The following is a 72,089-nucleotide window of genomic DNA, read 5'->3' on the forward strand; positions in this document are numbered from 1 at the left end:
AACGATAATAATGAAAGAAAACATAAATGGAGTCAGTGGAAATTATCCCATCAATTTATCTAGTTTATGTATGTATGTTATAATCGAATTTGATGCTCTACTTGTCATTGAAGTGCTTAACACTCATGAGCTAGATTTGTCTAATTTAAGTTTAATTATTGATGATTGTAAAAGACTATTGTTTGATGTTCCCGTCTATAGATTTGTTTTATGAAATGATCAGCGAATCAAGCTGCACATGTTCTTGCTATGAGAGTTGTTTCTATGTCTGACCCGATAGGATGAATCTCTCCTAATCCTATTTTTTTATCTGATGTAATTGTCCCTGATTTGGTATGATATAAAAGTCTTGTTTGTTTTTTTCAAAAAATATATATATTTGTATATACTTTATTGTGAGAGAACATATTTTTAGCCCACTTTGGTTAGAATATTAGCTAATTAACGTTCTTGTTGCTTGTTAGAGTTCGGATAGTGGGTGACGATTTATGTTTAACAAATCAGTCTCGATCATTGTTTACCTAAAAACGTGTCTAGATCATCTTTACCTAAAAACGTGGCTAAAAGATTAGTTGATTTTTATTGAAGTTGAAGAAACTTCTTGATTTCCAAATTGCTATTTTTTTTTTAGTATAAATACATGGGCAAAATCCCGGTTCAGTACTAAATATTTGGACACATTCCCGGTTTAGTCTTAAATGTTTGGACGTTCCCGGTTTGGTCTTAAATGTTTCCCAAAAGTTCCCGGTTCAGTCCTAAATATTTATACGTTTTCGGTTTGGTCCTAAATGTTTTCAAAAAGTTTCCGGTTCAGTCCTAAATATTTTTACATTGCCTATTTCATGCCAAATATTTCTCAAAAGTTCCCGGTTTGATCATTCCATCTACTTGTGTGTTAAAACTAACACCGCGTAGTGTTATATAATTTATGATTGAGTTTTATATTATTTATTATATATTTAATATTAAACAAGTTGTAAATAAAATACAAATTTATTAGAGTTTTTATCCAAATTTAAATCAATTTTACACAATGTTCAAAATTAAAATATTAAATTCATGATGCTAAAAAATAAAAACTTAAATAAAATAAACAAAATTTGAGGAATTAAAATTTAATGATGTTATTTCACATTTTTATTAATTTTGTTATATTCTCTTCATGATGGTTGCACATTTAAAAAAAAAATTGGAGGTTGGAAAAAGATATATATCATTTTAAAACTTTTTTTATAATTTAAAAAATTAGTATTTGAAAAAAAATTACTATTAAATAAAACTTAATTTCATATCACTACTTCAACGGTGGTCAAATAATTCATTATATTTTCTCAATTGTTAAGCATAAATATACTTCTCCTGAATTTTTTTTTGAAATTTTCAAATATTTTGTGAAATAAGTAATACTAGTTATTTGCTAAAACATTTGTTTATTTGTTTGCGATTAATAATGTTTTTAACTATAAGATTGCACGGTTCAATTATTTTTTTATTCTATAATTTTATTTTGTATAATTTATATTATATTTTTATTTAAAATTTATTATTATTATTATTATTATCTTTTATTTTATTTAATTTTGTCTTTTGTTTGTAATTTTTTTTTATTACGCTTTGTTTGTAGATGGAAGGACCAAATCGAGAATTTTTGGAAAATATTTAGGACGAAATCTTGAACGTAAAACATTTAGGGCTGAACTGGAAACTTTTTAAAACATTTGGGACCAAACCGGGAACATAAAAACATTTAGGACTGAACCGAAAATTTTTGGAAAACATTTGGGACCAAACCGGGAACATTGAAACATTAAGGACGGAACCAAGAATGTGTCCAAACATTTAGGACTGAACCGGGATTTTTCCCATAAATACATCGGATATCAAATTACGTTTAACAAATTAGTGTCGATCATTGTTTACCTAAAAACGTGTTTAGATCATCTTTACCTAAAAACGTGGCTAAAAAAATTAGTTGATTTTTATTGAAGTTGAAGAAACTTCTTGATTTACAAATTGCTAGTTTTTTTAGTACAAGTACATCGGATATCAAATTACATTAAATTGTAACACTAAAGAATGAAACTGTCCGCACAACCGACAGGACTTGAACATGACTCGAGAAAAAAATAACTAAATCAACCTAAATAAATTAGAAAACTAATCCGCAGTCACCGAAAATCAAACTTGAGACCTCTTGGTCCCAGGGTATCAGTCTTGGCCTAGTGGCCAAGACCTCATTGGCTACAAATTTCTAGTTACCTTCAAGCAAATTGAACTTTTAAGTTCCAATCCAAATTTTTTCAATTTTGCGTGTAACTTTCACTTTAGATTGGCTTTATCAAAAGTTCGAAACTCGAACAAAACATGGGGAAACATAAGTTTTTAAAATCAGATAATACATTTTAATTTGATTTGACCCATCCGGAGCCATAAGCCAACACTCGAATTATATGCATGAAATTGCTACTCTACTAAAACAAAGTTTAATTCAACTCCATTCTCGCGGCATGAAAGTGAAAATACGTTAATTTCGAAAATAAATTAAGAAATTAATCTGTTGATGCATGAAATTGCTACTCTACTAAAACAAAGTTTAATTCAAGTCCATTCTCGCGGTGTGAAAGTAAAAATAAGTTAATTTCGAAAATAAATTAAGAAATTAACCCGTAGTCAGCAGGAATCGAACTTGAGATCAAGTGGCCTGAAGGTCTCATGCCTCAATCTTGGCCACTAGGCCAAGACCTCATTGGCTACAAATTTCTAGTTACCTTCAAGCAAATTGAACTTTTAAGTTCCGATCCAAATTTTCACACGTTTATATATATATATATATATATATATATATATATATATATACAATTTTGCTATCATGCCCACTCACCGTGCCCACCTAATGTGCCCACCATGAGGTGGCACTCAACTATTGGATGTGATGAATTGTGCGTCCAATAGTTGAGTGCCACCTCATGGTGGGCACATTAGGTGGGCACTGTGGGTGGGCAGGATAGCAAAACTCTATATATATATATATATATATATATATATATATATATATATATATATATATATAGTGTTATTTGCACCAAACACCCCTGTGAAATATTGAAAATGCACACTTCACCCCTGTGAAATTTTAATAGACATCTTCAACCCTAACATTTTAACAAATTAGCACACTCGCTCCTTCAGATGAGTGATTGTTGCGCACGCGCCCCTCATGCTACTGGGCAAAAATTTTGATATTTTTTTTTGCACCAAATACCCCTGTGAAATATAAAAAATGCATATTTAACCCCTGTGAAAATAATTTTTAAATCTATTCAACCCATAATACATAATTTTTATTAAAATCTAATTATAAAATATTTAGCAAACACTTTTCATTTTATTAATTTTATTTTTTATTTTAAATTTAAATTTATTATGATTATATAATTATTTTCTAAAAAATATTATTATTTTATCTTTTTATCAATATTTTATTAAACTTTCTTCTTGTTTCCAACTTTTCAATTAAAAATACATTCATAAACGAGATTTAAATACCTAAAATTACCAAAATATTAAATCAAAATGATAATTTCATGCATATTACTTTTCAATTTAGGATTATAGATTTTTGAACCAAAATCTAAATTTTTTAAAATGCATTGCAGAATTTGCATTAAATAATAATACACAATATTTATTAAGATCTAATTATAAAATATTTTTAAAACATTTTTAATTTTATTTATTTTTAATTTTTAATTTAAATTTTTAATTTTTAATTAATTTATTTCTAAAAAAATTATTACTTTATCTCGTTATCATTATTTTATCAAATCACTTCGTGTTTTCAATTTTTTTCATTAAACATGATTCATAAATAAGGATTTAAATATCTAAAAATACCAAAATATTGAACCAAATGATAAGTTCATGAATGTTACCTTTTTGATTTATTATTATATAAGCATATTATTTTTTTATTATTTATTACAAATTGTGCAATGCATATTTTCGAAAAATTTAAATTTAGTTCAATAATATATAGTCCTAAATCGAAAATGCAATATGTTTAAACTTATCGGTTTAGTTCAATATTTTGGTATTTAAAATTATTTAAATACTTGTTTATGAATGCATGTTTAATGAAAAAGTTGGAAACAAGAAAAATGTTTAATAAAATAATGATAACAAGATAAAATAATAATATTTTTTAAAAAATAATTATATAATCATAATAAATTTAAAATTAAAAATAAATTTAATAAAACAAAAAGTGTTTGCTAAATATTTTATAATTAGATTTTAATAAAAATTGTGTATTATGGGTTGAATAGATTTAAAAATTATTTTCACAGGGGTCAAATATGCATTTTTTATATTTCACAGGGGTATTTGGTGCAAAAAAAATATCAAAATCTTTGCCCAGTCGCATGAGGGGCGCGTTCGCAACAATAACTCATCTGAAGGGGCGAGTGTGCTAATTTTTTAAAAGGTTAGGGTTAAAGATGCCTATCAAAATTTCACATGAGAGAAGTGTGCATTTTCAATATTTCACAGGGATGTTTGGTGCAAATAACTATATATATATATATATATATATATATATATATATATAATTTCTTCAATTTTGAACGTAACTTTCACTTTAGATTGGCTTTATCAAAAGTTCGAAACTCGAACAAAACATGGGGAAACATAAGTTTTTTAAAATCAGATAATACATTTTAATTTGATTTGACCCATCCATATATATATACATATATATATATATACATATATATATATATATAATTTCGTCAATTTTGAACGTAACTTTCACTTTAGATTGGCTTTATCAAAAGTTCGAAACTCGAACAAAACATGGGGAAACATAAGTTTTTTAAAATCAGATAATACATTTTAATTTGATTTGACCCATCCGGAGCCATAAGCGAACACTCGAATTATATGCATGAAATTGCTACTACTAAAACAAAGTTTAATTCAAGTCCATTCTCGCGTGAAAGTGTAAACAAAGCCTTTTAGTATGAAAGCAACCACAAGTCATAGCATTAGCACGAATCCCTACGTAACAAAATGGCAAAACAATCAACTTCCACATAAGATTTTTTTTACCTGATAAAAAAAATAGAAACAGGTTCCTATTTGGATATAAGAGTGAAAACATATTTTATTATTGTTATTGTACAAATATTAAAAAAGAGAAGTATGGTAAAAGCACAAAATCCAAGTTTTTAACTTGGTTCTGGATTGCATTGAAAAATATTCAAGTACTTTTTCAAAAGAAAAGCACAATCACACGCATTATTTTTTACATATAAAAACACACATTATACTTGCACAAAGCATCCTAAAGCCAAGCCCACTCTTTATTCTAGCAGACGTTGGATTTGAGGTGCGTGTGAGAATAAAGATAAAAGTCGCCAACAAAGTTAAATGCCCTGATATCTGAATTGTATTCGAAATGAGAATAATTTAATAAAAGTTTCAAATGCTTTGTTTCAAAATTTGTTATTGCTCGCTCCATCGTATAATATCTAAAGAAAGAAGAACACAAGGAAATACCAAAAAATAAAAAATCAGTGGTGAGCTCTAAATAGCCGCATCCGGTTCATTAAAATATACCTCTTTGACTCGCCTCTACCAAATTAAACCATGTTCTACATCGTCAAGCTTTCCGGTTTCTCAACTATCTTTGAGAATGTTTGAAGGAAAGCAGCCAAGTCCGCACCATAGATGATTCTGTGATCGGCGGTCACATTCACCTGAAATGGCACACGAAAATCATTTACCTAATGTTGTATCCCAGAAAAATAATATTACACACAACCACTTCTATTGGGAAGCCCATCGTTTCAATCGGTAAATAATACAGAGATATGTCACAGCTTGACGAGGTGGTTCTTACGAGTTAGGCAGAAGTTCTTTTATTCAATATCCAACATAAAAACCCACTAGCACAGCAGATTTGTCTACTACCTTTACGGCTTTACCCATATGTTGTCGATGATAAAGATTAAAGGATGAGGCGGCAAATTTCTATATCAGGAATAGAGGCCATTGTCTGATTTAATATAGGCATAGCAGTAATTTGCCGCTCTGTACACAGATTGAATGTGATTAAATTCTTCACAACAGTTTTTACAACGTCAAAGTATTGGTGCCTCCTCAAATACTAACTTCCCATTTAATATTCAGGCAAGTCAGTATCTAACAAACATGTCCCAGGAAAGGGTAAAGCTGCACCCAAGTGATTTCCCAGGTCAAACATGACCGGCAAGTAATATATTTGAAATGAATTGTTGTAAATGTGGGAAAAGAAAAGAGCAATGTAACTCAGAGAAAAGCAGCAGGTTGCAGCATAAAAAAGTGATATGCTCAACTATATGCACCATATAGCACAACATCTTTTGATGCCAAATGTTAAACTTACCAGCATCTTGTTTTTAACACTAAAGAATCCATCTTTATCGGCACTGACAGTGGGTTTTGATGCTCCAACAGCCATAATAGCCCCCTGATTACCATCAAAAGTACTTTAAAAATTGCAATACATATCATGTGGACAAAATTTCTCTGGTATGCAATCTCATTTCTCACCTGGCCTGGAGGGAGAATAGCATCAAACCTATCCACTCCAAACATGCCCAAATTTGATAATGTGAAAGTCCCTAAGGTTCAAAAACCATTTATAACTCGGTAATCACACAACTATGAATCTCAAAACCGTACATGACCTTGTTACAAGGATTTTTAATATTGAAGTACCTGAATTGTATTCATGGGGCTGAAGTTGCTTCGCACGAGCCTTTTCCACAAGCTCCTTCCATTTTTTAGACAACAGATAAAGATCCATCTATATGAAGCAAAGACAAGTCAAAATCATCAAAAACTTCAATGTTTCTTAAGCTACTGCTAACAAGGACGGGGTTGATCAAATTTCACTCCTATGTTACCTTGTCCGCGTCCTGAAGAACCGGGGTGATCAATCCACCATGAATCGCCACAGCGACTGCAATATTTATATTGCTATTGTAAGTAAAACTTTTCCCATCTTTGCACGTTGCGTTCACCACAGGATGCTGAACCAACGCCATAGCCGCAGCTTTTGCTAACAAGGCCGTCATGGTCACACCCTTCGGCTTCACCTATCATAGTGGATAAAATTGCAATATTTGACTCATATTTCCACTTACATAAGTTTTCTATCCGACTTATCATAAATACAAAATTATTTCCCAATTCACAACAATTCATACCATAATCCAAGAATTTAACTCCCATTTCAGTTTGTCTACTGTTGACATCACTTCTTCTGAAAGGTTATATGACTTCCATAAAGAATGCAACGAATGCATGCCACATGGCCACTACTCAATTAAATTTACTTGAATCTTTGTAACAAATAAGCTAAGATGATTGATTTTAATCAAATGCTTCAACGACTAGGGATCGATCTAAATAATCATGCTAATTCCAACAGGGTAACTTCTAATAAAAAAAAAATATGTACCTTTTCATAGAGAGCATCGAGGGCATCAGTACCAACAGGATATCCAACTCTGAAAGTGGGCACACTCAAACTCTCCACCATATTCTTCGACACTGCAGCCTGCATTGTAGTGAACGGCACCACACTCGATCCAGGAATCTCCGGAAAACTAGCTGGAGCCTTTGGCGGAGATGCAGGAGATGGAGCAGCAGCAGCAGCAGGCACGGCCACATTACTCTTCGGGATGGTAGTAATTCCTGCAGCCTTCTCCACATCCTCCGGCGTTATCCTCCCAAACGGACCCGTTCCCACGATCTTATTAATATCCACCTTATGCTGTTTGGCCAATTTCTTCGCATAAGGTGTTGCCACCAACTTCCCCGGAGTAGTGGGGGCAGTAGCCACTGTCTGAGCGGGAGCTGGTGCAGGAGCAGGAATTGGAACGGGAGCAGAATCCTCGACTTTTGGAGCTGAACTGGCGGGAGCTCCAGTCGAATGCGACGCGGCTTTAGCCTTGGCTTCAGCGATTTCATCCTCAGTTTCAGCCAATAGCCCAATCGGCGAGCCAACCGGAGCCGTCTCACCTTCATTAACAACAATTGCAGCCAAAATGCCATCGTAGAACGTCTCCACATCCATATCGGCTTTATCAGATTCCACGACGACGACGGATTCCCCCTTGGAGAGCATATCGCCTTCGGATTTAATCCAGCTAACGATCTTGCCCTCGGTCATGGTAGAGCTGAGAGCAGGCATGAAAATCTCACGGATCTTGGCGCGCACGGTGGGAATGCGAGATGAGGAAGACTTAGGTCGGAAGAAGAAAATGGAGGGGAGTAGAAAGGGAGCGGTGGAGGAGAGTGAGGATGAGGAGGAGAGCGACGGGGCTTTGGGGCACACAAGCGAAGCCATGGCGGCGGCGGAGGAGGAGGAGCGATGGGTGATCGGGAGTGGAGTGTGGGAGATGGGATTGTATAGTGGTTGGGGTGGAGAAGACGAGGAACACTTCGTTCGGACTTGGCATCGACTTCTCCGCCTACCTGCACCAAATGGTCCCACAGGATAAACATGTCAATTTACTTTGTAAAATTATTTTTATTCATTTTTATTTTTAGTATCACAAATTCAAATGATTTTTTTTTTTTGTTTTATCAAATCTAAAACAAAATATATATATATATATATAATATAATAAATTCACATAATCCAAATATAAAATAAAAACACTATATAAAATCAAAAAACATGAATGTCAATACCCCATGAATCCCTAAATTCAACAATAAACAAAGATAATAAACTAAAATTACATGTTGAATCAGTATTTCAGATCATTACCAGTAGAACTGTTAGACTTGTGTGTGTCTCTAAACTTTGATTAGGCCCCTGCTTCTTTGTTATTCTTCTTGGATCAGGCCCTGAGTTGGTATGTCATTTGGGCTCTCAAAGGCGGTTGGAAAAGCTGTTACATTGGATAGTTGGCAACCGGATACCAAACCAGCTAGTGCATGGATTGCTTTGATTAGTGTATATGCTACCGGTTCCTAAAGTGGTACTATGAGGAGCTGGAAACTTCAAGGAAAGGGAGATCTCGACACATAAGAAAGGAATACACACAGAGCAAAGAAGAAAGGAAGAGAATCAATTCGAAGATAACAGAATCAAAGAAGCAAGAATAGGAGCCAAGAGTTTGATTAAACTTGTTGTATTCTTGGTTGTATTCTGGAAACACTGATTGTAGTTGATTGATCTTCATTATTGGTTAATCAATAAAAAAAAAAAATGGTTATGGTGTTCTTCCGTGGATGTAAGCCTGCAAAGATGGCTGAACCACGTAATCACTAGTGTCATTATCTTGATTACTCAAATTGCTTGCATACTCAAGGTTGTGTTCTGTGTTAGTTCATGTTGCTAAATATTGGTGAATTCTTGATATTTGTTGTGTGATTGCAATAAGGAGGTGATCGAGATATAATAAGAAAGTGAGTTATACTTCAGAGTGTTAATAGATTTCATTGTTTCAATCTACAAGAACAAATAAAGATAATGAACTACATTGTACAAATCATGCATTGAAATTTGATTGATGAATTTTGAAAGAATTTCATGCGCTTCCTTCAACCCTAATGCTTAATCAATAGCAAAGAGAACGTGTACGTTGAAGCAGGAATTTTGATATATATATCCAGTGGTTAATATAGGGGAAAATTTCGGTTCAGTCATACATATTTGATCATTTTCCCATTTCAGTTATAAATGTTTAAACTTTCTTTTGGTTCAAGTCATAAATATTTTAAGGTTCTCGGTTCTGTCTCAAATACTTCCAAAAACTGGCCGGTTTAGTCCATATGTCACCTTGTTTGTTAAAAATAACAATGACAAGCTAATCAAAAACCCAAAAAAATGACTGGTTTAGTCCTTCTATCACTTTGTTCGTTAAAACTAACATTGACAAGCAAATAAAAAGCACAAAACCAATATCACAAAGTTTTAATTTCATTCTCCAACATTTTTTTTCTTTCTCGACACACTATCTGTCCATCAACAAAGAGAACTCTGTTTTCTAAAACGAACCATGTGGAGCTACTGCTTCTTTCACAAAGCCAGGTTTGTGGACTTCGTCTCTCACATTTTTTTCTCATTGGACTGGGTCTACGAAGACCATTGTCTATTACAATATGAGAAAATTTTCATGCATAGGTTTATTAAAAAATTGATTTTTCTATATTTTAGCTCAGCGTTGATAGTTACTTGTTTGTATTGTAGGCTTTGGTATACGATTTTCCACCAAAAGATCTTTAAAAGAAGTAGTGGCAGTTGAAGCATTATCCGGTAGTAAATTCCTAGTGAACCGTTAATTCAAACAAATTTTATATACAAAAAAGCCGAAGATATATACATGCTAGACAATACATCGTTGATTTCATTCCAAGAGGGAAAGATGAAATTGAAATAAGAAAAACTTGTGTGAGTAAGAAAGAAGAAACCGATCAATATTTAGAGTGTTACACAAATTAAGGATTTAAGATTTCAGTTTTGAGCTTTAAAGAGGGGTTATCGTTAGTTTTAGGCCCCGTTTGGTTTCAAAAGTCAGGCCAAAAAAGCATTTTTTTAAGTGTTTTTCAGTTAACAAGGTGTTTGGTTGACCAAAAAAGTGCTTATATAGCACTTTTTTGAGTCAAAATTAGAGCTTTTTTAAAAGCCAAAAATTGTAACTTTTAAAAGCATTTATTTTAAAAAATCTCTACAAAATCCAAACGGGCTCTTAATGAGCAAAGTGGCGGAAGGACCCAAATCAGGCATTTTTGGAACATTTGGAACGAAACCAGGGATATTGGAATATTTAATACTGAACCAGAAGAAAGGCCAAACATTTAGGATAGAACCCGAATTTTTCCTGTTAATATGCATATCCATAAATATTTGAAAGCACAACTTTAACAAAAATTAGGGTGAATTCTCGGTTTAGTCCCATATATTTGACCATTTTTCCGGTTAAGTACTAAATATTTTGATGTTCCTTGTTTAGTCCAAAACTTTTCAAAAATTAGTCCGAGTTGATCATTCCGTCAATTTAATAGTTAAGATTAACAAAAAAAGACTTGATTCAGTCCTAGATGATTGACTCTTTTCTCGGCTTGGTCCTAAATATTTCAGAGTTCCCGATTTAGTCCTAACTGTTTGTAAATTTTGATTGAGTTGGCTCTTCCATCGATTTTGACCGAGTTGGCCTCAAAATGACTAAATCGAAATTATGAAAAATCCCTTATTGAAAAAATTGAAACCATAATTCTAAATAATTTTAATGGCAAGAAAAAAAAAATCTACGAACAAGAATACGAAAGTCAACCAAATAACGACACATATCTATATAAAAAAAAGTGATTTTAAAATTTTATTTTTTTTGAAAAAAAGCCTAAATTTATATAAATGTACGAATCCGATAATAAGAAAATGTGGTTAGCGTATGAAATAGAAAGCCATATTTAACTAATAGAGATAACTTTTATACAGTAAAAGAGTCAGTTTCATTCTCAAATTTGAGCCAAATTTATGAGTATGATAGCAATGAGAAAGAAATTTTTTTCCCTGCTCGAATTAGATTAGAAATTAGCGCATCTGATTTGAGTTTTGAATATTTTAGTGATATGATTATCATATGTTATGTTTATGCTTAGTTTTAGTCGTTAAATTGACAAAAAGACTAACTCAGTCAAAATTTATAAATGTTTAGGACTAAATCGGCAATGTCGAAACGTTTGTGACCAAACTGGGAAATTAAGAAGCCAAATATCTGGGACTAAACTGTGTTTTTTACCGTTACATATCATGTATACTGTTAGGTTTAACGGTTAATTTGACGGAAGGACTAATTCGGTCAACATCTGTAAACGTTTAGGACTAGTCAAAATATTTGTGACTAAATCGAGAAAGGAACCAAATATTTGGGATTGAACCGGGTTTTTTTCCCAAAAATTAAGTTAAAAAAAACACAATTACTATTAAAAAAACATTAATATGAAAAAATGTAAGGAACCTTGAGATGAGATATCGGATTCCCTATTCTTGCAAGCTAAAACAGATATGGAAAAAAGAATCATATGCATTAAATTGAAAAAAAAAAACAAGAAAAAATTTTTTTGAGAGGAGAAAACGAGAGAACGAACATTTGGGAGAGTTTTCGGGATCGCGTACGGCGTGAGGAGAAAGCCAAGAGATAGATTCAAATTACTGATTCCATTCTTCTCTTATAGCGATGACAACAGGATTGTTGGGATAGAAATGAGAGAGATATAAGAAATTAGGGTTAACGGAGAAAAGAATGACTCATTTACCACTTGACCCAATCCGGTACTTGTTTTACCTATATTGACTCTTGTTTTTCCCATAAAACATCAAAAAACACCTCATAACTTTTAAAGATCATACTTAAAGTACACTTTTAAAAAAAATCAAAACAATCTATAAAAATTTTACAGAACCACATAATTTAATTTTTTTTCATTTATAAAACATTAAATAAACATTTTTAAATTACACGTCCAAACAAAACCTAATTCAATATAGCAGATTAATTGTTTTTTTTATATATAGATTTTAAAGGTGGATGTATGGATTTGAGATGACGGATTCTGAATTCAATTCATATCAAGTTACGTGAAATTGTAATTATAATGAGTTTGAAATGGCACTATGACAAGAATGGTGCATCGAAATGGAATAATGTATTAATGTAACTAATTTTGTTGTTCTATTCTCGTGTAAAATTATATATTTACACTTACAGTCTAATAAAGTAATAATGAACCAGAATAACTATCTTGTCTTGGTAATTTTAATGAATGGACAAAACTATTCTTTTGTTTTGTTCAATAAAAATTATTGTAATAAATTCTATGAATAAAAATTATTTTAGAAAATTTTAATGAATATATGGACCCGAATCAAGGCAGCCCATAGTTAACGGACGGAACTTCCAGGCCAATAATTTTATGAGATTCCCTATTTGGGCCTCATTAATAATCCTCAACAATTTGACTTTTTAAAAAAATGAGTAGGCTCATAATTTTTTAATAAAGTTTTGAGTCAGTTTTCAGATTGGTTGTATGGTTAATCTGATTTGTAAACAAGTACAACTCATATATTCTTACGATTACGCAGAAAATGTAGGATTCATTTATTGTATGTGAAAGGAAAATGTGTCCCCGATAATAAACATAATTTCTAGTCACTTATTTCTTTTTAGAATTAAATTCTAAATATAAGTTTTGCCTTTTTTTAACTCTTTTTTATCCATAATTATATATATAGATTGTTATTTTTTATCAAGTGATATGATATCTTTTATTTGAAGAGATTTTGAACGAGAAAAATAGCAGAGCTTTCACAGAAAGCTAAAGAAGAATTCTAAAGACCAAGCAATCAAAGATCACATATTTCGGTCGAAGAATTCTCGCCGATTTCTGGTGTAGTTCGACATGTTTGGAAACACTCGAACATAACATCATGGTCACTTCATTTTGAAGATCTTTTGAGCTTATCCTGACGGTTGTGTTTCTGTTTCTCACCCACTTATTTTTCTATATTCTTATTATAGTTTTTAGGTTGTAGTTTTAATATCTCAATTGTTTGAGATATTTGATTTTTATTTTACACTCTATAGTTTTTCGTTTTCAATCTAGTACTGAATTTAGGGTGTTGTTAGGATTTCTCAATGTGTTGAGAATCTAACTTTGATAGGTTTACTAGGATTGATTTTTGTAATTTAACATTATTTTGTCTCACTCTTTCTCAGCTTGGTTTCTCAAGTGCCTAAATCCACCATTTCCACTACATGTAACTGTTTTGATTTGGTCTTCTCCTCTTTCTCTGCTTGGTTCCTCGAGAGTCGAGCCGATTTTCCAAGTGCCCAACTTCACCATTCCACTACTTGCATTGTGGGTCTTGGAAGTTGTTGACCGATTCTTTGCAGTTCTTGTAGCTTTATTGAGCTTTAATTCACTGAGGCTCATCATTAAAATTTTTATTGGATTAAATAATAAATTAATGACACAAATTAATTTATGGGTAAAACAAACATATAAAATTTGTACATCCAAGACATTCTTGTGTGGTTGCACAAAGTGCTCTAGTGAATAAATTGCATGATTTTATGGATCATGTGTGCCAAGCATTCAACTGCGTTGTGAAACCAATGGTCCATGTTTTATACCCGCCAACTTAATAAGTCATCTGTTTTGCATGTTGGATCATAAATCCAACGTTAGGCATATATTTAAATAATTATGTATTATGGACTGTCAAATACGGTTAGCTCATAAAAGTAATCTAAATAAGGTTTAAGTTTATTTGGGTTTTAATGTATCTAATAGAGTATGGACCTTTAATGTGTAGATATTAGCGGTCTTTTCTATTTGATTGATAAGCTGAAATAGAATTTCTATATATAAATAAAGGGTTATGGACCCCGGATCACATGACGACGTCATACTATACCATATTCATCGATAGTTAAAGAGCCTGAGAGAATTTAAAAGATTCTCAAGGCAAATTGTGTTGATCTGAAAGACCAAACTATGTAGATTTACATGAGTATCAATTGTTGTAGTGACCCTTACCTGAATCACCTACTAAACAGAACTTAGGCATGCAATTAACTTAATTAAACAGATATCAGAATAAACTTGCGGAAACCATAAACAAATACAATCACAAGGAAAGGAATCTGTAATTTATCCAAATATTATACAACCAAATCGAATAGCTGTATCAACCCAAAACAACAGAAATAAAACCTAGACGAAGCTCCAGCTGGCCAACCACTGCCTAGCCCCTCTTTGATCCACCCGCCTCGTCCAATCGCAAACCTGCCCCATGAAATAGGGTGTCCAGAATACAGAGTACGAGACGTGAGCATAAAACGCTCAGTACGAGAGTATGAGTATACATGCATGCAAAGTGAACTCCCTATAAACTCGAGGTCAAGGATCAGATAACAGAGACAGATCGGGCCCTGGTATGTAGCATGTTGTGCCGTCGCTTCAGGAGGTGGCTCCCATACCATAATACCAGTGGATATGCCGGACCCAAATCGATGGAAGTCCAACCACTAACAGGATAGGAAAAAACCTTACTAACAGACATCTCGAAGGAGATAGCTCAGTATGCAAATGAATGCAGCATAAATCAATGACATATAAACTATGCAGTCACATAATACATGCATACTCATTCAGGATATCTCGAACAGTATTTTCGTACTTCAAATACTAGGTAAGTGCTATCAGCCCTAGGTCCACGCCTATAATCCGCGCTACACTGCCAAATGATACTACTATCATTAAAGCGTTCTAAAAGCCTTAACTAAGCTAAAGCATACTTCTAAATATTTTTAGGAAGCAAAAGCTATACCTTCGTCTATCGTTAGCCCTTTGATGTCGATGCCTCCAGAACTTGGGCACAACTCTGCTATGACTTCCGAACGCCTCGACGACTCCCGGGTCAAGCCTAGAAAGGCTAGAATAACTCAAATACGACTAGAATAGAGAGGAAATCCGGAATTGGCAATTGAAAATGAATTCTCGGCCTTCTATTTATAGACAACGATCGGAGCCTCCGAACCTCGATCGGAACGTCCGATCCTGCCATCGGAGCTTCCGAAGATCCTGATCTGCCACGTGTCAAAATATCACTTGTTGACTTCGGATAGGGGTGATCGGAGCTTCCGATCTTGCCACACGTCATGCCTGACGTAATACCATCGGAGCTTCCGATCCTGCATCGGAGCTTCCGATCCTGCATCGGAGCTTTCGATCGTGCCTTCGGAGCTTACGATCCGTCCGATACCCAATTTATTTAATTAGCATTAATCCTTTAATTACTCAATTAGGGTACGGGCTACTACAATTGTTATGCATTCAAGTACGCTCCTGCTACAGTTTATTATTTTATATTCTTGATTATTTAATATGATGGACACTGGAATTATATTATATGATTTTTCCAACAAGTGGTATAATAGCGAATCATGTTTAAATCATTGAGATGCGGTTTATATATGATTTGGTCTAATCGAAAACATAAAATATTTTTTTTAAATCTATGTCGAATTTCAAGTCCAGATTTTATTGTTTATTATTTTTTCGGATTAAAAAAATGGGGGATTCGGAATTTTCGAATTAGGGTTTTAGGACCGCCAAAATTCGATTAATTCAGCCGACTTACGGCCACTCTCCGGTGGCCATTGATGAGGCGAAACATTGCCCGTGTCCAGGCATCTCATATAGTACAATTTATTGGTCGGTAGCCATCGCATAATGGTTGGATTTTGAAGCCAAAGTTTCGCCTAAAACCGAAGATGAAAATCTTTGGCCAACATTCAGGCTATCATAGGGACGATCAGGACTGGTGATGTTGCCGTGGTGGCAAGGCCATCTTAATGAGTTTGGAGGCCCTAGGCTAATTGTTAGGGTAAGGTTTTATATAATTTTTTTATTAATAGAAATATTACATAAAGACTAATAAGTAAATGAACATAATTATCATCCATATCTAATTTAATAAACAAATATGCTACATCTTATTAAATTATAATTATTTTCATAAGTTAAATTTAATAACTTCTTGTGAAGCCGGAGACCCTATCTAAGGGAAGCCCTAGGCTACCACCTAGGGTGCCTCCTCCTAGAACCAGGCCTGTGTGGTGGTCGCCTACATGTGTACTGTCATTGGCCGGTTGGAATTGGTCGGAGGAAAGGCGGCTGCGGGTGGAGGAAGATGATGGGTTAGGGTTTCTTTTTTTCGCATTTTTTATTTTTGAAAATTAAAAAAAATCAAAAAATCATGAAAAAAATAGAAATTTCAGATTTTTGAGAAATATTTCTAACCAGTCACATATTTTTTGGATGAAGTTTAATTCGGTTATAAGTCCATTTTGTTTTGGATTTTAAGGATATTTTAGTTTTAAAGATTTAAATTTTTAATTATTCAAATAATGATAAGGTTATTTTGATATATTTTAAAATGATTTTATGAAAATTAATTTTTTTTGAAATATAAAAAATTTCGTGTATGTAATTTTTATGAGTGTTAATAGGTCCAAAGGAAGGTTAATATTTAATATGGTTACATATGCATTTGTGGGGGTAAACATGTGGTAGTTATTCGGTTTCATGTGAATATCGGCTCAAATAAAGATTGTTTTTGCCATGATATTTACTATCAGTGTTCGGTATCCTATTATTAGGTTTGCATTATTTCAATTTATTGATTATTTTATATGTATTCAATTTATCGGGTCAATATACATGGGTCCGTTAATTTTTAATATACGGGCATCCAACCCAAAAATAATTACCCATGACCAGTTAATTGTTTGATTTGCCTGCTAGTGGGCATAGTCCGTAAAGTCAGTGGTTAAATAATTGAATTTGACCAAATTATTTAAAATTTAGTTTTTAAAAAAATGGTCAATTTCTTTGATATTAAATTTGAATAAGTTAAGGTATATATATTTTGAGATAAATTGATTGAAGCAACATATCACCAAAGTGATATATCTTGTGAAAATTAATTTTTTTTGGAATATGAAAGGTTTTGTACATGTAACTTATATAAATAATTAATCGGTCCAAATGAAGATTATTATTTAACAGAATTACACGTGTATTTGTGGTAATCATTACGTGATTATTATTCGATTTTACATGTGAATAAAAATCGGTCCAAATGAAGACTTATTATTTGATATGTTCTTATGATCTGTTTTTTATTAGTGCACCGAGATATCATTTACGAGTTAATATCATGTCCAAATATAGAATATTAATGGAGTGTCCAGTATCTGAGGATTACCTTTATTTGAATTTATTATTATTTATTTTGATATTTTTTGTGAATATGTTTAATTTATTGATAATTTTTTGTTTAGTTATGAATACTCCTACTAGTTTTACTATCAACATCAACTTAATTCTTACTTTTATAGATGGTAATTATTTTAAGTGTGGAAAATGTAATGTCTTGATAGTTCTTGGAATAACTGATCAAAGACATTGCACTATATAAAGACCGGTCAATGTCTCCTGGTGATCGGAGCCAGAAACTCAATTGACCACTGTAAGTTTTGGATTCGTTTTTTATTTTTTTATTTGTTTTTAAACTCGAAGCCTTTTCTCAACGTTTACAAGAAAAAACTTGAATTAGAATATTTTTTATGGGCAATATGGTTTTTTTTAATGTTTTATATTTTTTTCTTATGATTTTAATCCTTTATTTTCTTTATGTTTTGTTGCAGCTTTAGAGCTTGCCATTATCTGTAGGCTGTAGGTGATCGTAGTGGATAGAGTGCTGAAAGCATAATAGATATATTTTGTTTTGTTTCATTCTATTTTCTTGCATGTGAGCTTATAAATTAGAGTTATATATGCTATGGGCGGATGGAGGGGGTTGCAAGCCTGGGTATAACCTAGGCCTGATTTGGCCCAAATTATATATATATTATTTTTTAAACCAAATTTTTTATGTTTTTAGCTTAAAATGATTATAGCCTAGTCCATAATATTTATTATTTTTGATATATTATAAAAATTTTATAAATACATTGATATTTCAAAAATTTTAACCACTCTTTAATTTATTTTTGGCTTTGCCCCTGTATGCTACAACCTACATGTACAATAGTTAAAATCAGTTACTATTGTCAAAACATGAAACGCATAATTAATGTTCATGATTTATTTAAATAAAAGGATTTAATTAATATAGCGTTTCTGTTAAGTTATTTTTCTGAACTAAGTAAATTAACGTATTTTTAATAAGAAAAAAGCAGTAATTATATTAAAAATTAAAAAAAAAAACGAAGGGAAGTTAGAGAACTACAATATGTAGTTTGAAAATAAATCAAAAATACAAACCACGACCATATCGTATGATTTTTTTAAACTCGCCTTTATTTAATTTACCAACTAATTAATAACTAACTGGTTTTATTAAATTTGATCACGAAATTTCTTTTCCATTGCGTTAATTCGAATTTTGAATCAGATAACTTTCTTGTATAATATATTATTGGAGTTGTGCATGGTCGTGTTTGGATTGATGGATTTCAAATCAACGAATTTCGATTATAATTTTATTTATTTAAACTGAAATAATTCATGAAATCTTAAATTCAAACATTAATTAATTATACATTAGTGATAGAAAAATAGAACAATTGTTTTAAAAAATATAATTATTTGATTGACATGAAATTCATTTTAATTAGCATGAAATACTATATAAATACGTAAATAATTGATGCTTAGTTTATGGTTTTATATTTCTCAAAAAAGCAAAAATACATTTAAATAATTTAAAATTAATCGATCCAAACACAATGGGAGAAAAATTTTATTTAATCTAGGAAACAAAACCATGCAAGGGCACACGTCATGCATGACCACACCACCTTTGTGCTCTTAGAATTAATAATTGAAACGCAATACAATAAGTGGGTGTTGTTGATCTTAATGATTGTTTCTTAAGTGAAAATTTTTATATATTCTGAGGGTAATTTAAAGCAAAACATAATGTCACTCCCGGATTTTTATTTGGTTTTATGTCATGTGGATTTAATATTATGATAGTTAAAATACATGTGCACCATGTTAAAATTTTCGGATATGATCTTACTATTTAATTATTTCCTCTATGAACTTTTTCTGAAGACAAATGTATATTTTTTGCCATTACATGATCTAAAATTAAGGGTTTTCAGGAAAAAAAGAATCGGTCAATTCTCTTTAACAAATTATAATAATTTTTAATATTATCTTTCTACATACATATGAAACGCATCTAACTTACGAAATTTTGGCTTAATTAATTTGCTAATAAATAATAATAACCTTGAAAAGGTCAAAATATGAAAAGAAGTCATTTTTGTCTTGTTATGTGAGTCATCAAATCTTCACCAGATCTCAACTATTAGCTTTGATTTAATGTGCTCGTGTCATCACTCATCTACAGTCCTACATAAGCCACAGTCATACATAAGAATAATGTGTAAAGAAAAAAAAACGTCGGTTCAACGAATCAAACTCTTTACCTTTGATCAAATGTTTATTATTTTATGGATCATGCTACGTTACAAATGAGATTACACGTTTGATTGTAAAATATATTTAAAATTACAAAATTATTTTAAATATAATTTTAAAAGATTTTTTTAAATAAAATATAAAAATAATTTTATAATTTCAAATACAATTTTTAACTCAATTTATAATTCTCATCGTACATATAACATTTTCCTTATTTTATTTCTCAGTCTTTGGCTGGTGTGTACCATTTTGTCGATTAAATTTGAATCATGGTCGAGGAATCAAATATTTATTTATAATAACATTTTTACGTAACTTATGTTAAAATACTGAATATTTTTCAAAAAGTCAAATCGTAAAACTTTAGTGAGAGCATCATTTATTTTAATTTTAATAGAAAGGTTTTAACAAGTGGCAGCGCCTAAAAACAGCCACGCTTAACAAATAACAATGTAATTGAGCTCTAAACCAAGCGCGTTGGATTCTTTGCCAATTGAATTTCCACCACTTGAACAATTTTATTTTTTTTATTTCCTTAAAAAAATTAATATTCTTTAGTTTATTTTTTTTAAGAACATATGTACATCGGGTTATTTAAATAAATATAATAAATTTAAAATTTTTTTTAACAAATATCACAAATTTTAAAATTTTAAAAAAATATAATAACGTGAGGTTTGAGACCCCGCTCCTCATTTGTTATTTTCGAGGAGTTAGGGTTTCAAATCCCAACTCTTCATTGAATATACATTTATATTTTATTCTTATATACATATATATTGAATTTTATCATTATTATTTATTGGTTTTATATTTACATTTATAGTTGTTTTACATGTTTAAAAAATATATTTTGTTACTCTTCGAATTGATAGATAGACATTTGTTTTTTTTTAATTTATTAATTACATGTTTGAAAAGTGACGAATCTAATTAATAATACTTTTTAAAAAACGAACGTTATTAATATTTTAGATGTTTGAAATTTTACAATAATGTAGAACTTTTATAAATTTATAATATTTTGATCAATGATATTCAATTTTAAAAAAATATCAATTAACCAATAAATTAATAAATTATTATTTTAAAAATTATTTTTTGATTGAATGAACGTGGTTTTGGTTATATATGTTTATTTTCATAGATTTTTATAAGAGTTTTTCTAAAAAAATTATAATTTTAGTAATTTATTAAAACTATTAATTTAACATATCAATTCAAGTCGAGACTAAAAAAAATTTATCTTTTATAAAAATTATTAATTTATCAAAAATTAAATTTATGAAAGTTTATTTTATCATTTTATTTAATTCTAAATTTTATAATAGAAAAAACATATATGCATATAAAATCTAAAAATATTTTTATAATTATTAATTATGAATATAATATTTTTCTCAATCTCGATAAAATACTCTTATGTAAATCTATGAAATTTAATAAAACACAATTTTCTTATATAATTAATCTCTATATTCATTTTGAATCATAGATACTTTATAAATAATAATTTATTAATTTATCAATTAATTAATGCATTTTAAATTAATAAAATATCATCAACGTTATATTATTAATTTATAAAAGTTCAACTGCAATATTATAAAAATTTTAAACAACTAAAATTTTTTAAATCATAACAATCGCTTTTTTTAACATGCAAAAACAATTAAATCTGTAAATATAAAACTAAAAAATAACAATGAAAAAAAATGGATATTATATATATAATATATATATATATATATATATCTCCCTATATATAAAGAATCTTCCCCTTAGACACCATATTTTTATTTGTCGAAATTGTCCTTATGTAATATAAATATTACACTTTTACTTTTTTTTTTTTTTTGAAATTTTGATATTTCAAATTTCCATATTTTTTCAATAAATTTTAAATTTATTTTAATATTATTTTATAAATGAAAAAATTAAATATTATCGAAAAAATAATATTTATACATAACATACAATATTATATATATTATATGATTTTATACACACGCAACGCGTGTGTGCGATTATGCTAGTATATATAATATATATGCTATGAGGAGTAGGGGTTTCAAACCTCAATTTCTCGAAAATAACAAATGAGAAGTCGGGGTCTCAAACCCCAACTCTTCAATGAAGTGGGGTCTCAAATCCCACGTTATTATATTATAATCGTGTGTTTAATTTTTACTGTATACGAACGATCAAACATATACAATTAAGGACGGTTCTAAGTTAGAGCAGACTAGGTTATCACTCAGGGTTCATCTTGAAAGTAGTCCCTATTTATATATATATATATATATATAATTAGTTTTTAAAATATTATCTCAATAATTTTGATTAATAAAAAATTATAGAACAAGATAAAAAACAAAACAAAAGTCTAAAACATTCATCAATCAAGGGTATGACAAAATGGTTTTTGAAGGATGATATTAGGTGATTCTATCTATGCTATAAAAGGAAAAAAATCCTCAAAGATTTCATTTTTTCCTGCAAAACAAAATGATCATCCAATCATATTATATATAAATAAAATACATTGGAAAATGTTTCTGATCATGTAACATAATATAAAGTCATATAATATCTGGTTTAAATTATGGGGTGTGCTGTATCGTCCAGCTCAACCCACTCCGCTCTGGCCAACCCGCAGTCACACACGTAGCTCCATAGTTAAAAAAGAGAAAGGACCACAAACATCACTCTCACGCTACAGCGCGTGTCTCCCAACCTCCTACAAAAGGTTGATTAAGATAACAGAGGGCCACGGTGGGCTCCTACCACCAATCCCAAACAAGCATCTCTTTGAGCTCCACGTTACCACTTCTCTCACTCTGTATAATGGCACCAACCCCACTGCCCTTTCTCTACTACCATCAACATTTTTAGCCCCCATGTTTTGCTCTTTGTTTGCCTCTGTGCCTCGATAAGATTCCCTTTTTCTTTTCTTTTTTTTCTTCCTGGGATTGGAGATTTCTTGCCTGGGATGGAGGGGGCGAGCAGTTGTGTGACGGCGCCTTTTGTCATGAAGACTTATCAGATGGTGAACGATGCGTTGACGAATGCTTTGATCACGTGGGGTTGCGGGAACAACAGCTTCATCGTTTTGGATCCGCTGGATTTCTCGCGGAAGATTTTACCCGTCTATTTCAAGCACAGCAATTTCGCTAGTTTCGTGCGCCAGCTCAATACATACGTGAGTGATTCGTGAGCTTCGGGGGGTTTTTTTTTTTTTTGTGTCGGGTTTCATTGTTTCTGCGTTCGGGTGGCTTTTGCTGGGATTTTCGATTTTTAATCTGTGGTTCGTTTGTGGGACTTTGTTTGCTTAGTTTTGTTCTTTACTAGGAGATTTTTTCATCTCGGTCAATTGATACCGGCATGGATGAACAGTGGGAGAGCGTCTCTGTTGCTCTCAACTTCGGAAAATCATATATTTTATAAAATTATCATTGACTGAGAAACATTGATTAGCTGCGATTCCTTTTTGGGTTTTCATTAAGTTTTTTTCTTTTTGGTATGGCAACAACTTGGCCCACACTTACTAACCTCCCATTACCATTTGTATTATTGGAATTGGTGCAGCCGAACCGAGTTTGGTTCACTTGCCAGATTGTCTACTTGAAGCAGTTACTTGAGAATTATTTGACTTTTTTTTTTTTTTTTTGCCATCTTTAGTCCATCAAACAAAATATGTCAAAATGAGTATATGCCCTTTGTAGTTTTTGATTTGGTTGTTAGGGAAGCTAATCTGATTACAAGGAACATTTTTTGGGGATTAACAAGAAAGAAAATGATTCAGTCTCTTCTCCTTCAATCAAGACTCTCTGCTGTTCTCTAGTACCCCTTCTACTTCTCATTTTCCTCTCTGATCCTTATTGTTCCCTTATATGTTAACATTTCAATCTATCTGCATATGTTGTCATGGACCAAAATTAACTATGAAAACTAGAACTATAAAGGCTCTACTGAAAACTTCTACAGTAGAACTTATCTGAGAGGGATTTGACAAAACGGGCTCAATCGTTGCTCATCATGGATAGATGGTAAATAAATGGAGAGTTTTTCCAAAAGGATTTGGGTCATAGAGGATAGCTCGGTGTTATTTACTTGGAAGATTAGCGTTGTTATACACATTTTAGTTGGGAAACTAAGTTTGACTTGTGTCTTGTGGGATTAAAAGTGATTTAACAGTAATCCAATAAAAATCTATATTTCTAGAGCTTCTGAGAAACAGCACACTTTTGTTGTATCTCACTATGCAATTATGCCGAATCATATATGGCCGCACTTCTTGTGGTTACACCTGTTCGGATTATTTAACATTGTTTTAAGCTCTCTTATTTTTTCCCATGTTTTGTATTCAATACTGTGATAGTTATCCTAATCTCCTAGTGTGATGATTATTTCTTTTTTTTTTTTTGGCTTTTATTCGATATGTGAATGGATGCCATTCCCTTTGATGTGGAGTTCATCGTAGTATTTTCTGTAAGTTGTGCATTCAAGTTCGGTCTTTAAATGCTTAATTTACCGGTGAAATGTATCTCAGAGCTCGGTAGGACTCTGTGTGTACTTTGTATTGTTTGGATCGAAAAAGAACTTCCCTTTAATTTCACCTTTAATTTCCTCCAGGGATTCAAAAAAGTCGATCCAGATCGCTGGGAGTTTGCAAATGAATGGTTCTTGCGTGGCCAAACACAGCTATTGAGCAACATTGTTCGGAAAAAGCATAGTACTAAAACTTACACTTCTCATCACAAAATCGAAGATGGTGAATTGTTTGATGAGAAGGAGCTAGTGATGGAGATTGCAAAGCTAAGGCAAGAGCAAAAGAGTTTAGAACAAGAGCTAGAAAGCATGACTCGTAGGCTTGAGGCAACAGAGAAACGACCTCAACAAATGATGACTTTCTTGTACAAAATTGTAGACGACCCCGAGATTTTACCCCGGATGATTCTTCAGAAAGAAAAGACGAGGCATCTATCGATCAACGACAGCAAAAAGAAGCGAAAGATAACGATGTCATCTACAACTTCATCAAATTCTTCATCGGGAATGGCTATGTCTAGCTCATCAGTCGAGAGTGAAGAAGCTCGAGAAGATAGCACATTCAAGGAAACAACCCCAATTTCTTCCTCTGATGGAAACTCAAATACCGAGATTTGCTGCCAATCTTCGACACAGTTCGAGTTATCATCACCCGAATTGTTGCATCAGAGACAAAGCATGGTTGTGCCTGCTATTAGTTTAGAAAGTCTCGCTCCTGCCAGTTTCACGAGCTCGTCGATGCTAAGCTCATACAATGAAGATGGTGTGTTCGGGGCCGTTTCACCTGCTATAGATAACCTCATGGACTATAGTAACTTTGAAGGATTTAATGGTGGTTATTTTGGAGAACTGTTGACTTGGGAGAATGATAGTGATACACTACCTCATCCATTCCCATTCTCGGAGAGTGGCCTCTAGCAGGAATTCCAATGTTCAATTGGGATTTAGACATTTTTAGGCAATTCTGTTCTCATCTATTCCTTCTGTAGCCAAATAGTAAGTTCGTTTTACGATAAGTGACGCTATATATTTGTGTGTGTCTCGGATTATTTCCATTACAAGTTATTTAAGTTGTATATGTAATAAACTCGAAGTGTAATTCCAACGAGTTGTAAAATTTGTTGGTTCTAGAAGTTGCAAATCTGTAGTATATAAGACACCTCAAGGTGTTGGTGTATATTTTCTGTGCTATTTCTTTGAGCCCTCCCTGTGGATGACCTTGGAATTTTTGCATGCAACTCTCACCATCCTAGCCCAAGTTGTGAGGCCCATTTTGTTGCCCAGTTAGGTATGAAGGGAATGACAGTCTTATCTTGCGGATCACATTCATTTTTATTTTTAGTAATGGTAATAGAACTCGTAATCGTTATTTTTCGATGTGTATTGAGTTATTTTTGTATTAACGTAATAGCTTGCAAACCACGGTAGTCAGTTAAACCGTATTAAGGAAACTCAGCGTAACAGACTTATCCGATAAAATGTTTATAAAAGGGATCGAACTCAAAATAATTAGTCGATACTCACATTCACATATATATTAATATAGATTCACATCTATTTTTGGTTGCAACTTAGTAAAATGATCCGTATAATCTAGCCTCTAGGAGCTCAAAATAATGTGGATCCAATAAGCCTTTTGGGTTCTAATTTACCTTATATTATTCTATTGACCCGACACGGCTTGAGTCACACTTAGTTTTAGGTCAACAAGATAATTTTTTTTTTTTTTTTAAAAAAAGGATACATGTATATATGTGTGTTATGTTACAATCTGGAGGTGAACTTCTGTTAAAATATTTTTTTTAACCTCGCATCTCCTACATAAAAGAAGAGAATTGTGTGATTGTACCTTATAAATTTTAGAGATCCTTCTTGGTCTTGTGAAGAAGTATATGGATTCTAAAAATTGGTTTAATTCTTTATTTGAAAATTTTATGCTCTGTGGTTTGATTTTGATAGCAAATAGAGAATTGGAAGGCTTGGGGGCGGTCTGAGGTCTCTTCGATGGAACAAAAGCAATGATAAAATTATAGTTTGATTTTATAGTAAATATGGATGAGTAATGGGAGTATTTTGGTTATTATATAATTATCCAAAAATTTAAGAAATGGCTCTAGCACGAGTCTTGAGTGTGTGCTCGATTGTTGGTTTTAAGAATACATTTAAAAGTGGATGCTTTTTTTTGGCACGTAAGATCCACATAAACTTTTCGTATAGTGATAATATGTCCTTAAATGCTCTTGAGACGGTAACTTTAGAATAACAGATACTTCATCCGTCTCATTCATTTATCCGATATTTATTTTTTCATCCATCTCAATTATATAATCCAGTTTGAACATTTTTAAAAATAATTATTTTATAAAATGTCCATTTCTAAACATTTTAATTTGCGTGAAAAATGAGAAAATGATTATCTATTTTGATTTGGTTCAATCATTATTGCGAGCATTTAATGGACCTGAAATGATTGCCCCAATCTTATTTGCAGAGAGGCTGGACCAATGGTGTCAGGGACTAGGAGTCACGATATTACACGAGATCGAATGCAAAATCCACAAAATGAACCCAAAATCGACTAACCATATTTATATCTTACACCAATTTTTTGGCGCTACCAAACTAGTTTTGCATTGACATTTGACGCCAAGTTGACGCAGTGGTCTCCTCCAATCCAACGCCAAACGTTGGCATTACTATTTTTTTTTAAATCTTAATATGAAAGCGTAGTTTGTGCTGTGATTTGGGGACATGGGTATTTAGAATATAATTAACGATAATTTTATTTCATGACTTAAAAATTGAATATTTTATTTATTTAAAATAACTATAGTTTATAATTTCAATTATTTAAGGAGACAATGATAAACTTATTAATATATATGTTGTTATTAAAGAATCTAATAAATTTTGTATGGTATTTTTGGTGAACTAAATTGTTTGAGGTAAATGAAAAGGATAAAGAATATTCTTTCTAGAGTAAAATTTAAAATTGATAGGTTGAAAATGTGTTTTGTATTAGGTGCAAAAATTTACATTATTCTGTTGTAAAACTTGCAATAAAATAGTGTATTTTGTTGGAAATGCATAAGTAATAAGCCTATCTTTAAGTTAATTCTATACTAGCAATGACTTAGAGGATGTTTGGCTAAGATTATTAAAAACAACTTATAAGATCCTAGAGCTTAAAAAGTTGTTTAGGAGCTTATAAACTGTCAAATCTTATTTTGAAAATAAAATGTTAAAGTGTTTGGATGAACTTATTTTTAACAACTTAAAGATATTGATAAATTACCAAAAAAGGTATAATACTATGAAAGTAATGTAAATAGTTATATATATATATATATGTATGTAAAAAATAGTTTTAGAATTTTATAATAAATTTAAACATATATTAAAAAATAAAACTATTTTATATTTTAATTTTTAAAAAATTGATAAATTATGTAAAATGATGGGTAGGGGCATGGTTTAATAAAAAATATAAAGATAATATAGAAAAGTAAAATGTTACGCCTTAAACGCATATAAATCTCGAATTATGAGATTAATGTTTTTAATGCATTAACAAGTCTTATTTCTCTATGTTTTGATGATTAACAAAACTAGGTTAAAATGTTACTAATATTTACATTGAGCTTATTACAGAGTTAAAATTTTCAAGATGAATTAATACTAAATTCATACTCAAGATCAGAAACAAAATTCGAAGAAGTTTACTGCTACGGGATCGGAAGCTCCGATTGGAGATCGGAACCTCCGATCATGATCAGAAGCATCTTCGGAAGCTAAGGGTAGATCGGAAGCTCCGATCTTGGTTCGGAAGCGCCGATCTATTTCAGGGATTTTTATAATGGTCGGAATGACGAACGGAAGCTACGAAGAACAGGTTCGGAAGCTCCGATCTATGATCGAAAGGTCCGATCATTTTCTATGGAATATTATATTGTTCGGAAGCAGATCGGAGGCAACGAAGTGAAGCAGATCGGAAGCACCGAACATGATCGGACGTTCCGATCCTGAACGGCCGCCTGATAATCTTGTCCGGAAGACTTTTGCCCGACACCATATTTATTGCGCCGATCGGAAGCTCCGAAGTGGATCGGATGTTCCGATCCAGTACACCCGCGTGTCTCAGAATTCAAATTTCGGAAGCTCCGATGCAGGGATCGAAAGTTCCGATCGATGCCAAAATTTCAGCTATAAAAGGAGGCATTCCGAGGCCATTCAATCCATCCCAACATCTTCAAGTCTCTCAATCCTCTCAAGCATTATTCAAGCCATTTGTTGAGCAATTTGTAGCCCCTTTTGAGTGTTCAAAATATATTCACATATCGAGTTGTATTCGGGGTTGTAAAATCGAGGGTTGTTAGTTTGTGAGTTGGTTGCTCGGTTTTGTAAACACTTGTGTGTGAAGCCAAGTGTATTTTACGAGTGTTGAGGCTATCCTTGGAGCCCTTAAGGCCAAGAGTGTTGAGTTGTATCGGCGCGGTGATCGTGTCAAGTTGTAAGGCTATCCTTGGAGCCATCAAGGCCAAGACGTTCGAAGTGCTAGTGGATCCTTGGTTAATCGACTTAACCAAGAAGGGGAGACGTAGAAGATTTATCGTCGAACTTCCATAAACATCTCTTATCCCTTTTACTGCTTTATTTACATTACGCATTTATTTACCGCACTTATTATTTGATTGCTTAAGTCTTCCGCTTGCGTACTTGCATAATCGCTTTAAATTGCTAAAGTTGCCAATAGAACCTAAATCCCCCCCCCCATTAGGTTCTAACAAGTGGTATCAAAGCCATTTGAAAATACTTTTCAAATCCTTTTTATGGCAAACCTAGCGAGTGATTATGCTCAAGGGCAATCTACTAATCGCCCTCCTCTTTTTAATGGCATAAACTACGGGTATTGGAAAAATCGTATGTCCCTATATATCCAATCCGTAGACTATGACCTATGAAAAGTGACGGTGAAAGGTCCCTATACACCTATGAAAATAGTTGATGGGGTTGAAATTCCTAAGGGAATGGATGACTTTTCAAAAGAGGACATGAAATTAATTTTGCAAAATGCTAAAGCTATGAATATCTTGCATTGTTCTTTAGATATGAACGAGTACAACCGGATATCGATGTGCTCATCCGCTAAAGAGATATGGGACAAGCTAGAGATATGTCACGAAGGCACCAACCAAGTGAAAGAGACAAAGATCGACTTACTCCAACTCAAATACGAAACATTTGAGATGGAATCCAATGAAGATGTTGACACCATGTTCCGAAGGCTTACTCAAATCATCAATGAGTTAGCACAATTGGGAGAACAATATCCTACCAAGCAAGTTTGGAGGAGAGCTCTTCGTGCCCTACCAAAAGAATGGGATGCAAAGAGAACCGCCATCATCGAATCCAACAAAGGGGACACTGCCGCCTATGATCTTGATCAACTACATGGGACCCTAAAAACCCATGAGTTAGAAGTGTCCACAAGAAAAGAATCAAAGAAAGAAGATGTCAAACACAAAGGGATAGCTTTGACTACACAAGTCGAAGAAGATGACGATGATGACATGGCTCTCCTCGCAAGAAAATTCAAGAAATTCATGCGAGAAAACAAATTCAAGAAAGACAAGAAACCTGAAAGAGAAGTGACCTGCTACAACTGTCAACAACAAGGTCACTACGCCAATGAATGCCCACTCAAGAAGAAAGTGGACAAAGGAAAGAAGAAAGCTCTACTAGCTACCTGGAGTGATAGCGACGACGACGACGAGGAAGCAAACCTCTGCTTCATGGCTAAGAGTGATGACATCGTCTCTGACGACGATGACGAGGTACCTACTTACGATGAACTCTTACATGCTTATAAAGATATGTTTGATATGGCTAAGGTTCTTAGAAAAGAGAATAGAAATCTTAAAAAGGAATTAGAAACTAAGGAGTATGATAACCTTAGACTTAAGGATGACCTAGATCACCTAGAAAAATCATTCGATAAATTCAATGTGAGTAGCAATAAATTGAACAACCTACTAAGCATGCAGAAATGTAGCTTTGATAAGGGAGGAATAGGCTATGGTAAGAAGTCTATAGACTTTGCTAGTCTAATAGCTAAGGCTAAGATGAGATCACCCCCTACTTGTTCTTATTGTTGCAAATCTGGTCATGTTAGACATAAATGCAGATCATTGAAATATCAATATGTTCAAAAGAGCTATATGAAATGGAGGCCTAAGAGTACTTAACAACTCATTAGTCGGCATTATGAGATCACAATCTAAGGGAGTTCAATATAGACCGGCTTAAAAATGCCTTGACTTGCGGCTGGTCTCCCTGTTGAACGTTGCTCTGTCCAAGGAAATAGGTTTTTAAAATGGCCATATGCCCTACCTACTACTGGGAGCACTCTTAGAAAGTGGCGATGATGTTGCTATGAGAGACTGAACTCTTAGAAGTCTATTTTGTATCTCTCTTTTCTAACATTGTGGACCCAAAAGAACTAAAGGGTACCAAAACAATTCTTTTCAGGGAACTAGGAAAACTGTTCTCCCTAGCATATGGTATCTAGACAGTGTATGTTCTAGACATATGACGGGGAACAAGGATCTACTCCAATCAGTCAAACCTAAGGAGAAGGGAACAGTCACCTTTGGAGACAACAGCAAAGGAGTCATTGAAGGCATCGGCTCAATAGGTATATCTAATTCTTGCCTAATTGATGATGTACTCCTAGTGAAAGGGCTTAAGCATAATCTACTAAGCATAAGTCAATTGTGCGATAGAGGTTATGAAGTCAAATTCACTCCCCAACACTGCACTGTATCATTTATTAGTGACAAATCCATAAATTTCAAAGGATATAGAAGTGAAAATGTTTACAAGGTTTCTTTAAACAATTTATCTTTATCAAATATTAAAAGCCTTGTATCCTTGAATGTTGATGACAACATTCTTTGGCATAGACGACTAGGTCATGTTGGTCCTAGTACCATAGAAAAACTTTTTAAACTTGATTTAGTTGTTGGTATGCCAAAACTCAATTTAAAATTAGATTCTATTTGTGATGCATGTCAACTTGGAAAACATACAAGGGAATCTTTTAAAAGCAAAAATTTTATATCAACTTCTATGCCCCTTGAACTTCTTCACCTAGATCTATGTGGTCCCTCGAGGAACGCTAGCCTAGGAGGGAAGCTTTATGCATTTGTCATTGTGGATGATTTCTCACGATTCACGTGGACATTGTTTTTAGCCCACAAAAATGATGCCTTTGATTATTTTAAAACTTTTGTGAAACGTGTTGAGAATGAGAAAAATCTTTCAATAAAGCAGATCCGTAGTGACCACGGAACTGAATTTCAAAATGAGAGTTTTTCAAACTTTTGTGAAGAGAAAGGCATCGGTCATAATTTTTCTTGTCCTAGGACTCCTCAACAAAACGGGGTCGTTGAGAGGAAAAATAGGACACTTGTGGAGATTGCGAGGACCATGATATGTGAGCATTCTCTACCAAAATATTTTTGGGCTGAAGCAATGAACACTGCCTGTTACATCATTAATCGTGTATCAATAAGGCCAATTCTCAAGAAAACTCCATATGAATTATGGATAGGGAGAAAGCCTAACATTTCTTACTTTCGAGCTTTCGGTTTCAAATGCTACATCCATAACAATGGTAAGGACAACCTTGGCAAATTTGATGCCAAATCCGACAAAGGTATCTTTCTCGGATATTCTACCTCAAGTAAGGCCTTTAGAGTTTTTAATAAACGCACTTTACTTGTTGAAGAATCTATGCATGTTATTTTTGATGAATCTATGTCTACTATTGTTCGCACTAACATTGATGATGTAGAATTACTCGAAGAAGAGTTGGCTTCCTCAAGCCTAAATGATATAGATGTTTCCGTTGAGGAAACACCACTTCCGAAAGAGTGGACGCTTCACAAAGATCACCCAATGGATCTTATCATCGGAAGTCCTTCGAAGGGAGTAGCCACTCGTTCTTCCCTTAATAATATTTGTAATCATCTTGCCTTTGTTTCGCATGTTGAACCTAAATGCATAGATGATGCTTTGTTAGATGATGCATGGATAATTGCGATGCAAGATGAGTTGAATGAGTTTAAACGCAATGATGTTTGGATTCTTGTTCCTAGGCCGCATGATAGATCTATCATTGGTACTAAATGGGTGTTTAGGAATAAACTTGATGAGCATGGTACAATCACTAGAAATAAAGCTAGGCTTGTTGTTAAAGGATATAGTCAAGAAGAAGGCATAGATTATGATGAAACTTATGCGCCTGTTGCTAGACTAGAATCCATTCGCATGCTACTTGCTTTTGATTGCTCTAGAAATTTTAAGTTATTTCAAATGAATGTCAAAAGTTCCTTTCTTAATGGTGAATTGAAAGAAGAGGTTTATATTGAGCAACCTGATGGCTTTGTTGATCTTTCTTTGCCTGATCATGTGTTTAGACTAAACAAAGCATTGTATGGTTTGAAACAAGCTCCTCGAGCTTGGTATGATAAACTGCCTACTTTCTTGCTTTCAAATGGTTTTTTAAGAGGAAAGATCGGCATTACCTTATTTACCAAGAATGTCAAAAATGATCTTTTGATTGTGCAAATTTATGTTGATGATATAATTTTTGGTTTTACTGACGAAACTCTTTGTCAAGATTTCTCCAAGCTTATGCAGGAACACTTTGAGATGAGCATGATGGGGGAACTTAACTATTTCCTCGGATTGCAAATCAAACAGTGTAAAGATGGGTTCTTTGTGAACCAAAGCAAATACATTAAGGAGATTCTAAAGAAGTTTGGGATGGAAAACACCAAATCATCATCCACACCTATGAGCACAGCAATCAGACTCGACAAGGATGAAAATGGTAAAACTGTAGATCAATCTTCCTTTCGTAGTATGATTGGCTCCTTATTATATGCTACTGCTAGTAGACCGGACATTATGTTTAGTGTTTGCCTGTGTGCACGATTTCAATCATGTCCAAAGGAATCACATTTGTTCGCCTTAAAACGCATTTTCAAATATCTTTCAAATACTCCAAATCTCGGCTTGTGGTATTCGAAAAATTCTTTCTTTGATTTAAAAGCATATTGTGATGCCGACTTTGGTGGATATAAGATGGACCGAAAAAGCACTAGTGGAACCTGTTTCTTTTTAGGAAACTGTTTGGTTTCTTGGTTTTCCAAAAAGCAAAACTGTGTTGCGTTATCAACGACCGAAGCCGAATATATGGCTGCCGGTAGTTGTTGTGCGCAAATTCTTTGGATGAAGCATCAATTGCTCGACTATGGCGTCTCTTTTTCAAAAATCCCTATTTTCTGTGACAACACTAGCGCCATATGTCTAACAAAGAATCCGATTCAACATTCGCGCACCAAACATATTGACATTCGTCATCATTTTATTCGTGACAACATCGAACGAAATGAAGTTGAACTTCAATATGTTGACACGACAAATCAAATTGCTGATATTTTTACAAAACCACTAGATGAAAATATTTTTATTCGTTTGCGTGGTGAACTTGGCATGATTGAGTTGTAATCACTTGTAGGCATAAATTAAATTTAATGTCATATTAAGGGGAAGCTTAATATTAAATTCGAGTAAATTAATTTTGGATAATACAAATCAATTGTATTTATTCAAAATTAAGAAGCTCACATTTTTATGTGAATTATTTGCTTAAATGTTAAATAAAATAAATTTTAAAGAGTCGAAATCATGCATTCTTCCTAAGGCAGATCGGAACCACCGCTCCAGATCGGAACCACCGATCCAGATCGGAACCTCCGATCTTTATCCCGCCACTTTTCATCTTGCGCGGTAATTTTTCCCTCCAAGATGCCGATCGGAACCACCGATCACGATCGGAACGTCCGATCCCCATCTGATCCGACTTTTCAAATTACTTTTCACCGCCTTATCTTTAATTACCGCCTCAGGATCGGAACGTCCGAAGCCTGTTCGGAGCTTCCGATCGACACGTGGCCTTACCTCAGTGGACCGCACGATCGAAACGACCGATCCAGATCGGAGCTTCCGATCGTTCCATCCCCTATAAATATCAGATCGCTCATTCCGATTTCTTGCACCTAAATTTCTTCTCTTATCTCTATTTTATCCGATTCCAACACATAAAAATGCCTGTCAAACGCCGTCGCGATCAGGCGAGTTCTAGTCGCCCTATTATTGTCCGTGATCCTACCCAACCAGCTGTTTCTAGGCCCATTCCTGATGATTATTTACATCGTCAGATTCATCTGGGTCGTATCTTAGATACTACCTACTTGGCCCAATCTCATCTCCTACTGTTGAACTTAATCAATGCTCAACATTGGGAATCCTTTTTTCAGCCATTTGTCCCCGACCGAATCTTTCCTCCACTGATTCACGAGTTCTATGCCAACCTTGAACTCGAATTAGGGCATGGTGATATCACCATTGCCACCATCGTTCAAGATAGGCATATCATTTTTTCTTCTGCTGATCTGTCCTCCTGGTTTGATCTTCCCAGGAATGGACCCGGTGAATACTTTTCCCAAACTTGGCCACAAAATGATCCAAACTTTGATCGTGATCTCTTTCTTTCTACTATTCTCGGTCGTCAAGCCACTGCTGCTGACGATCGAATCCATCTCAAGAGTCTTTGTCCTGATTTCCAAATCATTCAAAAACTCATCACCACATCTATAGTTCCCCGCAGTGGAGACCTCTCCACTTGCAAATATCTGGATTTATATATTCTTTTTCATATCATCTCCTCTCGACCTTTTAACCTTTCGCGCCTTGTTATGCAGACTATGCATCACACGGCAACGACGGCTAAAAAGGTTTCCTTTCCTTTTGCCCGGTTTATTAACCGGATTTTGAGTCGTTTTGATATTGATTTTGAGGGGATCCCTTCTCTTGAAATCCAGTCGAGTCATATCATCAACCATCAGTCTATTATCAGGATGGATTTATCTTGGAATCCTGTGTATTCTCGATGGGTTGATGATCCTAGTCGAGCTTTTTCTAGATTTTTTCCTATTTTTGATTTTCATCGAGACTTTTCCTCTCTTCCTCACTCTATCCAAACCAAAGGCTTTCCGACTGGTCCGCCCAACACTGATATTCCATCCTCTTCCAGTTTTGAGGCCTTTGCGTCTACCATTGGTGATCTTCCTTTTCAGGCTCCTGAGGTTCCTCCTACACCAATAAACCAATTTCCTAGCGACCGACTCTTCGAGACTCTTCATCGCATTGAGACGAGTATGCACACTCATTTTACCGAGTTGACTGCTAGAGTTGCCTCTCTGAAGACTCGATTTGATGACTTCGCCGCTCGCTACCCTCCTCCGCAGCATGATAATGACACTTAGATTTTTATTTTATTTTTATTTGTATTTTTTCTTTCTTGCGCTGTATTAAAAATTTATTATTTTAAATGAAATTGTTGAGTACTTTTTTAATTCTATGTTTCATTACTTTTTGTTTATCACAAAGGGGGAGAATGAATGGTTAAAATATTAATTGGGATAAAATTTGTTTATCTGATAAAATTTGTTTATCCGTTAAAATCTGTTGCTTATAAAAATTGTTTATGATTATCGTATATTTTATCTCCTGTTTTTAACCAAGTTTTGTGATCATCAAAAAGGGGGAGATTGTTACGCCTTAAACGCATATAAATCTCGAATTATGAGATTAATGTTTTTAATGCATTAACAAGTCTTATTTCTCTATGTTTTGATGATTAACAAAACTAGGTTAAAATGTTACTAATATTTACATTGAGCTTATTACAGAGTTAAAATTTTCAAGATGAATTAATACTAAATTCATACTCAAGATCAGAAACAAAATTCGAAGAAGTTTACTGCTATGGGATCGGAAGCTCCGATTGGAGATCGGAACCTCCGATCATGATCAGAAGCATCTTCGGAAGCTAAGGGTAGATCGGAAGCTCCGATCTTGGTTCGAAAGCGCCGATCTATTTCAGGGATTTTTATAATGGTCGGAATGACGAACGGAAGCTACGAAGAACAGGTTCGGAAGCTCCGATCTATGATCGGAAGGTCCGATCATTTTCTATGGAATATTATATTGTTCGGAAGCAGATCGGAGGCAACGAAGTGAAGCAGATCGGAAGCACCGAACGTGATCGGACGTTCCGATCCTGAACGGCCGCCTGATAATCTTGTCCGGAAGACTTTTGCCCGACACCATATTTATTGCGCCGATCGGAAGCTCCGAAGTGGATCGGACGTTCCGATCCAGTACACCCGCGTGTCTCAGAATTCAAATTTCGGAAGCTCCGATGCAGGGATCGGAAGTTCCGATCGATGCCAAAATTTCAGCTATAAAAGGAGGCATTCCGAGGCCATTCAATCCATCCCAACATCTTCAAGTCTCTCAATCCTCTCAAGCATTATTCAAGCCATTTGTTGAGCAATTTGTAGCCCATTTTGAGTGTTCAAAATATATTCACATATCGAGTTGTATTCGGGGTTGTAAAATCGAGGGTTGTTAGTTTGTGAGTTGGTTGCTCGGTTTTGTAAACACTTGTGTGTGAAGCCAAGTGTATTTTACGAGTGTTGAGGCTATCCTTGGAGCCCTTAAGGCCAAGAGTGTTGAGTTGTATCGGCGCGGTGATCGTGTCAAGTTTTAAGGCTATCCTTGGAGCCATCAAGGCCAAGACGTTCGAAGTGCTAGTGGATCCTTGGTTAATCGACTTAACCAAGAAGGGGAGACGTAGACGATTTATCGTCGAACTTCCATAAACATCTCTTATCCCTTTTACTGCTTTATTTACATTACACATTTATTTACCTCACTTATTATTTGATTGCTTAAGTCTTCCGTTTGCGTACTTGCATAATCGCTTTAAATTGCTAAAGTTGCCAATACACTACAAGAAAATCGCAAAACGACAACGGATATTATCCGTTGTCGTAGGGGGGGATAAAACCGTTGTAATTGAGGGCGTTGTAAAAAGCATGCCCTACAACAACGGTTTATATCCGTTGTTGTAGCTATTATACCACAACGGTTTTGCAACAGTTTTTAACCGTTGTCGTATGTCTCAAAAGACAACGGTTCTGCAACAGTGTAAATCCGTTGTCTTTTATTATTTAAGACAACGGGTTTGCGAAAGTGTATATCCGTTGTCGTTTGTGGCTTACGACAACAGTTTTGCGACAGTGTAAATCCGTTGTTTTTTGTGGTATATGACAACGGTTTTGCAGTAATGTAAATCAATTGTTTTTGGAGTCATTTTGCAACAGGTTAAATCCGTTGTCTTTTATTAGAACAAATAATTTTATATTGTCCGACCACATGTTAAAGTCGTTAAAACCGTTGCCTAATTAATCTTCATACGAACTATAAATATTAATAAAGAAACCAATATAAAATAAAATATTTGCTAGATTCAATCCATGAAAATGTTATCTTCAAGTTCCAAAAGAGTTACAAACATCTAATTTGGAAGATAATGCTATGTAATCAAAACTCAAAATATCCCAGCTAATATAAGATAAATGTAACAAAAATAGTTCGAAAAGATAATTGTATCAAAACATAAATCATGTGTTCTTGATAAAGATGTTCACGACATGACTTCTACGCATTACCAAGGTGATCTGAAACACAGCTCAATCCTTGCATCAAAACTCCTTATGCATTACTCCCTCGTTGTCTACAAGAAAACACATTCTCAGTCCAAAATTTTTGAAAATGCATGCAGAAGAGACCATCTTTACAAAATTATCAACACAATATCAACACAAACTTAGACCAATTTAAACATGGAATCCAATCACAACTAGAAAACTAATCTCTCCCTTGTCATGGGGAAAAAAGAAAAGAAAAAAACTCAGCAACTCCAAAGGGAAGGCAGTGCACATGAAGAGGATTTTTATTCAACTCATTTAGCATTTGTGATAAACAACTATCAATGCTAATTGCAAACTAATCACTCGCTTGTCATGGGGAAAAAAGAAAACAAAAAAACTCAACAACTCCAAAAGGAAGGCAGTGCACATGAAGAAGATTTTTATTCAACTCATTTGAAGAGGATTTTTATTCAACTCATTTAGCATTTGTGATAAACAACTATCATTTAAAAAAAAATAAATAATCAAACCTTTCAATGATTTTACTGATAGTAAGCGGCCCATGTTCAACCACCTCACCAGTAATCTCATGTCCCACAACACAAAGGCTGGGAACCAGTAATCTCAAGTCCCACAACACAAGGGTTGGGAAAAGGAAGCTCGTCTTTGATCACATGCAGATCGAAGTGAAAAACTCCACAGGATGCATTATTCAAACACAAGAAAAACAACCTATTATTTTACAACTTTATAGATTAAGGAACATGTAGAGTTGAGGAAAATTCTAAACACTCCTAAATGCTCTCCGGTATAAATTCTGACGCAAAATTCTAATTTTAAGTTGAGATTTGAATGTAAGTTGCAGAAAACTAGAATTGTCATAAATCCTCACATGTCTTGCAATCCAACTAAAACCAAAATTAATTGTACAATAAATGATATTTTACCAGTGCTCTAAGGCATCCAATCACTTAGTAAAAATCTCCTCAATAAAATTTATCAGCAGATACCTTTCCATATGACTGGCCATAACCTGAGTAGTCATACCTGCAGATATGATGCACATAAGATATTCAATTGATACACTCGATCAAAAACGATAAATCTAAAACAATAGAAATATTTTTGTAGTATGTTTATTTTATGAACATAACTATCAAGTTAATGAGAAATTGATATATGAACTTTCATGTTTGAAATTCTTGTATATAATACAACATGTGGACCAAATGGAGGCACCATGCTGCCAAGCTAGCCTTACAAAGGAAGGAATGGTGTTGCGGCTCGCAACTCCAGCTTTGGACTCACGCAACAACATGTGTTTTCAAATTGTATTTAAAGGTTTAATTCAAATCAAAGTCCTTTAAAAAAATTCATATGGGAGGAAAATATAATACAATAAAATTTAAACCATTTAATTAAATATTTATATTTAATATAGAAAATATATGATGGACTTAAGTAGAAAATACCAAATCTATCTATTTCAAATCATTCTAATGGGATCATCCTCAATATGTTTTTAGAAGTTTGTTACATTAAAGAGGGAATAGTTGGACATTAAATCTTTTGATTGATTATTGAAGAAAAAATGTAGTTTGTTATTTATAATCATGACAACTAATTTCATACGTAATGTAATTCATTCCAAATTATTCAAATCGTACAGATAAGAAACTAATCATATTTTGTAGTTAGAAATTTTTAGAAACAAAAAAATGTTGTTCAAATATATATTATATAAAGCACCAAAAAAAAAAAAAAAAATCACCCAACCAAGATTCAAGAAATATTTCACAAACAGATTGATTACAAACAAATATCAATCATCATCCTAATTAATCAATCAAGATCGATAAACAAAAAATAAAATTCGAAACGAACAAAAAGAATGGAAAACCAAATGACATATTACTCTTAATTATGTACTTAAATTTATTAAATCCCTTCGATTTAAGCTCAAAATTTACCTTGATTAAGCTGATTATTTCCCCCGAAAACAATCATTTTCCTCTCCGAGGGCATTATGGGAACAAACCTGTACACAGCTTGTTCCCTGCAGTCACTCACCATGCATGGGCCAGGAACAATCATGTACTGTCCGTTGTGGTACGCGCCTCCGTTGCCCGATGCCGGAGTCCGGTAATAAACCGCCGTCTCCGCCGCGGAATCCATCGCCCAATTCCATACGCTCGCGTGATTCCCGGTTGTCTCCTTGAACATACCCGGAATCTGCAGCAGATCCAGAGGAGGCCCGACGCTGGGCTGGTACTCCTTATCGAACCAATTAATTGCCATATTATATCATTTACTCAACATAATAACTATAAGCAGAGGTTATGGATTACACGATCTTTCAAGCTTGTCATCTGTAAGTGATGACCTACCGAAAATATACAAATATGGGGCCAGGTGAACACCATGGAGCCATGTTATTGACTTTATAATCTGGATCGTATTGCTAAGCAAGAAAAGATAGGAGACAAAATATAAGGCTAAAACAAGGAAAGACTGTAGCCCCTAGACAGCCAAGTAAATGCTACACACAATTTTGAGATGTTAAGAGCAGGAGCAAGTCCAACCCAAGGATGATGAGAAATGATGAATAAGACACTCAAAAATTTAAAATACTAATCAGTCTAATCAAAATTTTCAGAATTACACCGTGAATATTAAGTCAACTTTGCACGCCATACCCATGTCTAATTTTGAGTCTCCAGCTGCTTAAATATAGAATCCTGAAAAAATATAAAAATTTTGGTTACCAGAAGGCAATGAAACATTAGAAAACTTGAGATACCACACGTTATGGCTTCACATCCTAACATGATGATGGAAGTTTATGCCAAACCCACTTGTCTCCACATATATAGTTCCGAACACAAAACTAAACAACTGATAAGACAATGCGTTAAGAATATTGAATTGGTCCAGGACCCATAGCAATCCGAAATAGCAAATCTAGATTCTAGTTAGGCTGGAATATCCCATAACCTTAAAGCAAATAAGCTGTAACCAAACAGAGGAGGTTCACGGTGGTGCTGAGCTGAGGTGGAAGAGTGGCTGGACGGCCGAGATCAGATGAATTTTAAAGCACCAGGTTCAATTATTGATCTCCAGCATATTGAGAACAAGCCGCATCTGATTTATTTAGCTACACCAACTTAATTGAAATTATTGTGAAAGAAGTTAAATGCAAATATACAACATATATATATATATATATATAAACACACGTTGATGCAGCCGGCGCTTCTGATTGCGGAAATGAGAGGCTTCTGATCTAGCACTTGCTTCGAAGAAAAAACACAAATTACAACATCCACTTGCTTCAAAGCTTCCATTAAACTAATTTCATCTAGCAATGAACCATAAGGGCAAAACAATCAGATGCAAAATTTTTGAGGGAAAACAAAAAACAAAAAATTACTGTTTAGGAGGTTGCCTTGAAGATTTGGAGACAAGCATCGGAGAGGAAACAAAATTTTTGAACTTTTTCTGGATTAGAAAACGCAGAATTTTTGACGAGGCCGAATGTTTGATAAAATGCGCTTAAACTGGCTTTTGCGAACTCAAATACGAGGTTTCCGGTGAACCCGCAGATTCAGTCGTAAATACAACCTTCAATCGACCAAAAACAGCTAACAAAGTTGACGAAATCGTGAGGAAGAAGATCTGCAAGAGGGGCCTAATTTCTAGCTTTTATTGCAATTTAGGACATAATAGAAAGCTTCAAAGCTTGGGTATGCTGGAACAAGGTGTCAGACCCTGTCCGGAGACGTACGTGTGAGGGCGGCGAAAATCGAAGGCTGAAATGGAGATGCGACGGGAATGGTGCTAGGGTTTCAAAGCATATCCCCACCAAGTGCATATGTTAAAAAACGTGGACGAAATTGAATTATTGTAAAAATTATTAGTCAAAACATTAAAAAAAAATGTTGACTTTACTAAAAGGAAAAAAACATAGACAACGGTTCTAAAAACCGTTGTATAAACTGTTGTCATACGTTCAAAAAATTGCTCATAGACAACGGTTTTTAAAAACCGTTGTCTTTGAATATGAGGTTTAAAAAACCCATTCATAGACAACGGTTTAGAAAACCGTTGTCTTTGACCTATGAAAGACAACGGTTTTTTAAAAACCGTTGTCTATGAGCGGGTATTTTGAACTTATGACAACAGTTTTCAATAAAACCGTTGTTAAAGGGAAAACAACAACGGTTTTTTGAAAAATCCGTTGTCTATCAAGTGTTGTTGAATCCTAATATTCTTGTAGTGATAGAACCTAAATCCCCCCCATTAGGTTCTAACATAAAATATCAAAAAAAGATCTGTTTTAAAAAAATAGAGGTGATATTACTTTTTTTAAAAATAGCTTATAAGCTGTCAAACAGCTTATTTTAATACGGACAAATAAAAGACGTCCCATGCTGAAATATCACAAGCACCCCCTCGTACCGGGCCGTCGTGGTCTAAATTTCCATCTCCAAGAAAAAACACTCTGATCTCCTATCATAAAAATCCATAGCTTCCTTGCTAGCACATTCATAGGTTGTTCTCAGATGTGGCACTTTCGGACTAGAAGAGGCTGCAGATGAACTATCATCCGATGTGGGATTTCCAGCAAGAGATATATCGAAGAGTTAGCGCCGGGCGCTCGCCTGCTAAATCTAACCAGCTAAGCTAGCCTAAGCTCGTTTCGTTGCTTGAATGTTTGTATGCAGATAGTCCCATGTCTTATCAATAGATACATTTTACAGTTCCGCCTTTTTATCCTATGTCGAGGCACATGCAGCGTCTCGAAAATCATGCCCCACTGCATCAGGCAGGTTGCTTCCTCTGTCGTTGCCGGCGAGCATATTTGGTTTGGTATTGTTACCGCACATGACTGTTTAGGGCCAGCCAAAGTTAGAACTAGATTGGAAAGCGAGCTTATAAGTTGTTTGGAAAATGTTTTATCAAACAGAGATTTGACAAGCTTATAAGCTCCAAAACAGCTTATAAGTTGTTTTCTAGAGCTTATAAGCTCAGCCAGACACCCTCAAATCCAATAATAACAAAATAAGTAAAAGTGAAAATTAAGAGGGTGTTTGACTAAACTTATTAAAAACAGTTTATAAGCTCTAGAAGCTTATAAGCCGTTTTTGGAGTATATCTTATTTTAAAAATAAGTTGTTAAAGTGTTTGGATGAACTTATTTTAAATAACTTAAAGATATTGATGTGTTTGGTACTATAAGATTTTTTTATTTTCGAAATTACCAAAAAGGATATAATACTATGAAAGTAATGTAAATAATAATATACATACATGCAAAAATAGTTTTAAAATTATCATAAATGTTAAACATATATTAAAAAATAAAATTATTTTTTATTTAATTTAGAAAAAAAAATTGATAAATTATCTATAAAAAATGAGCAGAGGGCGTGGCGAAAATTTAATAAAATATATAAGGATAATATGGAGAAGTAAAATATCAAAATAATATTTTTTCTAAAAAAGTACGGTGACCTTACTTTTTTAAAAACAACTTATAAGATGTCAAACAACTTATTTTGACAACTTATAAGTTGTTTGACAAAAAATTTGCCAAAGAAATTAGAAGAGCTTCTGAAACAACTTATAAGTTGTTTTCAAGAGCTTATAAGCTCAGTCTTAGAGGGTGTTTGACTAAACTTATTAAAAGAGCTTATAAGCTCCTAGAGCTTATAAGCTATTTTATGCGCTTATAAGCTGTTATGACTTATTTTAAAAATAAGGTTTTAAAATGTTTGGTTAAACTTATTTTAAAAAACTTAAAGATGTTGATATGTTTGGTATTATAAGATCTTTTTATTGTCAAAATTACTAAAAATGGTATAGTGCTATAAAGATAATGTTTCGAGTTATACATATACGAAAATAGTTTAGAATAAACCTATATTTAAAAAAATAAAACTATTTTAATATTTTATTTTATAAAAATTTATGTGATTTGGAAAATTTTTTAAAATAATATTTAAAATTTAATGGATGGAGGATATGATGAGGATTTATGAAAATATTGAAGGATGTTTTGGAGAGACAAAATATTAAAATAAGATCTTTTTCTAAAAAGTAAGGTCACCCTTAATTTTTTAAAAATAGCTTATAAGCTGTCAAACAGCTTATTTTGACAGCTTATAAGCAGTTTGTAAAATTTTTTACCAAACAAAATTTAAGAGCTTATAATACGTCAATATTTTTTTTAGTACATTGACGTAATATCTCAACACTTGATTCAATCACATAAAAAAATATATATGAGGATTTTTTTTATTTTTTTATTTTTTAAAGGTCTATCTTTTAGAATAATTTAGATGATGCATATGAATCTGATGCAACCATTAGCTCATAAAAAGTTTAATTCTTTTGTAATCAATATATATATATATATATATATATATATACACGAATGATAAATTCATATATATAAATACTACAACGATTTATCAACATTATAAAATAAGATATATATGGTTCGTTTGAAGTTTGTGATAAGATAAATAATATAAAGATAAGTAATATATTGTAATAAAAAATAAATAAAAATGATAGTTAATATAAGATTTGATTTGATTGATTATAATTTGTTTGATTTGATTGATTATATTTTATATAAAAATAATAAATTACTATTTTATTCTTTTAATAATTAATAAAAATATGAATAATATTATTTATAAATGATAATATAGTAATTTAAATTCAATGATTTGATTGATGTTAGATAAATAATTAATAATTTGATTGATGTGAGACAAATAATTGAAAGATGAAAAAAAAAATTGAGACTAAATAAGATGATTTATATCTAGATTACCAATATGCAACTTCAAACGAATCCATAAACAATTAACATTATGTCACATTCCGAAGTCTTTTCCCTCCGTGCTATTCAAGTCAAATTCCATATGTGAACACTCTGCAAGCCCCATTTAATTCAATATATATCAACTACCGGCACACGGGGAAATGATATGTTTCACCAGTGAAATTCATTTGTTGAGGATCTGAATAATTCATTATGAGCATGGAGCCATCACAAAATACATGGATTTGCTAATGTAGGATGGGTGTTACATCGAGTGAAAGTCCTGTGGTATAACATAGTATTATCCGACATACGTGTTACTATAGTACATGTGTACAGTGTACATTGGCATTCACATCATATGTCTATATTTAGAAAATGGTGCACTTTCTAGAAGACCGCCGATTCAAAATTTCATGGTTATATAAAGATAGTTATTATAGAAAGATGTGATAACAAATGTATATTTTGCATGTGCGTATTTAAAACCAAAACTATTAACATAAAAATAAATAAATTCATAGTTGATAGGTCAAGTTTTCGGTTCAATTCCATATCGTAAATCATTCAAGAAAACTAGGATTTTATACTCGAGTGAAAACAAAGAAACTAGGGTTCCATTTCGACATGTACTTTAAAAACGTAATTTTTAGTGTTTTATAAGTAAAAAAAACTTAAAATATGTGTTTGGATAAAAGTTTTGTAAAATATTTTTGAAAAGTGTTCTTCAAGTATAGTTTTTAAAGAACACTTGAAATATATTTTTAGATGATTTTAGCATGGAACCATGGAAGGCAAAGATGAACTACATGACTTTTGAAATATTGAAATGTTTTTTTATAGAATAGTTTTTCAAACACATATTTATTCTTAAAACAACTTTAAAACATTTTATAAAAAGTTTTTAAAAAACACTTTTATAAAGAATTTTATAAATATATGTCCAAACGAAACCTAGGATTTTATTCTAGATTTAGAAAATTTATTTAGGTCAAGAGTAAAAGCTAGGATTTTATTCTCGAGTTGACTAAACTAGATGCAAATTATAAACTTGAAGTTTATTTTAAAATAAAATATATTTTTTAAATTATTGTTTTTTAGATATCTAATAAATCCAACACATTGTATATATAATATATTAATGGACAATGTTTAAATAAATGCACAAAAAGTAAGCATGTACAATATGTTATTCCATATAATCATTTTAGTTATACTTTAGTGACTTCTAGTTCAACTCATCTATTAATTAATATATGCGCACGTTATTTAGAATCTCTCTCTTGGGCCCAACCCACAATCATATATCATATACATTATGGTAATGTTTGAGAGAGTTTTTAGGAAGTACTTCTCAACTTTTCGTTAACAAAATTTCACAAAATTTCAAATTTTTATTAACGAAAAAGCTGAGAAATGCTTTTAAGAAACTCTTCTAAATACTACCTAAGCCCAAAAGATAGACTATGTAAACTATGTAGGTATGCTCATGTTTTAGATCTTCAAAGTTTTTCGAAATCAAAAAAAATTTGAAGAAGGGTCTTAGTTATTTTAAAGTGATTAATTTATGTTATATTTAAATGTAAAGTAATGTTTTAGTTATTTTAAGAATTTGAAAAAAATTAATATACGTTAGATATATTAGGTACAAGAGTGTGTAATAAATTAAAAATACTAAAGATAGATTTTTACAACGATTTTTTCATCGAATGAAAGAATGGGTATTTTTATCCATTTATTAAAATGATCAATGCAGTTATTCTAATGAGTCGATATTATATAGTAACAACTGACAAAACTATCGGAATAGAACCTCAACATGGTCGTTACTCGCTAGAATTTATAACTTTTTAATTACAACAAACACTATGGTAGTCTTTGAGATTGTTTTAGGAAACGTTTTTCAGCTTTTCATTCACGAAATTTTCAAATTTTGTCAAGAAGAAACTGAAAAAATACTTTTTAAAAAAATTTATAAAAAACTACCTATGTTTTGTTTATTTAATTACATTAAAGAAAGTAATAAACACATCTTTTAATCTTTGCAAAGGGTTAACATATGTCTTTAATTCACACGCGCGTTCTATTTATTTCTACTCATAAACCAGAGGATGGAGAGACTTTAGTTTAGACTCTTCAACAAGAAAGGCAAGGTTGGCCATTGGGAGTTGGGGCATTCAATACTTAAATTCCAATATTATAGAAGAGTGCAATATAAAATAAAAATGTAGTTTTTTTTTTTTTTTCAAAGAATACAAATCTAGCTCACTCCTAAAATATAAATTATTGTTTCGGAACTCGTATCTACAATGAGAAGTAATATCTTCGACATAAAAAAAATATAATTTTCATGTTTCAGGTCGAATATGTGATTCACATCACAAAATTGACTCATGATCATCTCATAGGAGTGTAAAAAAAATAGGTTTTTTTCGAGACAGGTTAACTCTGTGTCTGTCCACATATAAAATAAAATTAATATTTTTGACATAAATGACCCAAATAAGATATCTATTTCATAAAATTGATCCAAGATTTTTTTTTAAAATTAGGTCAAAGTTGGCTGGTTCCATTGGAAGTGTGGATGTACCTAAAAAGAAATATCTAGACACAAGTTATTTGCATGTTCTCATCCAAACAGGGAGCAAACGTCTCGGATAAAGATGATGATAATTGAACGAGTGGTGCACGTAACAGGTTGACGAGCTGCCAGGTCAGCTTGTCGGAAGTGCACCGGATAAAGCCGGTCGTAACGCGTAACATACCGGGGCAGCCGGTCTCCTCGTTGAAAGATTCTTAATTGGCCGGCTTAGCTGTCACTTGGGAGCATTAATGCATTATCATGTCGCTTACGGCTTACCTCATCTATTTTGCCTTTATTCTCTCTATTTTTATTTTTATTTTTATTTACTTAGGATTATTATTTTACATTTTTATCCAACAACTAAATTATCTTTCAATATTTTATTTCCCCAACACTTCTCTCTCTCTTTTTTTTTTTTTTTTTCTTTTAACGAAAACTGGTAATAAAATCTGATTAATATATTATTACACAATTCTTGAGGGGGATCATAACTAAATAGGTATTGTTATTTTTTATCTCGTAACGAATACATAAAAGTAAGTTTATTGTGAAACGATTTCATTGATTTATATTAGTAGCATGAGTTGATTTGATTCATATTTATAATGAAAAGTAATTTTTTTTGCATAAAAATAATATTTTTTATGAAATATGTATCATATAGAAGACGTGTCTCACAAAATTGACCTATAACACTGTCTTACAAGCGTTTTTGCGAACACATGATCACCATCACTTTTCCACACTCATCTTACATGATGAAATTGCAATGATCATTGTCTTGCCCATAATTGATATTATTTAAGTGATCGTTTAGTTCGTCGAAAAGTATATGTAAAAAATATATGATATCGACGACAAAAAAATGAAAGTTTAGTATGTATAATACACTAAATTTTGTATTTTACTGCCGCTGAAGACTTTAGTAAACACGAGTTAAGGGATGATACTTGCAAAAAACACTATATTGTAACAATTAGCTTATGGATTGCGTGCCTGCGTGGAGACGCTCTATAAATAAACCAAACATGAGATGTGTGATTATTAATGTTATATTACACTTGTAAAGTGTAAATATTTTAAATCATGTAGAGGTTCAAATAATATATTTTGTTCCTTCTATTTATGAACCGATTTGGTGCTATGCTCATATGAAAGGTCATGTAATGATAGCTGTTGATTATGATAACGACAACTTTTAGTTTTCTTTTTGAAAGACAACTTTTAGTTTTCTAATTGTTGAAAAATGAACGAATTTTTATATTAAAAAATTATGTGTTTTGTAAATTAATCCATCTAGCTTATACCCCAAACTCTTCTTAATACAAATTTATTCGACAGTTTATATCGATCAGATCATATTAAAGTCCAAATTAACGTTTAATCTTAAATCATCAATACAAATAAATTATAATTTATAGCAGAGAACCAAAAATATATAACGAATCTAGGATAGTGTTTGAGAGAGCTTTTAGGAAGCATTTCTCAGTTTTTTGTTAACAAAATTTCACAAAATTTCAAATATTTGTGTAGGAAAAGCTGAGAAGTGCTTTCCAAAAGCTCTCCCAAATACTACCTAGGTCCCTTTGTTGTTGCTGAAAACATAACACATGGTGCTGTGATCAGTTGATCATCTTACAGACCCCATGTAGTGTTGGATAAATTTGAAAAAGTATTAGAGGAATTGAAATGAGTAGCTTATATCTTGTGTAAAAAGTGTATATCAATATGCTATGTTTTCAGTCAGATAAGAAGATCTGATCGAAATATCACAGTAGATCAACAAATTTTTCATTTAAAAGGTCACGAAGAAAAATAAACCCCTTCATAGTTGTAATGTATGCAAGAGCCTATATAAAAGTTAAATAAATAAATGTGCAAGAGCTATAACTCCCAAATCCCTACTTTATTGTAATAGCTAAAGTTTGGATCTAAAACTTTAAAACAAATTTATCTTTTTCAAAAAAGAAAGCAAAATTTGTATACATCAATATATATATATATATATAACCATATATATATATATATATATATCAATAGGTTCATTGTATTTTTTTTTGTCGTTTTTCAGTTATATTGTAAATAAATTATACTCTATGACGAAGAATAATCAATCTGTACCCATATTATAAGAATTACATATATAAATATCAAGTCCCCTACTCAATACACCGAAAACAGGTCAAATGACACTCCAAGATAGTCCGGAGAGCTACAACTCTAATCTAGATATATGTCGAAGGGGGTTAAACAAATTATCCAGGCGTTTTAAGATTGTACTTATTTTTATCAATATTTTATAATCGGACCGACAATCAAACCAATAAACTCTTAAAAAACGATCCTACCATCCCACCGGACAGATCAAACCGAAATACTATTATATTATATAAAATAATAATATAATATATTAATTGATATCTTATAAATTTTAAATACTTTAAATATATATATATATAATTTTAAAGTCTAAACAACTATATATATACACATTGAAAACAAAAATCATCAAAATAAGCTCAAACAATACTAAAATAGTATTTTTAACAAATTCAAAACTAAATAATCATGTATATATATAAAACCAAAAAATAGTTTTAAATTTTAAATAAAGGAATTTTTTTTTGTCGGGAGAAATTTCTAAAAAAATCAAATTATAAAAAAAAATAAAATAAGGGAACCGATCGGACAAGTTCATCGGTTGAATGCCGGTATGATAGGTTATTAACCTAGTTTGATCGAACCCGAATGGTTTGACCGGTTAGACAATTTTTAGGCATGGTGCAGACCGAACCCGTGACCAATTCGCGGTCAAACTTGTCGGTCTAGTTCGGTTTTTAAAGCATTGATCTTGATGGTGAACTGCAATCAAAGAATTTTAAGAGAGTGTTTGAGAAAACTTCTAAGAATTAAGCACTTCCTGAATTCTAGTTGGGTAAAAATGTTTTTGGGGAGTTCAACTTCCGCGATAGTGTTTGCAAGAGCTTATTTTAAGTGTTTCTTATCTTCTACATACAATTTTCAAACTTTGAATTAATTAAAAGGTTAGAAGCACTTAAAATAAGCTCTTGCAAACAGTATTACTTCAATTACTTCTATACTCATTAACCAAAAGTTAGAACTACTTAGAAGTAAGAAGTTAGAACTACTTAGAAGTAAGATTGAGATACTTTTTCTTGCTTCTGTTTTTTTGTTAATGATTTACTATTATAATTTGATATTTATAACCTTAACAAGCTTATCATAGATATCCCAAAATTTTCCTCAGTTTTTTTTAATCATACTCTTCTCTCAGATTAACATCCCTATTTTTTATTATTATTTTTTGGTGATTTTTAAAATTTTAAGTTTAATTTATATATGAGTTTTTAAGAGTTTCTAGTAGAATTCATAAATTTTCAATCTTATTTTATTACAATTTTTTTGAAAAAATTTATTTTGATTTTTTTTTTATAATTTTCAATTCCATAATTTTATTTATTTATTTTTTTACATATTTGTGCACTTATAAAAAGTTTTTCATTTAATTTTTTATTATTATGAATATTAAATAAATATCTGTATTTTTTATATTTTATTTTTAATATTCTATTTCAATTTTTAAAAATTAACAAATTTCATTTTAAAATTTAAATATGTTCTCCTTTGGGTTTTTTAATAAAATACAATTATTTCATGTGTCAAATTTATAATTATTGGATAAAAAAATCCCATAGAAATATAAACAAAATTTATAAGTTTCTAATATTTGAAAGAATATTTAGATATATATATATTTTTGCAACAAATCAAAACAAAATATCTGCATTTATTTTTATATTTAGAACTTAATGTGCAGTAAAAATAATCCAGAAGAAAAATATTCATTAATAATTTTCTCCTAAGTACGTGTACTATCAAAATAAATAAATATTTAATAGAAAAGTGAAAAAATATTCTATAAAAAAAATCAACACACTCACTATTATATACATTTTAAAAAATAAAATATAAAAAAGAATCTGAAAAACAAAAAACATAATATATTTTCTCAAATATTTTTATTCAATATGACATTGTCATTTTTTGGTACATTGAATATTTGTATATTATTCTTATTATGGTTTCAAATTTATAATTATTTGATAAACAAATCTCAAAAGAAAATAAACGAAATCTATAAGTTTATAATATTTATATGTTTTTTCAACAAATCGAAACAAAATATATGCATTTTTTTTATATTTTACAACTGAATGTTCATAAAAAAATAATACAGAAGAAAAAGATTCATTAATGATCTCCTAAATATGTGTACAATATCAAAATAAATAAATATTTAACAGAAGTATGAAAAAATTCTATAAAAAATATACACATTCATGATTATACATATTTTCAAAAAAAATGTTAAAAAGAATTTGAAAAAAAAAAATTAACATATTTTCTTGATTTTATTATTATTATTGTTGTGTATTTTTAATCAAAACTCTTTTCAAATATTTATTTCAACAAATATATTATTTTTTTATGACAGAACCTGTTGGAAATTAAGTTTTGGTATTTTGCGAAGAGAAAACGCTAAACTGATTTTGCGAAAAAATAGCGCTATACTGATTTTACGAGGTAAAGTGCTAAATTGATGTTATGAAAAAAAACACTAAACTGTTATCATGAAGTACCAAACTGATGTCGCGAAGAAAGGTACCAAACTGATATCGTGAAGATAAGTGGTAAGACTAATATGCTAAAAGCACTAGACTGATATTACGAAAGAAGGAAGAATGGAAGTAAACTGATAACAAAGCACTACGCTAAACTAACGAAACACTAATCACTACAAGAAAAATGCACAAACACAACACTTAAAAGACAACGCTTTTAGTGAAAAGCGTTGTCGTTATATATTTTTTGTTCATCAAAGACAATGCTTTTTTTAAAAAGCGTTGTCAATTAGCATTTTTTTTCAAAGACAACGCTTTTAAAAGTGTTGTCTATGAGCCTTTTTTTCCCCATGTATCACAACACTTTTTAAAAAGTGTTGTAGAAAAACAATTATTTTTATTTAAAATAAAACATAAAATTAATAATATTTACTTAGCCCAATTAGATCCCCAAATCTCAGACCCCTTCTCTCGATCGATTTCTTCTCCAGATCCGACATATCCCTTAGCTCCTTTTTCTCTCTTTCAATTCAAAATCCCATGGCTTCGATTTTTGCTCGATTCTTCAAACGATTTTTGAGTTGACTCCGACGATGAATTGGTTGACACCTCGCAACGTTCTCGTTCGAGCCGTCGGGAAGCCCACCTTGCAATTGTCTGGCGAGGTTTATTTATGTTGGTTGAGATCAACCAATATAGCAGTTTGCAGAACTCTAGTACATCTCTTTTGTTTAGTTTTTCCCCTAGTTATTTACTTTTCGAAGCATGATTTTGTGAAGTCACTGATGGGGTCAATATCATATGAAATTTATGTGCATCTTTATTTACATCTTGGGCTAGAAAACCAGTTCACGAAAATTCTAATTTTACAGCGATGGAGGTGGATCCTGACGTTTGCATCTTGCACTATGATAAAGAGTATAACGTCTCTCCCAAGAACTCTGAATTTCATTTGCACTTGCCCGTTCTAGTATGTCCGTTGATTCTATTATTTTTTATTCTTTTATTGCAAGTTCAAGTTTGTGATTATTTTTATTCATTTTTTTCACTTATGTTTTAAGTTGTGAATGGGATTTGAAATTCATTTTTTGTCAAGATTTCTCAAACTTATGTTTTAATTGTGAACAGGACTCCAAATATGACCGTTTCTCTTTGTTAAGACATCTCCCTTCTGCGCTGAATTTTTCCCAGACACGGTTGCGCGAGGGGAGAAAGCTTCTAGTTTGCTGCCAAAATGGTAAAAACTCCTATCATTTTGCAATTATTAGCTTTATTGTTGTTCCACAAGTGACATCTCGGTAAGAGAGACACAAGTGATGGTTTTGTTCGATCTAACTCATCGCTTCTTGTGTGATATGTTAAGCCTTCCCCATTCTACTGAGATACTGAAGACTCTCTCTCTCTCTCTCTCTCTTTCCCTTTTATTGTCTAAGACCGAACTTTTTCTTTGCTCGTGGCACATATGGCTTAAGTTTTGAATGCTTTTGCATATCCTGTAGTTTCTTGCTTCTTAAAGCAAATGAAATCAAATGGATCATTGTATTCATATTCTTGCAGCCTGTTAAATATCCTTTTTGTTGGTTTCTTTCCAGGAGAAGACATGAGCATCTGCATCTGTTTGGCAATCTTGACTTTATTATATGATGAAGCAGGTAAAACTTGAAACCTTGTCGCGAGTACTGTGTCTGTGTGTGTGAGATATTTTCTTTTCTAGTCTGCGTTTACACTACAACGAAAAATTGGACATGATGCTAGAATGAATAATGATCACAAAAATATTGTAGCAACTGAGTGGCTGTTTTTATTTATGACTATAATTTTGTTTTCTACCTTTCACGGATTTGTCACTTCTCGACCTTGTTCAACAGGAAACTTAGATGATGGGAAATCCTTCAATGATTCCCTTATATCCAAGTCTGAGCTGCGGAGACGATTAGTGTTTATCTGTAAATATGTCGTCAATAAAAAAATAACAGACTTTGGTGAAGGAGCCAAAGAAGTCAGGTCTTTAAAGCCCGAATGAAGGCATACATGTCAAACGGATCCACAATTTCTCTGCTTTTGTTCCTAAATTTGCTGATGAACTTGTCGCTGAATGTGCTGATCCTAGCAGTTGTGTAGCATCTCCAGATCAGATTTGTTCCTATTTTGGACCTTTGGTTTTTATATCATGTTTGCTGCAAAACCTGTTGTTTTCCTTTTCAAATTTTGACCATGTGGCAGCAACAATATGATGAGAAAAACATACATTGAAGGTTATATGATACTTTAAATGTTCTACTGGAAATGAAAATAATTTAAATATAAAAGTAAATTCAATGTAAGGTAATTTTATTTACGTTATCCTTCTAAAGCTAATTCATCTCAATGGAATAAATTCATTGCAGACCAAAAGTCTTGGACCTAGAAACTGAATTGAAAATAAAGCGTATTTGGAGAGCTTGAGGAACAAGTAAAATTTCTCTCTTTTGTATAATGCATATTGACTGCTTCGCTGAGGTTCTTTGGAATTTGGTTTAAGATTTATTTCTTGTGTGTACTGACTGTATCACCGTGGTTCATTGGAATTTGGTTTCTAGATGTGTAACTTATTATGAATTTGTTCCATAATATCACTTATTTCGATTTCCCCCATTCCAATTCTTTGCTGCAATATGTCGGCCTTCAAAACCTCATACGAAGAAATGAATAATTATATAGAACAGGAAACACTCCTAGTGGCGGAGTAATCTGTATATTTGCGACAGTGAGACTGAAGTATTTGAATGTTTTTTTTAGTTGTTTCAATATCCCTCCACAGAGGCAGCACCGACGAATGACGATTCCAAAAGGTTGAAATTGTGACTAGAGTTTTTTCTTGTTATTTCGATCAATGCAAACAGGAGACTTGAGGAAAAATGCAAGCTATTAACCATGGCTCTTACTGTATTTCATACTTCAAGTGATCCTGCCTAGTAGAAATATTTGCATTTACTTTTCAAATAATTTAACATTCTTGAAATCATTTCAAGAAATTGCTTCTTACTTCCAGGAAATGGAAGGACACTGTTGATTAATGGGTGAGGTTGAATGTAACAGAGGAAGAGATCACTCAATTCAGCGGTAAAATCAAGAAACTAAATTATTCACATTTTTTTTCTATCAAATTATATATAGTAAGAATAGGAACAAATTCATATATTTATACTACTGAAATGGAAACTTTCTGTAACAGATGACAAGAAGTCACCACCCCACCAAGCTCAACTCAAGAACAACACTCAAACTACGGGAATGGTTTCTCACGGAGAAGCACAAAATGGTTCAGGTCTGGAAAATATTGCTACCAGATTTTTGGAATTTAACTTTTAAAAAACAATCCAGTTATTTTTTATTTTAAAAAGTTGTCTCGCGCTAAATATGATATTTCTTGTTGCTGTGGACTTGAATTTTCCATTGAAACACAAGTAATGCATACATCATACACATATAACATGAGAAATGTGCACAACTTTAGGATAAAATCTTGGTCATCAATCCAGTATTATAGGAGTACATTATTTTATAGCAAAAAAGCAGCATGCACAACTTTTGGACAAATTTTAATATATTTTCATGAAATTGTTACGGCTTTACATAAAAAAATATAAATGGAGGTAAAATAGATTCTTAATGGTTATTGAATTAGAATATGTTTGTTTTTATATCATTTGATTAGGATGCAAGCCAATAGAACAAAAGGGTGAGAAATTGGAAGCCCATCTCCTGCACTTTGAAAAAAAAAAACAGGTATTCTTCTTCTTCATCGATTCTCGATCTCTGTTTTTTCCATACCGACATTTACCAAATACAGTGGAGTTCTATGATTGTATGCTTTTGAAGTTCTATGATCGTATACTTCCACCATTATATGTTGGCTTTTTTTGACTCTGGTCCTAATATTGAATTCCAGTTTAAGTTCAGATTCTAGCAGTGTGTTTGATTAAATTGTGGGAATATTTGGTAGGGAATTTCGAATTGGTGTTTGAATAAAAGATATAGAGCTCTGTTTTTTTCTTTGAAATGTGGTAATTGGTTATCTGATTATGCATTTGGTATCATGTCTTATTCTGGGTAATCGAAGAGACGTGAGCGTTTGGATTATTGAGTTTAGTAAGTGATTTTTGTTGCCTTTGGAATTGGTGAGTTTCTTGTTTTTTAAAGTCATGTAGTCATATTCCTCCGGACTTACATCAGCTGGTGCTTCCTTCGGAGGTGCTTTCTCTAACACGTAGAGCATTTTCTCCGAAGTTAAGACAATCTTCAACTTCCGGAACCATTCCGTATAGTTGGCGCCAGTCAACTTGTTTTGTTCGAGGATCGAGAATAAAGGATTACGCGAATTCATCGTATGAAATACTGAAAAGAAAAACAGACATATATCAATGATTGTTTAAATAATTTACTAAGACATAAAATAGGCGAATTTAATTTTATGAATTTCACTCCCACTATTTTAACGATTTCACCACCCTCTGGTGAAAACGGGAAACTTTTTCCTTAGTGAGAACATGGAGTCCAATTGACAAACTTATGGTCCCGAATAATATCAGCCAACCATAATTCTCAAGAGGTAGAGCCCAATTGCTTCCAAAGCAACCCCCATGTGTTTACCTCATGTCCAATAAGGGCCCAATAATATGACGCCGTTTAAAGTGACATGTCAAGATGACCCATCAATATTAAGTTGTGATGGACGGTCGCCATGTGGATCCCCCAATAATATGAGCCGATCCCATGGGAGTTCCACCCAACTTACAACATTTGTCGATCCAATGTACAGCTTTCCGACGGACGGGCCCCCCCAATAATATGAGCCGGACCGTATCCGCGGGTAGCATCACATACATTGACCGTTGATGGAAGGTAGGAACATTTAAACAAATTTAAATTTCCTTTATTTATCTTGATATCAATTTTAAATCATATTTAAAATGAGGAATTTTTAATTATAAAAATATTTGTCTCATCATATTTTAATTTATTGCATGCTTGCCGGATTCACGCAATTATGTCTAAACATGCATACAATCATAATATCAAATATTATATAGGATGATCGATTCCATTTCTAATTGACCCGTGGTTGCCAATCACGGGTCTTAGTCCAATCCTAGGTAATATGCAGTATGCAATGCAATCCTATTACATGTGCTTCCAATTTACATTTCTTCAGTCTTTATTGTCTGCTGGGCCCACCGTCTTCAAATCTTGATCTCCCACTAAATCTAATGTATTTACAATAAATAACAATGACAAGTAGGGGATACATTTTTAGGGGTGGGAACGGGCTATAAACCAAGCCCACTTTTATTACATATGACATTCATATCGGGCCATAAACCAGGCCCATTAATAAAACCAACAACAATAAAAACAAAATGTAAATTCCTAACATACACCTACAAAATTGGTCATGGCAATCGATCATCCTTATCCAATAACATTTAATTCAAAATTAATTTATTGGATAACATGCAGTGGCAATTCAAATTTAAACAAGATAAAATCATATTTTATATATAAAATCTCATTTTACATATAAAATCATATTTTATCTCTATATCAAATAAAATCATATTTCATCTATAAAATCCAATTTTACAGATAAAATCATATTTTACTTAATATATCATAAGATCATATCTTATCATCAATTGTACCAAAAATAATTGATTTCAAAATTCAATTTAAGGATAAAATATTAAAATTTTCCAAAAAATTCAAATTTATCCAAAAATCAATTTTAAAATTTACGGACTCGAACAATTCGATCCGAAATCTCGTGAACCAATCAAAAACAATTTTTGACCGGACCAAAAATAAAATTTCAACACATTAAAATTAATTTTTAAATAAAAATAAAATTTTTCCCGCGGGCCGCCCGGGACACTCCCGGGCCGGCCCGCACCCGGGGCGCGGGCGGGGGCAGCCCGGCTGCCCCCTTAGGGCAGCACTCTCGCTGCCCTGGCGGCGCCTGGCGCCGCCTGGCGCCGCCCCTGGGCGGCGCCGTGCGCCGTCCTGGGCGGCGCCGAACGCCGCCCCTGGGCGGCGCCGTGCGCCGCCCGGGGCAGCAACAATTGCTGCCCCACCGGGCAGCGATCCAATCGCTGCCCGGGTTTTGCCCCGAAAAAAAAAAAAAATTTTATTTAAAAATATTTATTTTGTTTTCCAAAACCCGAGATTCAAAAATTTTGTACAATCGATTAATTTAATCGTTTGATCTGAGCAACCTGGCTCTGATACCACTGTTGGAAAACTGGCGTTCAGATCAATCACGATTGATACCCGGTGCAGCGGAAGTTTAAAAATTTTATCATGGAACAATTCCATGGTGTGGGTATCAACCGTTCAACGATTAAATTATAAGTGTGTTTAAAATTCAAATAACAATTATTAAATTTTACCTTCAATCTCGAAGCGAGATTATTGACACCAACAGAATTAATCTGCTCTTGTTGTCTCTCCCAGGAACTGATGAACTCCTTCAATCAGGTCCACGAATGAGGTTTAAATCCCTCTGATAGATTGCACTAGAAAATCTATCAGAAGTTTTTCTGCGAAGAGATTAAACGAATCTGATTCGTTATTTCAGACTGCAATTCAAAAATCACAGACCGGAATTTCTCGGGCAGAGGGGGAGGGGTCGGCCGAATGAGAGAAAAAGGCTAGGGTTTTTTTCGATTTTTCTGTCTCTCAATAATGACCTATCGTGTGTAATTTCTGTACTGCAATAACTTATTTATAATGCAGGCCACTAACACCTTAGGGCCCATTAGTCATAAGTTGAGGCCCGACAAGCAAAGCCCGCATGTTCAGAAATTAATATAAAATTCATCGTGACTCCGATTGATAAACCGATTTTACCAATGTGCACAGAAACCATTTCTGCACATTTTAAAGTCAAGATAAATTTTCCTGAATCCGAATTCAGTGGTTTCCAAAAATGCCCATCCCTATGTCATTTTAGGAAATCCTACTCCCTTACTCTTAATTAAGAAGTCCAACTTCTTTATTCATTAAATTTAACTCTTTAAATTTAACTATCTCAACGGGGATTAAAACTCCATTACACTGTGTGACCCTCAATGGTTCAGGGATACAGCTAGCCGTGGGCTCACAACTCCTTGTGACTCGGAACAACACTTTCCGACTTGCCCAACGAATCATGGTAAAGCGCCTAGCAACATCGCCCCATGATTCCCTAGGTATCACTGATAGTGCCTACAAGAACCAGTATATTTTGGTTAGCGTACAGTACGGTCCCTTCATCCAAATATCCCGATCGAATCAACAACCATTGGTATATCGAGAGTCGCTCAAGATTCGATAACTATGCAATACATCTTGAAGATCAAATTAGTGACATCGCATGTGCTACTAAGAAACCATTTCTTAAATCACATCAAGTACTCTGGCCAGAGATTTGTCACACTAATATCTCCTCAGATCGCATAGGATATCCACACTCGCAAGTATGTGGTGAATCCTTGACAACAATGCATCGACTTCTATATGTGTCGTAGCTGTACCCAATCCCGACACCTGATGACCCCCATAGAGTCGGTAAACGAGTCAAAGCACAGCACTAGCATATAGAGTCTCCATGATGTTTCAAGTCGTAAGGACTAATGGTGTACAACCAAAACCGCGGACTTTATCCACTCGATAAGTGATAACCACTTGGAAAGTCCGGATAGGGTAGTTCGATTATTCATCCTATGAATATCCATTTGCATGCTTCGAACATCTCTATGTTCCCTACCAATGAAACGTGGTACTCCGCATCGCAAATGCTAGTCTCAAACTCGAGCGATCCTTATCCTTATTATCGGACGGCTCAATCGACTAGGAACAGTTTAGAATATACAGTGACTATAAGATGTATTTCATGATAGACATCTCCATGTTCTACCACATCTTACATACACTATGGTATATTCAAGGTCTTTATCAAAACAACAATAGTATATCACAATATAACAATATGAAGTAATATAAAGTCATTGCCATTAATAAAAGTGTAAATTACATTAAACAAAAGATTGTTTTTACAAAGAGTCATCAAAGCCCATAGCCACAAGTTGGCTCACTGGGCACCCACTCTTTCACCCTTAAGATATTTCAGTATTCGCTTGGCAGCTAAATAATGTGATTGCTTCGGGTTTGATTGAAACCTAGCACAGAGACAAACAACAAATACAATATCAGGTCTACTAGCAGTTAGATAGAGTAATGACCCTATTAGGCCTCGATACACGGTTGCTTCAACTGACGTTCCCCCTTCATATTTATCAAGTTTAATTGATGAGCTCATGGGAGTAGTGGCAGCTGTGCAATTTTCCATCCCAAACTTTTTGATAAGTTCCTTGGTGTATTTGGTTTGGCTTATGAAAGTTCCATTCTCCATTTGTCGAACTTGTAAACCAAGAAAGAAATTCAATTCACCCATCATGATCATTTCAAACTTGTCCTGCATTAACTTAGAAATTTTTTTGCATAGTTTGGGGTTAGTTGACTCAAATATGATATCATCAACATAAATTTGAACAAGAAGTGTGTGATCATCTTTTGTAAATTTAAATAATGTTTTATCGACTGTGCCTATAGTTAAGTCATGTTCGAAAAGGAATTTGGTTAGAGTATCATATCAATCTCTCGAAGCCTGTTTCAATCCGTATAGAGCTTTATTTAGATGATAATCGTGATCTGGAAACTGATGATTCACAAAGCCTGGGGGTTGATCAACAAAGACTTCTTCTTGAAGATTTCCATTTAGGAATGCACTCTTAACATCCATTTTATATATCTTGAAATCTTTGAATGTTACATAGGAAAGGAACATACTGATTTCTTCAAGTCTAGCTACTGGACCATATGTTTCATCATAGTCAATTACTTCTTCTTGCTTGTACCTCTCAGCAACTAATATTGCTTTGTTCATAATGACTGTTCCATCTTCATTTAACTTATTTATGTATACCCATCGAGACCATATGACAGTTTGATGTGATGGTCTTTGGACTAGATCCCAGACTGAATATCTGGTAAACTAATTTAGCTTTTCTTGCATTGCTTCTATCCAGCAGCTATCAGTCAAAGCATCATCAATTTTCTTGGGCTCTATTTGGGATATAAATGTTGCATGAAGAAATTCCTTGATATTTGACCTCTCGTTCTCAATGGTGCAACTGGATTTCCAATTACCAAGTTTGGTGGATGGGTCTTTGACTATTTGAGATTGGGTCCAAGTCGCTCTTCAGGATTTAGTGTATCTTCTTGAGTTTGATCATTTATTCATTCTTGATTTTTTGTTGCATTATCATTGTGAGTGATCATTTTGAGTGTCTAGCTAATAATTTTCATCTCTCTCGACTGGTTGAGTTAGTTGATCTTCAACGGTTTGTTCAACTTGAATGTTCTCAACTGCTGGTTCAACTAACTCAGGTTCTGGAGATGGAAGAGATCTTTTAATTATCGATGAATCATCTCACTATCATCCTCCAACTGTATCTCCTGGAATCTATTTGAGAGTTGATTTACATTGGTTGTCATTTCCATGGACACTGTTTCATCAAAGCTAATATGCACAGATTCTTCAACATTTAGTGTTCTCTTGTTAAAAACTATGTAAACTTTGCTAATAGAAGAGTATCCAAGATATATACACTCATGTAACTTTGCATCAAATACAGTCAAATGATTTTTACCATTGTTGTGAATATAACACTTACAACCAAATACTTTGAAATATGAGACATTAGGTTGCTTGTCATTCCAGATCTCATATGGAGTTTTCAAATGTTTCTTACATATCATCATTCTGTTCTGAGTATAGCAAGCAATGTTCACAACTTCTGCCCAAAATCTTTGAGACACCCTAGAAGCAGCTAAAATAGTTCTCGCATCTTCCTTTAGAGTTCGATTTCTCTTTTATGCAACACCATTTTGTTGTGGTGTTCTAGCTGCTGAGAATTCATGTTAGATTTCATGATGCTCTAAAAATGAAGATAAAGTTTGATTGACAAATTCAGTTCCCCTGTCACTCCTGATTTTGTAAATCTTGTTTGATTTTTCACTAAAAATTCTTTTGAAATCTGGATCAGTTGGGGAGCTGTTTGGTCTTTAGTTTTTAAGAAAATGACCCAGGTGAAACGAGAGTAGTCATCAACAATAACAAGAGTATATTTCATTCCCCTTAAACTTGTTACTGGTATAGGACCAAACAATTCCATGTGTAACAGTTCCAAGCATCGAGTGGAAGAGCTAATACCCCTTGTTTTTAAAAATGACCTTACTAGTTTCCCAAACTGACAAGATGAGAAAACTTTGTCTTTTGAAAAATCGATTTTAGGCAATCCTGCTACTAGTTCTAGCTTACTCAGACTGACAATATCTTTAAATTTGAGGTGATTCAATCTCTTGTGCCATAACCAGTTGTGCTTAAAATTGGAAGCTACGAGGCAAACTGGTTTGCTATACTGATCATTCCAACATACTTTATATGTATTCCCACACCTGTTTCCTGTTAAAGTAACATCACCAGAGATATCTTTGACAGGGCATGAGTGCTTTTGAAATTCAAATAGGCTCAGTTGAGGTATCTTGCATATCATTTTGCTTTGCTTGGACTTCATCGAATGCTATTGATAGTTTGTGGTGCTCATTTTCTATTTCATGTATTGATGTGATTAAATCATCTCGAGTAAACTCATCAGAACTGAAATCGAATACATGTTCATTGGTAGATGCTTTTTCATGATCATTTGCCATCAAGCATGTGACTTCTTCTTCTTCAACATCACTGGAGCTAGATGAATCATTGGATTCATCTGATTCACTATCAGTTTCTGACCATTTTGCTTTACTTTCTTCAGCAACAAGAGCTTCATGTTTCTTCTCGAATGAGCGCCTAGAATCTCTTGAGTGTTTCTTCTTTTCAAACTTTTTCTTCCCTTTCTTAGTTGATCTTCTTTCATCTTTCTTTGACTTTTGACAATCTGCTATGAAGTGTCATGTTTTTCCATAATTAAAGCATGTTCTTGGTTCCTTTGCTGATTCCTTCTTCTGGAAATTTCTTCTATAGGATCCTTCCTGATTTTTCCTCATAGACTTCCCAAAATTCCTTACAAATAGTGACATAGCATCACTACTTATCTGTTCAACTATATTTTCTGTTGGTGCTGGAGATTCTACTTTGACTGCTGCCAAAGCTTTGGTCAGTTGGGATGTAGACTGATCTTCTTATCTTGTCTTTAACTCAAACTCATAGGCTTTAAGATCAGCAAATAATTCATGAAGTTCTAAATTGTTCAGGTCCTTTGACTCTCTCATAGCCATAGTTTTCACATCCTATTATTTTGGGAGACCTCGAATAACTTTCAATATGATTTCTCGATTGGGATAAGTTTTTCCCAGAGCATTTAGTTCGATCACAATGCTGCTAACTCTTTCATCAAATTCTGACATGGATTCTCCTTGCTTCATTTTGATGTTATCAAACTTCTGTGTTGTCACAGATAGTTTATTTTCCTTCGTCTGCTCATTTCCTTCACAGAGTTGAATAAGTTTTTCTCAGATTTTATTTCCTGTTTTGCACATCTTGATTTTGCTGAAAGTATTTTTGTCAAGAGTTTTTTACAGGATATCCTTACCCACATTGTCAAGATTGACTTTCTTCTTGTCTTCGGCAGTCCATTCAATTCTTGGTTTTTAATGTATTGTGGTCTGCCACTTGAGATTGCTATAGCAGTATTGACTTTGGTGATGGTAATGGGTCCATCAGTGATGAAATACCACATGTCATCATCTAGTGCTGAGAGATGAGCTTGCATGCGTATCTTCCAATCATCAAAGTCCTCTTTAGAGAACATATGAATTTTGCTAAATGAAGACATTTTTAGATAGTGTTCAGAGGTAAGATAAGAACCTCGCTCTGATACCACTTGATATGATCGGTTTGAGAGTGTAGAGGGGGGTGAATACACTTCAAAACTTTCTATTTAAACTATATGTGAATTCAATCGGATAAATGATTGAATTCTTATCTTATCTTGATGTCTTATGCAAACTGACAAACAATTAATGTGCGGAACTATGTCAAAATGCATATTGTAAACACTTAATCTAAGTATTTGTGCAAAACTGATGAGATGAAGGTAAAGTGATGAAAGACACAAAGAGATGTTTATGGATGTTCGGAGATTTCAATCACTCTTACGTCACCTCTTCTTCCACTTGGAAAGATATCATTAGAAGACTTTGAATTTTAAAACTCGACTTGTAAAACCCCACTCCAAAACTAGGACTTATACTCAATCGTCTATCTTAGAACTCCTAGTTACAATGTCATATCAGTCCTAGACTGATAAGATAAATAAGTATTACAAATCGATTCAAATTGCACAAATTGATCCTCAATTGATCAGAATAACAGCTGTAAAAGTGTGCTTCGAGTTCTTTGATCACTTTAGCTTGTAGAAATTTGAATGCAAAGATAATTGAAAACGCACGAGCAACAATCTATTCTTCAACTGATCAATTCGCCTATTTATAGGCTCAAATCCCAACGGTCATAATTTTGAATTGATTCAGATAAATTTTGAATTATTCCCGTTGCTTTGTTCGTTATCCTTGACATTCTCTGCACCCAACATTCTCCGAGATTGCGGCGTTGTGTTGTAGTGGTGTCAGAGTACAAAAGAACTTATCTATTTCAAGTCACGATGGTAGACTGATGTAATATATGTAAGGCATTTGATTGATCAGTCTACTTCTTGGACACTTCCAATTGTATTCACTACAAGAAAAATGGCCAAAGACAACGCTTTTTTCGCGTTGTTAATGTCTCCGAAAAAGCGTTTTTGTAGGCAGTGTTGTAAAAGACCACATTCAAAGACAACGCAAAAAAATCGTTGTCGTTTCCAGAAATGACAACGCTTAAAAAGCGTTGTCGTATCTAAAAACGACAACGCTTTTTAAGAGTTTTCTTTTATAAAAAGCGTTGTCATTTCTGGAAAAGACAACGCTTTTTAAGTGAAACGACAACGCTTAAAAAGCGTTGTCGTATCTAAAAATGACAACGCTTTTTAAGCGTTGTCTTTTATAAAAAGCGTTGTCGTTTCTGGAAAAGACAACGCTTTTTAAGTGTCGTTGTATCTGGAAAAGACAACGCTTCAAAAAAGCGTTGTCTTTTCTGTTAAAGATTTGTTCAAATAAAAAACAAAAAAAAAATTTAATTCACAAATTTTCAATATTATAAGTCACTCAAAATTCAAAAATTTGTAAAATAAAATTTAATATAGAGTCTTCCAATATTATAAATCATTCAAATAAAAAAATAAACGAATTCTAATTTAATGAACACTAGGAAAAAACTATGCATTAATCTCAAAAAACTTTGATTCATTCCTTCAGCACATGCTAGCATCCCGAGCTAATAGAGCTATGCTAATATGTTGATAAACTTCAAACCACATCGATCTTTTTTCCTAAATAGAAATAAAGATTCTTCATGAAAGCCGCATCCATCCTTTTATTTTGATTTATCAATCCAAACTGTAAATTATTCAAAAAAAAAATCATTGCATGGTGGGACCATGACATCAAGACCAAATGCTATATGCAAGCCTCGATGTCTGATGAACTCCAGAGGCGATTTGAGGACACGGTGAATGCTGCTGACATTCACGCGCAACTCAAGGAACTTTTTGGGGCTCAGTCGAGGGCTGAAAGGTTCGCAACTGTTAAGGAGTTGATGACGTGCCGCATGCGTGAAGGGACTTCGGTCCGTGATCATGGGGTACGAATGATTTGGCTCATACAAAAGTTGGCGACCCTTGATTTGGTGTTGGAGCATGAACTCAATGTGGATTTACTGCTTCTGTCTCTTCCTTCTTCATTTGATGGATTTGTGATAAATTTTAATATGAACAAGATAGAGGCCACCCTTGAAGAGATGGTCAATATGCTCGTTACATATGAATCCACACTTAAGAAGGATAAGCCCGTTTTCTTGGTGGGCTCCTCATCTTCTGCTAAAAAGGGGCCAAGTATGAAGGGCAAGAAACGTTCTGCCCCACCCAAGAAAATCGAGCCCGAGAAGAAGCAAAAGACAAAGGCTTCAAACAATGGAAAATCCAAGGATGTTTGCCATTACTGCAAGAAGCCGGGACATTGGAAGCGTAACTGCAAGGAATATCTTGAGCAGTTGCGAACTGCAAAGGGTATGTTCTATATTGAAATTAACGTTTCGCTTAACACTACTTCTTGGGTATTGGATACCGGATGTGGATCTCACATTTGCAATGATTTGCAGGTGATGACAAGAAGTCGGAGGCTTAGAATGGGTGAGACCCAGCTGAGGCTCGGGAATGGTTCCAGAGTTGAAGCTACAGCCGTAGGAGACGTTTGTTTAATTTTGCAGAACGGTTTTAAGTTATTATTAAGAGATGTTTTATTTGTTCCGGATTTAATTAAAAACATTATTTCTGTTTCTATGCTAGATAGAGATGGTTATTCTTGCAATTTTGTGAATGAGATTTGCAATATTTACAAGAATGAATGTTTGATTGGAAATGGACAACTTGAAAACGATCTATACAACTTAAAACTAAAAGACGTTCCAATTAATTATTTTGATAAACCGGCTACAACAAACAAAAGAAAAATCGATAGTCAAAACCCGGCAAACCTTTGGCACGCTAGGCTAGGTCATATTTCCTCAAGGAGGATGAACAAGCTAGTGGGAGAGGGCATGTTTGATATGTCTGATATTAACTCTCTACCTACTTGTGAATCCTGCCTAAAAGGAAAAATGACTAAATCTCCTTTTAAGGGGAAACCTGAGCGTAGTCAGAATCTGTTGGATTTGATCCATACAGATGTTTGTGGTCCATTTAGAGTAGGGACTCAACATGGCCACACCTACTTCATTACCTTTACTGATGATTATTCAAGGTATGGGTATTTATATTTAATGAAATATAAGTCTGAAGCATTTGAAAAGTTCAAAGAATTCAAGGCTGAAGTAGAAAACAAGCTAGGTAAAAGTATTAAGGCACTTCGATCGGATCGAGGTGGAGAATACTTGAGTACCGAGTTTTTGGACTATCTGAAAGAGAATGGGATTCTCTCTCAGTGGACTCCTCCTATGACACCACAGCTTAATGGTGTATCGGAGCGTCGTAATCGAACTTTGTTGGACATGGTTCGATCTATGATGAGCTTCACTGAGCTTCCACCTTCGTTTTGGGGCTATGCGCTTGAAACGGCGGTATTGTTGTTGAACAACGTCCACACTAAAGCAGTGGACAAAACACCATACGAGTTATGGAATGGCAAAGCTCCTAAGTTTTCGTACTTGAGGATTTGGGGATGTCCTGCTTACGTGAAGCGGACAGTGGGAGATAAGTTGGATAGTCGATCCAGCTTATGTTATTTTGTAGGGTATCCGAAGAATTCAATCGGATATTATTTCTATTATCCTGCTGAAACAAAGGTGTTTGTTTCTAGGAATGCCACCTTCTTGGAGAAGGAGTTCTTATTGGATAAGAAAGGCGAGATGATGGAACTCGAAGAGGTTCGAGAAGAACCCGAAATACAAAATAACGATCCTACACCTCAGGAATCATTGCTGGACACGCCTGAACCTAGAAGATCCGAGAGGACTTCTAGACCTCCTATTCGATATGGTCTTCTTCTTGAAGGGGATCAAGATGAACCCGACATTGGATGTGATCCAAGAAACTTCAAGGAAGCAATTTCTGATGCGGATTCGAATTTATGGCTTGAAGCTATGCAGTCAGAATTGGATTCGATGCATACAAACCAAGTTTGGTCTTTGGTAGATCCTCCCGATGGAATTGTTCCAATAGGGTGTAAATGGATCTACAAAAGAAAGCTTGGGCCTGATGGTAAGGTATTGACCTACAAGGCGCAATTGGTGGCGAAAGGTTATACTCAAAGGCAAGGAGTTGACTATGATGAAACCTTTTCACCAGTTGCTATGTTCAAGTCCATAAGAATCCTTATTGCCATAGCTGCATGGTATGACTATGAGATATGGCAAATGGATGTGAAGACTGCTTTTCTTAATGGAGACATTAAGGAGGAAATCTATATGAAGCAGCCTGAAGGGTTCACATCCATGGGAAGCGAGCATAAGGTATGCAAGCTTCAGAGATCAATTTATGGTCTAAAACAAGCATCAAGAAGTTGGAACCAGAAATTTGATGAAACAATAAAAGATTTTGGTTTCATCAAGAACCCGGAGGAACCTTGCGTGTACAAGAAAGTAGTTAAGGATGCGGTGACATTCTTAGTACTTTATGTTGACGACATCCTACTCATTGGGAATGACGTAGGGATGTTGCAGTCAACAAAGATATGGTTATCAGGTAGATTCTCGATGAAGGATTTGGGTGAGGCATCCTACATTCTTGGGATACAGATCTATAGAGATAGATCTAAGAGAATGATAGGACTCACACAATCAACCTACATCGACACCATATTGAAACGGTTTTCAATGGATGGGTCCAAGAGAGGACATCTACCCATGTGTCATGGAGTTTCTCTATCCAAGTCTATGTGTCCCAAGACTGATGCAGAGATAGAGAATATGACACATGTACCATATGCGTCAGCTATAGGTAGTATCATGTATGGGATGATATCTACTAGACCGGATGTAGCATTTGCTCTGAGTGTCACGAGCAGATATCAGTCTAATCCTGGTCAAATGCATTGGAAAGCCGTGAAGGACATTCTTAAGTACTTGCGAAGGACTAAGAATATATTCATAGTTTATGGAGGACGAGAACTCAAATTGGAAGGCTATACCGACTCTAGCTTCCAAAGTGACGTGGATGACTCGAAGTCAACCTCTGGATTTGTATTCATGCTCAATGGCGGTGCTGTCTCTTGGAAGAGTTCCAAGCAGGACACCACAGCGGATTCCACCACTGAGGCTGAATACATTGCAGCATCAGCTGCTGCTAAAGAGGCCGTTTGGATGAGGAATTTCGTCCAAGAGTTGGGCGTCATTCCTGAATTTGTTGGTCCAGTCCCGGTGTACTGCGACAACACGGGTGCCGTTGCTCAAGCAAAGGAACCAAGGTCTCATCAAAGATCCAAACACGTACTGAGGAAATACCACATCATCCGGGAGATTGTGGAAAGAGGAGACATCACTGTCGAACGAGTGGCCTCTGCAGACAATATCGCTGATCCGCTTACTAAGCCCTTGCCAGGACCATTGTTTGACAAACATCGCGAAGCAATGGGTCTACGTAGTATGACTAGTTGGCTATAGGGCAAGTGGGAGATTGAAAGAGTGGGTGCCCAGTGAGCCAACTTGTGGCTATGGGCTTTGATGACTCTTTGTAAAAACAATCTTTTGTTTAATGTAATTTACACTTTTATTAATGGCAATGACTTTATATTACTTCATATTGTTATATTGTGATATACTATTGTTATTTTGATAAAGACCTTGAATATACCATAGTGTATGTAAGATGTGGTAGAACATGGAGATGTCTATCATGAAATACATCTTATAGTCACTGTATATTCTAAACTGTTCCTAGTCGATTGAGCCGTCCGATAATAAGGATAAGGATCGCTCGAGTTTGAGACTAGCATTTGCGATGCGGAGTACCACGTTTCATTGGTAGGGAACATAGAGATGTTCGAAGCATGCAAATGGATATTCATAGGATGAATAATCGAACTACCCTATCCGGACTTTCCAAGTGGTTATCACTTATCGAGTGGATAAAGTCCGCGGTTTTGGTTGTACACCATTAGTCCTTACGACTTGAAACATCATGGAGACTCTATATGCTAGTGCTGTGCTTTGACTCGTTTACCGACTCTATGGGGGTCATCAGGTGTCGGGATTGGGTACAGCTACGACACATATAGGAGTCGATGCATTGTTGTCAAGGATTCACCACATACTTGCGAGTGTGGATATCCTATGCGATCTGAGGAGATATTAGTGTGACAAATCTCTGGCCAGAGTACTTGATGTGATTTAAGAAATGGTTTCTTAGTAGCACATGCGATGTCACTAATTTGATCTTCAAGATGTATTGCATAGTTATCGAATCTTGAGCGACTCTCGATATACCAATGGTTGTTGATTCGATCGGGATATTTGGATGAAGGGACCGTACTGTACGCTAACCAAAATCTACTGGTTCTTGTAGGCACTATCAGTGATACCTAGGGAATCATGGGGCGATGTTGCTAGGCGCTTTACCATGATTCGTTGGGCAAGTCGGAAAGTGTTGTTCCGAGTCACAAGGAGTTGTGAGCCCACGGCTAGCTGTATCCCTGAACCATTGAGGGTCACACAGTGTAATGGAGTTTTAATCCCCGTTGAGATAGTTAAATTTAAAGAGTTAAATTTAATGAATAAAGAAGTTGGACTTCTTAATTAAGAGTAAGGGAGTAGGATTTCCTAAAATGACATAGGGATGGGCATTTTTGGAAACCACTGAATTCGGATTCAGGAAAATTTATCTTGACTTTAAAATGTGCAGAAATGGTTTCTGTGCACATTGGTAAAATCGGTTTATCAATCGGAGTCACGATTAATTTTATATTAATTTCTGAACATGCGGGCTTTGCTTGTCGGGCCTCAACTTATGACTAATGGGCCCTAAGGTGTTAGTGGCCTGCATTATAAATAAGTTATTGCAGTACAGAAATTACACACGATAGGTCATTATTGAGAGACAGAAAAATCGAAAAAAACCCTAGCCTTTTTCTCTCATTCGGCCGACCCCTCCCCCTCTGCCCGAGAAATTCCGGTCTGTGATTTTTGAATTGCAGTCTGAAATAACGAATCAGATTCGTTTAATCTCTTCGCAGAAAAACTTCTGATAGATTTTCTAGTGCAATCTATCAGAGGGATTTAAACCTCATTCGTGGACCTGATTGAAGGAGTTCATCAGTTCCTGGGAGAGACAACAAGAGCAGATTAATTCTGTTGGTGTCAATAATCTCGCTTCGAGATTGAAGGTAAAATTTAATAATTGTTATTTGAATTTTAAACACACTTATAATTTAATCGTTGAACGGTTGATACCCACACCATGGAATTGTTCCATGATAAAATTTTTAAACTTCCGCTGCACCGGGTATCAATCGTGATTGATCTGAACGCCAGTTTTCCAACAAAGGGAACTCAAAATGTTGGGCTATGGTATACAAATGATAACTCCTTCAACTTATTTGCTATTTAGATGCAGAATACGCAATGTGCAAATTGGACAGAAAAAGCACAAGTGGATCAGGTCAATTCTTGGGAGAAAGACTGATATCTTAGTGTAGCAAAAAGAAAACATTCATTGCAACTTCCACCATGGAATCAGAGTATTTAGCCGCTGGAAGTTGCTGCGCTCAACTTCTCTGGATGCAACAACAGTTGAGAGATTATGGAATCGAAGCCAAGGAATCGCCGATCTTATGTGACAATACCAGCACAATTGCGATCTCGTACAGTCCAATTCTTCATTAAAGGACTAAACATATCGATGTTAGACATCATTTCATCCGCGATCATGCACTAAAGAAGAACATTATCTTGGAACACATTCCAACAGAACAATAAGCCTCAGACATCTTCACCAAACCGCTACCTAAGACTAATTTTTATTACTTTAGAAATATCTTAGGACTTATTGATTTATCATAAAATTGACAAAGGAAGAAGTTTTGATTTTTCTCTGAAAAGGATCAAGTCTTTA

General features: G+C 33.6%; 3 protein-coding genes and 1 long non-coding RNA gene across 6 annotated transcripts; 2 read left to right on the forward strand and 2 right to left on the reverse strand.

Annotated features, from left to right (window-relative positions):
* Positions 1 to 5,444: 5,444 nt before the first annotated feature.
* LOC140888970 (dihydrolipoyllysine-residue acetyltransferase component 4 of pyruvate dehydrogenase complex, chloroplastic-like) lies at positions 5,445 to 8,515 on the reverse strand. Its single transcript, XM_073296667.1, has 6 exons — positions 7,505 to 8,515; positions 6,948 to 7,139; positions 6,760 to 6,847; positions 6,592 to 6,662; positions 6,425 to 6,508; positions 5,445 to 5,756 (listed from the first exon to the last, which is right to left on the reverse strand). The coding sequence occupies exons 1-6, from the start codon at positions 8,393 to 8,395 to the stop codon at positions 5,652 to 5,654; spliced, it is 1,431 nt and encodes a 476-aa protein (XP_073152768.1). The 5' UTR covers positions 8,396 to 8,515; the 3' UTR covers positions 5,445 to 5,651.
* Positions 8,516 to 22,927: 14,412 nt separating this feature from the next.
* LOC140875466 (heat stress transcription factor A-7a-like) lies at positions 22,928 to 25,712 on the forward strand. 2 transcript variants are annotated; one of them, XM_073279151.1, is made up of 2 exons: positions 22,928 to 23,269; positions 24,703 to 25,712. In XM_073279151.1, the coding sequence occupies exons 1-2, from the start codon at positions 23,060 to 23,062 to the stop codon at positions 25,534 to 25,536; spliced, it is 1,044 nt and encodes a 347-aa protein (XP_073135252.1). In that variant the 5' UTR covers positions 22,928 to 23,059; the 3' UTR covers positions 25,537 to 25,712. The 2 variants fall into 2 exon arrangements, with proteins under 2 accessions (XP_073135252.1, XP_073135253.1); XM_073279152.1 differs by lacking the exon at positions 22,928 to 23,269 and adding an exon at positions 23,923 to 24,558.
* Positions 25,713 to 38,086: 12,374 nt separating this feature from the next.
* LOC140876444 (uncharacterized) lies at positions 38,087 to 41,034 on the reverse strand. Of its 2 annotated transcripts, XR_012148794.1 has the most exons (3): positions 40,220 to 41,034; positions 38,780 to 39,296; positions 38,087 to 38,332 (listed from the first exon to the last, which is right to left on the reverse strand). XR_012148794.1 is itself a non-coding variant. In XM_073280411.1 (2 exons), exons 1-2 carry the CDS (start codon positions 40,545 to 40,547, stop codon positions 39,217 to 39,219), a joined length of 408 nt encoding a protein of 135 aa, XP_073136512.1. In that variant the 5' UTR covers positions 40,548 to 41,034; the 3' UTR covers positions 38,669 to 39,216. The 2 variants fall into 2 exon arrangements, 1 of the variants encoding a protein (XP_073136512.1); XM_073280411.1 differs by lacking the exon at positions 38,087 to 38,332 and having other exon boundaries at positions 38,669 to 39,296.
* A 13,661-nt stretch (positions 41,035 to 54,695) lies between these two features.
* Positions 54,696 to 56,128, forward strand: LOC140873577 (uncharacterized). Its single transcript, XR_012148083.1, has 4 exons — positions 54,696 to 54,763; positions 55,343 to 55,413; positions 55,526 to 55,618; positions 56,009 to 56,128. It is a non-coding gene; the product is annotated as an uncharacterized lncRNA (long non-coding RNA).
* The last annotated feature ends 15,961 nt before the right edge of the window (positions 56,129 to 72,089 follow it).

The sequence above is a fragment of the Henckelia pumila genome, chromosome 1, assembly GCF_033568475.1.
Source record: "Henckelia pumila isolate YLH828 chromosome 1, ASM3356847v2, whole genome shotgun sequence".
Lineage (NCBI taxonomy): Eukaryota > Viridiplantae > Streptophyta > Magnoliopsida > Lamiales > Gesneriaceae > Henckelia > Henckelia pumila.

Coding starts and splice junctions, on each gene's coding strand:
- LOC140876444 (XM_073280411.1), bottom strand. CDS start 40,547: ATGGCAATTAATTGGTTCGATAAGGAGTACCAGCCCAGCGTCGGGCCT. Junction 39,297..40,219: donor AAATAATCAGCTTAATCAAG/GTAAATTTTGAG, acceptor TCATATCTGCAG/GTATGACTACTCAGGTTATG.
- LOC140875466 (XM_073279151.1), top strand. CDS start 23,060: ATGGAGGGGGCGAGCAGTTGTGTGACGGCGCCTTTTGTCATGAAGACT. Junction 23,270..24,702: donor TGCGCCAGCTCAATACATAC/GTGAGTGATTCG, acceptor AATTTCCTCCAG/GGATTCAAAAAAGTCGATCC.
- LOC140888970 (XM_073296667.1), bottom strand. CDS start 8,395: ATGGCTTCGCTTGTGTGCCCCAAAGCCCCGTCGCTCTCCTCCTCATCC. Junction 6,663..6,759: donor GCCCCATGAATACAATTCAG/GTACTTCAATAT, acceptor TTTGAACCTTAG/GGACTTTCACATTATCAAAT. Junction 5,757..6,424: donor GTGTTAAAAACAAGATGCTG/GTAAGTTTAACA, acceptor GTGCCATTTCAG/GTGAATGTGACCGCCGATCA.